Here is a 72,089-nt window from a genome sequence, read left to right as displayed (position 1 = left end):
TGGTGCACCGCTCAATGTCCCTCCTGTCCCTTGTTATCCGAGTCCATGTCCCTACCCCATATCCTCCTGCCTACCATGATCCAATGTACCATATTTGTGAACATTTTGAACTTGGTAAGAGGGAGATTTTGAAAAAAAACTGGGGTATTGATTTTGCCCTTTGAGTTACATTGAAAAAGAGGAGATTGTAGACAGGGGACAGATCAAATAAAGCCCATTTGAGCTTAAAAACATTGGACGTTTCCTGGCTGAAACGGGTCTGTTGGCATGTATGGTTGTACTACCACTGCCTCTTCCTTCTGCCCACAATGGTCTATTATATTGCCACAGCCTCTCTTGCCAGTCCTGTATTGTTGGCTTGTTGCCCCTGCCCCCCTTTCCACTGCCCTCCATAATCTGTTGTGCTGCCACTGCCCTTCCTGCCTGCCCAGTGTGGTCAAATTGTTGCCTCTGTACTCTCCTACCTGCCTTCAATTTTCAGAGTCCGTGCCCCTGGCCTCTGCCTCTCAACAGTATCCCAATGAACAACTAGATTGCTAACATTCTATATTTATTACAAAAGTGTGGAACGCCTGACGTCATCTTGATGTAATCAAAACTGTAATACCTAGAGCATTTCCTTTAGAAATTACATATATGAGAGGGTCTTATTTGCATCAAAATGATGGTTAGTGCTCTAAAAAACTAAAATGAGGACTTATTTTCGGAGTTTTCAAATAGCGACAAAGAACTTTTAAATTATTTGTAATCTTTATCTTTTTTTATCCAGTTGACCACTTGATTAAATGTTGAACTTAGGGGAGAGGATGTGGTGTTACTTCCAGAGCTGCAGACTTTGCAACTGGGGAACCAGGTTGGAGTTTCTGCTTTAGCTCAACATTCTGTGATTCTGGTCAAATCACTTAATCTCCCCATGTCTACAACCAAAATGAATTTGATCTTGTGTGATGTAACCAATGCTCATGTAAAGCACTCCAATACCTGACAAGTCTGCACTATATAAAACTGCAAATACACAAAAAATAGGTGTTTTGCCCACTTCTGTCATTGGGCTACATGTGGGCTACATCTGGGTGATATTTGTGCTGCATTTGGCCTCTTTTGTCTCTGGTGGCCATCTTGAGAGATTTATTTGTTATGAAGTTTCCTAATTTCCTCATTTACTGCAGTCTCCTCAGTAGAAAATGCTTTCAGCGTTTTACTTTGATTCCATCAAGAAGGCATTCAGATATGTCACACATTTGCCATAAATTCTGAATGTTAGCACTCTAGTTGCTCATTAGATCACTGTAGTAAAGCTACTGCTCACCACGGAAGTCTGCTGCTGGTATTAAAAGTTTCAGTCTGCATATCAGATTTTTTTAATGAAACAGAAGAGGATTTGAGAAGTCACTCAAAATGTGCCCTAATTTTTCTTGCCTCAGCACTAATCATAATTTCTATGGCAAAATGAACCCCCTCATTTTGTTCATTTCTAAATTACATGTTTTAAGTGCTACCACTTTATTCCAATCAAGATGGCTTCAGGTGTGCCATACTTTTGTCATAAGTAGGACTGTTAGCGCTCTAGTTGTTCTTTGGAACACTCTGGGAAGCTGCAGTAGAACACAAAGGAATCAACTCAGAGTCTCTGCCCTTGTTGGATGTACATGTTTTACTGAGAATGTCAGACTTCATTCTCACATGACTGAGAAAGATAATGTGAATTTACAGAAAATATGCTCTCAGTTTAGCTTATAGATCACCTTCCAAACCTCTGTGGGAAAAGCATGAGAAAATAGTTTTCTCTCAAACATGATTCATGATATCACAGCAGAAGGCTTTTTCACATGGTAAAATCACCTTAGAACACACCACAATTCCTTAAATGAGTATGGTACCATCAACAAATGATTTATAATGTAACTAAAGTCTTAAAACCTTCTATTAACTGCAATGCTTTTTAATGAGGTTCTATCATGTATATTGGTCCCAAGATGGCTGCCAACACTTCTTGGATGAAGTGCTGACAGCCAATCAGATCTCACAATGAGATGTGTGGTTAGGTTCCGTCCAGATATATCTATCTTTTTAACTCTAATTTTCTCAGGAACTACTGAACGGATTTACAGCGCAGGAGTAATATGTGTTTGACTGGGAATGGTACAGTACAGGGATAGAGCAGTACTGTGCAGTACATGCATGGTTAGTTCATGTACTGAGTGTATGTATAACTGCGAGGAATACATTGCAAGATGTAATGCTGTGCAGTGCGTGTGCAAATAAAAGCATGTGCTGGGTGTATGTGTGCTTGCGAGAAGTACAGTCTATGAAAGATGAAGTGATGTGCAGCGTTCACATAGGGAGCTATTAGCTGTAAATTGTTAGAACTGTTAACAGGCTTCTCTAAAAACACTGCAGCATGGAAGCAGAGGATTATGTGGCAGGTTGTGATGGCTTTCAGAGGCCCTGCACTGTCAGGAATTCTCTGAATTGCACTTCAATCCACTCCACATCTACACGCTATGATCATTCACTTACCACTTGCACAGCCATGCTCCTCTAGTGTTGAGACAGACACACCTGCAAGGCCTAGGCGAATCAAACTGAGGTTAGTATACATGGGTTTTTAGTAGTTTAATAAAGGAGATTTCTGGCTGCATCTGTCTTAGTTTGGCAGGGAGGGTGTCCACAGCTTAGCAGTCAGAAAGGCAAAGGAGCGGCCACCACATCTGACTATCTTGACTTTGGGAATGGTCGACAGAGAAGAGCTCTCGGAGCGTAGTGATCTCCTTGGCACGTATGGGCAAAGCAGTTTTTGGATCAGAGGGGGACCTTTTCTCTGCATAGCTCGGTGGGCCTTGAATAGAACCTTGAAATTAATTGTTTTTTGTAATGTGAGCCAGTGAAGCGCCGCTAACACTAGTGCTGCGGAACGGTGTTTGAGGATTTTGAAGAGTGATCGTGCTGCTGCATTTTGAATGACCTGTAGGTGCTTTAGGACGTATTGAGGGCTTCCCAGAAACAAGGAGTTGCCGTAGTCGACAGGAGTAGATCAGTCCTTGAATGACTACCCTCTTAGATTATAGAGGCATGACTTTCCTAAGTACGCATAGTAGTCCGAAGCAAGTTGCGGACAGCTTTTTGGCTTGAGTCTCCATAGTGACTTTGCTGTCCAACCAAAAGCCAAATCTTTTTACTGTCGTAGAAGGTACTGGTCACTCTCTGAGGCATTGAGGCCATATCAGTTCTTTCCAGCAGGATGTGTTATTGCCAACAACCATTGTTGACTTTGAGGTTGCTGGCTGACATCCATTCAGTTACTTCCTCAAGGCAGGCTTTTAGGTCAGTGGATGCCTGTTGAGATTCCGGGGTAACCAGCTGAGTATCGTCAGCGTAAGAGACAAGATCTATGCTGTGTGCCTGCACAATTATTACCAGCAGGAGGACAAATACATTAAAGAGGGTTGGGCTTAAAGAGGAGCCCTGTGGGACTCCGCATTCAATGGGATATATAGCTGAAAGAAATGGTTCATACCGAATCTGAAAACTTCTATTCTTTAGAAAGCCTAGATCCATTTCAGAGTAGGGCCTGTAATGCTGGCGTTTTCCAGTCTTTGGACAAAGATGTGGGAAACAGTGTAAAAAGTTGAACTGAGATCCAGCATGATCATGGCCGCTAAGCCACCCCAGTAAAGGATGGCCCGGAGCTCTTCAGAGGCCACCAACAATGCGATATCGGTGCTGTTTCAAGGTCTAAACCCCGTTTGGGTGGGATGAAGGATAGAATGAGTTTCTACAAAATTAGAGAGATGTGAATTAGCATGCTTCTCTAAGATTTTACTATCCGAAAATTACCTGGCAGATGCTGAATTCTTCTTATTTTTATTGAGTCTTCACAAAGAATGCAACATACAGTATCTATATACACAATGTGCAGATAACAATGAGTAAATCCAACATTTGTGAATTTTTATTTATATGGAACTATAAGCATCTGTTTTCTACTCTTGAACATACAATTAATAGTACTACGATCATGAGATGAAAGTGTAATGAATTCCTTAATCATTGACTATTACTGATTGTGGAATATTAGAGAAAATAAAACATGCTGCTCTATATTTAAGGCACAACAATATAAAGCAGTCGGAAAGTTCCTCAGTACAATGTTTAAAAATATGTAGAGTAACAGATGAAAGAAGGCAGGGAAGAGGAAGGTCGATCAACAATTATATGATATGATGACATAATTAGAGTAGAAACAAGGAAATACACTGCAAAGCTCCCAACCAATTAAAACATCATGAACATCAATTAAAGGTAGCAAGGTGGACTTCTATTAGAGGTTAGAGGTAACCCTAGCACTGCTGTTGCTGCCCCTGCTCTCAGGGTCCATAAAAGCAGCTGCAGGAATAGAAAGAATGTTTGGGTCAAAGGGTGGTAAAGTCACTTCATTTTCGTAAATCAATGTCCATGCATATGATTAAAGGTGAACAGTCCTAAAAATCAAGAGTAGTTATGAGGATATGACATGATTTAATATTCCTTCATGGAGGTTTGCAATTCTCATCAGAGAGCCTCCTTAAGGCTCCATTAGAAGTATCACTTAGAAATATTTTCAAAGGCGCTCAAGACTGAAAGAGCATTTGGAAAAAGGAATGGGTATGTGAGCAGTACCAATGTGAGCAGTACCACCTAGCACTTTTTTTCGTGTGAAATAACATCAAGTGCTACAGCAGAATAAGCTTGCACTTTATTGACTCCTCTGGCAGAGCAATAGCTACAAGAAAGATCACCTAGGAAGCCAAGATTTCGAAAATAAACTATGATTATATGTCTGGAGCAAAACTCTGATTCCATTTTCCATGCATTTCAGTAGAAAATGTGGTAACTATAAGGGGGAGAGGCCGGAAAAAAGGGAATGCCTAATGCTAAATGGGAGGATTTATGGGGATTTAAGGAGGGGGTTTAGGGTAGACATGCTAATACAAACACCCACAAACGAGTATGATTATTGCGATTCACAAACTACATTTCCATAGTTACTAGAGTGCTAAAGGTTTCAAAACCGGTGTAAATATACTCCAGCCAATCTTGGAGTAAGTCAAGCATCACACATGTCCACTGGTAGTTACTTCACCACACTCCCATAGAAAACAGTGGAGGCAGGGACATAAATAACACCCCATAGGAACTAATGTTAGCAGAATACAAATATTTTAACATTTAATACACACAAATATGTACATCGGTTACTGGACACATACACATTTTTTTGATGTGTTTGTGTGTTAAAAAACGAATATTTAATTATTAAGTAATTCTTTTTTTTACCTGGAACAATCTTATTTTTTATTAATAATAAACTTAATTTGAAAAAGTACACCTTTTAACATCTATAAAAACAGTTCAAATAATTTCAATTCATAAGGCATAATTTGAACAAAATTTACTACATATCTATCAAAAATAAAATTGTTAGTGAGTTTGGGAGTCATTAAATAAACTAATATATTTATATTAGTTATTTAATACACATTTTGATGAGCTAATGTGTTGTAACATTATATTTGATTAGTTCTGGGTTAAAAGTAAATATTTAAAATAAATTTACATATTTTACAATAAAATATGTTTAATATGTTTTAAAAACAGCAATAAACTTTCATAATTTTCCATATAGTTTCTCATGTGGATATCTGTGCCACAGTGGCCGGAATCTCCATATTAAATGTCCAAAGTTACTTCTAATAACTTTACACCTGGGATTTCTGGGGAAGGAAGCTCGACTCGTTAGGCTACATCCAGGTGTGTATATATACATCTACATTTAGAAATGGTAAATGGTAAAAAGGTGTAGCGTTATATCTAGGGGTAGTAGTACATATACACGAAGGAAACTATACAAATGTGCATGTACCTTTGTAAATAGGAGCAAATATGTAGGAGGCTAGGCCTTATACTCTAATAAAACCTCATCTGGGCAACAGAAAAAGGTGTACAAAGACAATCTCAAAACACAAAATTCCCTGTCCTCTGGGCAATTTAACTTGAGGGTTTAAAAACTTGCACATGCGAATGAGTCGGATGACAGCCAACTTCTTTTTTGATTAGAAAACCAAGTGAATTTGTGTCTTACTTGACTTTAGTCCAAACCTAATTGTGCTTGTGTATATTTAGAAAGAAGACAGAATTGTGATTGTTTACATTTTTTTTGTCTTGATTTGAATGCAGTGGGCACTGGTGTAGCCAAGTTGTAGTGCTGTTTTCCTGCCTGATGGTTTGAAGGCTAGTGCTTGCATACAAAGTTCGGAGGTGCATGAGTTCAGCGTGTCCTGTTGATTAAGTATTGGGTGTGATGCCTCCTAAGGGCAAAAGTTGTGGTCTGCTCATGTCAGAGTAAATTTGGTGCTGCAGCAAGTCGTGCTGGTAGCCTAGAAAGGTATATTTAACTGGATATGAATCCCGCTTTCCATACACTTTTAGGATGTGCCCGGGTTGTGTCTACCCTATATGGGAAGTGGAAGATGTTGTGCCTGAAGGCCAGAGTTTGTGTGTTGTGATCATGGCATGGTGACCCTGAGGACAGTAATGCTGAATTTTACGAAAGATGTATTATAAGGTATAGAAATCACACTTTAATGCATACGTACCTCTTTGAAGTCAAATATCTGTTCTGCGGGTTAGAAAGTCAAACCAGATGATTGGCTAAGTTTGAAACACAAAAGTCACATATGGGCAAAGATTTAATTTTTATTGTTGTGTCTCTTATAATGCCCTTTACATCAGGTTAGTTGAACTAAATTACCTGGGTGTGAAAATTCACCCCCATGTCAGTCTGGCCTGACACGCAATCCCTATTAAGCACATCATCCCAAAAGTGACTAGGCTGCCTTTGTACATTGATAATATTACTTCTCTGATTTAGTTTGCATTGTGCATCCCCTTCCATTTTGGGTAATCAACCTTCGCTCCACTCAGAATGTAAGATGTCGTCCTATTTAGATTATATCCAGTTTGTGCAAATGTTAAGTAGTTAAGGATAAATACTCACCAAGCCACGGCAGACTCTTGGCCGTTGTTCTCTTTCTCTCACTTCACTGGTCTCAGCACCTAAATCCTTTGATAAAAAAACAAAAATCAAATTGGGGTGAAAGGCCTATAGAGTACAACGTGAGCAATATTGCTGACCAATGCCAAAGCAGGATACTATGGGCAATGCAATTTTTGTTATTAATTATCGGGCCCTCTTCTTTTACTGCTTTTTTTAATTCTCTAATTTTCTCTTCCTCCATTTTACTACATAACTTTGGGGGCCTGATGTACGAAGTTTTCATTTGCAAAAAGAGATTGTAAATTGCGTATTGACTTTTTGCGAATGGAAAGGAATTTTGAGAACAGATCTATGTCCTAATAGTTCAGTTAAAAAAATTACGAATTGTAGTGGTTCACAATTTGACCTACCTCATTATTGTGCATGAGGCAAGTCAGAAATTTCAACCCGCTATGGTTGGCTAGAGTCACAGGCATGGTGGTCTGCTGAGGAAAACAGACCATCATGTCTGTGGTTTTAATCTTTTTCTTTAAATGTGCCCCTTTTTCCAGACAGCTTCGAAGCTAAAGAACATTGGTTAGATCACTAACCAACATCAAAAAGGTACAAGTTATGCAGAATTCAGTACTATTCATATCAGATATGGCAGAAACCAGTAGTTAATTTTGCTCTTGGAGTATTGCATAACACGACCCTTGGCCATAATATCTGCATCTTTGTAATAACATTCCTTTAAGGGGCAAACAGGATTGAAACCTCTAGACATTTTCTATCCATGATATTTGGCTACTGCATGATATGTTTCAAAATGTTTTAGTACATCGATGATGATGTTCCACTGTTTATTCATGATTCCCCTTTGCTTTGAGTCACATGTTTGAGTACAAAGAGAGGAGTGATATTTGCTAGAGAACAACACCCTCATTCTCAGATGGAGATCACTCTCCACTTGAGATACCACTATACAAGATTCTAAGTTTTATCAGATACAGGAACTCACCCAACAAAACCCAATGTTTTATAATTCTCATTTTCCAGCTGCTGACAGAGACTGGATGCAGGAATGGGTTGGGTAATTCCGAGACGCACAGATTGTCTCTGATTTTGAGCCTGGTAACCCATGTACAAACCGGTTGGTATTGCTAATTCTTGCTGTAATAGTCATCTCCAGTTTCTGGCGATCTTGTAATGAGGGCTTAAATGTATATTACCAAAGGGTAAGTAAAATTATACCTTAAAACCTTTATCTCAGCACATTCTCCCACCTAGCCACAGTGCCCTCGGCCATAGAGCGAGGGAATGGCAGGGGCGGCTGGCATTGCTCATGGGTGGTGAGGCGGGTGGGTCACGGGGGTGCTTGTGTGGGGGAGGTTGGGCGGGGGGTCGAGCATATAAAAAAAATTGGAAAAAATTAAACTTACCTTTGCTCCAGGTCCCGCGTCTCTGCTCTTGGTCTTCTCCCTCTTGGACGGAAGCACAGCCAGGTCCCACTGACCAATCACCAGCGTTGTGAGTGGTAGGCACCCAGGCTCCCCTGACTAATCACAACGCTGCAATGCAGCGTTGAGATTGGTTTTGATCCTCCTGGTTCAATGCTCAACCAGGGAACGGGGGCCTGGGCTTGTTCTCCACACAGGCTGTAATGCAGCGTGCATGGAGAACGGGGAAAGTTCGCATGAATGGTTTGGGCCGCCCGAGAGGGCCAACCAAGCAGCTATTGTGCACTTAGAAGGGAGCAAACCAATCCTCCCCTACCCTGCTCCGAGAGCAGAGCAGCCCGGCCTACCCACCCATCCGTAAAGCAGCAGGAAGCATAAGATGATGATAACTTAAAGTTATTATCATTTTATGCTTCTTCGCACTGCTTAATAGCAGTGGGGCAATGCTCCTACGCCATAGCACTGGGCAATGGCCTCCCTGCACTTATTCTGTGACCCTGGGTGGTGGGGAGAGGGAGGAAGATTCAGTGACAATGCAGTGACAATATGCGTCAGTACATTATTCGATTACCTGATTATTGAACAGTAGCTAAAAGGAAGAGAGGTTCACCCATCACACTATTGGAGGGGATTGGAGGAATGTGATTAAATCCGGCACTAAAGAAAGTGGTGTAAAGATCTGTGGAGATTTGCAACAAATGATGGCAGTGTAGTATATGTATTATGATACATTATTTTGAATATGTTCACCAATTATGTTTGTAGGTAATTGTGCTGTAAGTAACTAGGCTGGCTTAAAATTAGAAAAGGCAAGTTATTAAACATACACTAAGGCAGTAGAGTTGGGGAAGCTATATATTATTTGACAAAAGAGAAGGTTAAAGGGAAGGCAGCACATAGTCCCTGGAAGGTTAGCTTTAAAGCAGCAATATCATCAGAACTGATTACAATACAACAGATAATTGATGTTGAAAATGGTTGTGGGAGTCATTTGGGTGTATCAACCTCCAACTCAGAAAAACCTGTGAAGCTGATTCATTGAGGCACCAAATTTCCATTTTTGGTCTTTGCTTAAACAGACTAATGCATTCTGGGACTTTTACACTGAGTCTTAATAGTAGTCTACAAGCACCACCTGCATGCCAGAGCAACCCTCAGATCTCTCTCCCCCAGCCACTTTCTCTTTGTGCTTGCTTGTAAGGGTTATCCCAGCACCCAGTGACGTATTCCCAACCTTCATCATTGATTGTGCCACAGTAGCTCTAAAAGAGAACTTTTTTTAATATAAAGGTGCTTTGTATCTCCAGTCCACTGGTACATCTATGGGGAGTACCTTTGCCCCTAGTGTGGCTGGATTGTACGTTTATGATTTTGAATGCAAATATATCTTGGCGCCTACAAATCCATACACTCCCAACTTAATATTCTGGAAGAGATACATAGATGATGTTTTCATCATCTGGCGAGGTACTGAGCATACTCTTTTGGAGTTCTTTGATTGGATCGACACTTGTGATCAGAATTTGAATTTTATCCTACTCATTTCATAGACATGAGATGGTATTTCTTGATGTTGTAGTAAATAAGACAGAAGGTTGTCTATTGACAAAAACTTACTACAAACCAACAGCTAAAAACAATCAGTTGACCTTTTCAAGTTTCCAGCCGAGACCGCTTAGAGAGAATCGTCCCTTACGGACAATTTGTACGCATACGGCGTAATTGTAGTAAGGTAGAGGATTTCCACACCCAATCCAAAGACTTGACACAAAAGTTGCCGTTTAGAGGCTACCCAGAAAAAATATTGAAAAGAAGTTGCAAAATGGCCAGGAATCAACCGAGAGAGGTTCTTCTAGAGGATACACCTAAACAGGATAATGGGATTCGTCTTACCTGTGTAACAACGTACAGTGTAGCGTCAAATACCGTCTCTAACTCAATCAAGAAGCATTGGCGCATCCTTGAGAGCAACAATATCAAGTGGGAAAAACCCCTTTTTTCCTTCAGGAAAGCAAGAAGTATCAGGGATGCTGTGGTACATACGAGACCAAAGATGCTTACCACCATAGATGACACTTCTGTCCTAGTATCCTGGGGTTTACCCCGTGTTATGGAACATTTTCCTTGTGGTGCATGCAGTGTGTGTCATTTAACCACAGCCACAAAAACGTTGGATTTGGAGCCTGGGAAAACCTGGACCCAATGTCCACACACAAATTGTAACACAATGAACGTGGTGTATTTGATCACTTGTCCCTGCGAGTTAAGATATGTAGGGATGACCTCTCGTAAAATCAAGCAGCGTATATGTGAACACCGGAGCAATGTCCGCTGTAAGAAAAGTGCGACCAAGCTGACCGATCATTATTTGAAGTCTAACCACACACCTAATGACATGCATTGGACCATCATGGAACATATCAAAGTAGGGACACGATCATCACATCTACTGTTCGAGAAGGAACAACGATGGATTTATTGTTTGTCCACACATATCCGTGGTCTCAATGATAATATACCATGGGGATCAGTGTTGAAACGTTAACAACCTGTGAATCTGTGTACCCTCCCTAATTTCCTTGTATAGACATGGGAACGTTTGATGTGGGTTGGGACACATACTTGGTGAATGTTTATGCATACCAGTTTTAGGTAGTTTCTTTCCCACTAGATTGTGAACTAATCCTTGGGAATCCCCACAATCCTTATAATGAGGTTTTATGTCTGGGTGTAAAGAACTCGAATGAACACCTCTTCCTTTTTATATGTACTAAGAAAAAATCCTTGCATTCTCTCTAGTACATCCCTTCAATATTTGTGTCAAATGTAACAATTTCTGACGTTCTCTGTGCTATTGTTGGGTTCCTCCCCTCCATTTATATAATGGTTTTAAGATGTGAAATTAGTCCGTATACTACATGGTACCCCCTTTTATATATAGGATTGATTTATATCTTTATTACGCAAGACGAAGTTCCCGATGCGTAATTACCGAGTCAGTTGGTTTGTTCCCAATAAAGTTTCTTTTTAAACAAGAAACCCGAGAGCGGTCCTTGGTCAGCGTTCTAGTTCCTCAAACCGGAACCAACATTTGGCAATTGGAGTTTACGTGACCACGAAGTGCTCACGTGACTTTACACTCCCGGAAGTACACACAGGGTTGGACGCGTTTAGCTGGAAAACCGCTATTATTTATTCGCCGTAGCACGAAGCAGTAATCACCTCCAGGGCTGTAGAGACCCAGTAGGTGCTTCGGCTGGCGGGCGAACCTATGCTAAGTGAGTACCTCTTTTTCAATGGGACAGTGCCATTCTGATCGGTAGTTTTCTGAACAGTTTTTTTGAACAGTTCTTTGTACCCTTAGAGGTTACCCAATACTGATACCTCTTTATGTTCATTTCTAAATTTACATTGAGGCTCCCGCGACCCAGCAGTTCCTAAGGTGCGAAACTTCACTAATTTTTATGTAAACCCTGTGTTTCTCCGGGTTTTTCATGCATTGAGTTTGTATGCTAATCAGTCTGCCTTTTGTCGAACTAGCTCCCCGAGTGTAGTTCGAGTAAGTCATGTTCTTAGATCATTGGTTTTTTATTAACGTTAAATCACTAATATGCGCCGAAAATAGATGCCTGATCTAACGTTATGGTACCCTAAGGTAATTCGCCCATTAAGTACCATATAAACGATAAGTTGAAAAGAATACTCAATGATATCGAAATTAATACCCCTTTCCCCTCTCTTTTTGGGAAAGTGCTATTTTTCCTTCGAATGAAATTTAGTTCAATTGAATATATTTATGGGTAGTAGTGTAAACATCCTTTCTGTACATTGGGATAGTCATTTCAAGAACAGTGAAAGCAATCATATTTGAAAAATATCTTTTTTCTGTTGTTTTTTTTCAGATTCAATTGGCTTTCGGGAAATCCCTGAAGGTCTTCACTTAACCGCGAGTTGCCAATAAAAATCACACCAGAGGTTAGGGTAAGCCTTAGCGTGCTTATACCGCCATGGTGTTTTCTGGTCCTGATTAAAGCTTCAACAAATTTAATATGAAAGCTGAAACATGTTGACCGCATCTTTTCAGGATGTATCTGGTCAATTAACTACCAGTTAGCGACATCCACCTCACTTCATTTTAATTGGTGTCCTTTCTGGCCCATTATTAAAATTTATCTTTTGGAATGAGAAAAGCCCCCATTTTAAATCACACCTTTTCCCTCACTAGAGGTTATAAGATACAAACGCTCCGCTATATTCAAAGCGTTGCAGCACACCAGGAATACACGTGGCATTCCTGGTGGGGACCCTATGATGAAGCATGTCACCAACCAGGTTGGTGAGTGAGGGTTCCATTCTTTTACCTTGAGTTACTCTCTCCCTTCCTACAAACCTTTTCATGCGGAGACACACTTTCGTTGTTTGATTATGATAATTTAGGGGGACTAAGAGTGGTTCCTTTGCCCTCTCTTTTTTTGTTTTGAAGTATTCCCAACCTTGCCTTAACCTTTTCGGCTTCTTTTACACCACCCTTTGTAAATCCCATCCACTAGAGAGCTCCCTTGCTTTGTAGCTATCTTTATGTGTATAAGTCACATGTGCACATGCGGACAAACAAAATATAGTTGTTAGTGAAAGGAAAGACAAGGACAGGAAATTTGAGATGCACGTAATATAAAGCCATAAGGTTCATGTCATCAGCCTGCTCATATGGCACTGTTGCAAAGTCATCCGCTGTGCCCAGTGCGCACCCATTTTTTGGTGAAAGATACTGGTGGTAACTGACTCTGACTGTGCCCTGGGCTCTGTTGACATGCCCAGGCCAGTGCTATGTTGAAAATACAAGTGAAAACATAGACATGCATTAGGGTACTCCTATAATTGGCATGACCTACCTTATAAGTCCCTAGTAGATAATAGGGCATGGGCATTTAAACTGCCTATAAGACCCTATCATATGATAGGGCATGGGTGTTTAGAGGCCAGCAGCATTTGCTGCACTTGCATGTGTGCACTGCTGAGTGCCTAAGGTCATTTTAGAAGAAGTCCTGTTGTGCAGCACTGCTTTTAAATGTGCCCAATCCAATCTCGACTTTGGTGGTAGGGATGCTTAAAAAGTGATAATCTACATTATTTTTTACATATTGGGTACTCCTAGGGTCTCCCCTAGGTGTCCTGGGTGGGGGGGGGGGGTCATATAATAATAAGCAGGGTCCTTACAAAAGATGTTTTATATGCCCTGGGGACAGAGAAATTGTACATTTCAATTCCTCCATTGTAGTAAAGTCCCTCCCGAAATCGAATTTGGTGCTATGAGCACTGTGGGGTGAGGATCAACATTAGTTTTGCATATTCAGGACCTATAAGGTCTCCCCTAGGTGTCCCAGGGATGTGGGGCCATGTAACAATAAGCAGGGCCTTTATATAAGATGTTTTGAATGCCCTGGTAATGAAGTAATTGCACATTTCATTTTCTCCATTGAAGATACCTAGCCACCTAGAATAACATTGCAATAGTTTATGGATGCATACATATTGCTAGGAATTGAATAAAATACCATTCAGTTAGAAGAATGGTATTCATAAATCCAGCAATATGCCATTGCTGAGCCTATCCTAAATTGTACAAAAAAGTTGTTATAAGACTTTTTTGTCTGTAAGTCAAAATTCTGCCTTCCTGTAGTCTTCCCTGATCGGTCAGAGTTAACAGGATTAGCCAAGCTGTTTTGATGAAGTGGTATGTGACTCACCAGGTGAGAGGCTATCTGCTGGAGAGGGCTGTTCTACACAGGAATGCCAGAGCAGGGGGGAGGGGTTGTAAAGCATGAGACTTCAAAGGAGGAACAGGACAGGCAGGGAATGCCTGGCCTACCTACTCCCATCCCCTCTGGCCCAGCCAGATAGCAGGCTTAAGGAAGGAATCTGCAGATGATAGATGGGGAGAGATATGGAAATGAGCCACACTGGAGGTTGTTGTAGCTAGTTCTTGCTCCTCTGTTGAGATTTCAGCCATTTTGAAGGTTGGAGAAATTGTGCTTTCTGGGACACGAATATGCCACACTTTGGATGAAGTTGTCATGTTCTGGGGTATTGCCTTGCACCTCATTGGGCAGGAGTGCATTCCTGCTTGACACCAGAGAATACTGAATAAATATGTGAGAGGTGCAGAGCCTCTCAGATCTGCTGCTTAAAACTAAGAGAAGAAGAAGGATTGCCATGCTGGAAACTTGATTTGCACCACCAGCCCCTGCTTTCTGACTGACTGTGCCTGCTGCACTATCTGGAACTTCTGCCCTGTGGATGTACCTTGCTTCAAAAGGATTAAAGAGTGGACTCCCTACAAGCTACAGGTTAACAGAGTTTACCTACAAGCTACAGGTTAACAGAGTTTACCTACAACATCACCACCAAGAGTTCCCTGCCTGTAGTGTGTCCAGTGGACGTTTAAGGGTTTTGTCAAGGTACATTGGGGTAATTGTGGTCCCAACCTTTCAATGACCATCTTGTAGCTTCCAGACCCTTGGATTGTACTTCAGGAAGTAGTTCCAGAAGTTTGGAGAAGATTGGAGCAACTTTGGAAAAAAAGCTCCATTCATAGCAAGACCCAGCCCAGATTCCAGGTTTGTCCTGCTGAAGAGCTCCGGAGGTCCGACTTCCAGAGTTTGACCAGGAGCTCCCCGAAAGTCAAGCCGGCTCACCCTCACCGAATCCAGACTGGTGAAGAGCATCAAGGTTTTAACTGGGGCCTCCCGCTTGGAATAGCCGCGCAGGGCTCCATTGCGGTCGGCCTAAAAATTTGCCTTTGGCCCGTTCAATCACGACCAGATGTCGTAGAGTGGCGCTATAGGCTTTTAAGCACTATCGAGTGGCAATTCTTTAAAAGTGTATATCTCCACTTCCCTACATTGGATTTCTGTCACATTTGGTGTAATTTTAAAGATAACAATGTTTCCTATTCTTATAAACTGATGTGGGACTTTTATTGTGTTGTGTCTTTATTATTTACTGAATTGGTGTTTTTCAATGCCTTACATACCTGTTTCCTAAGTTAAGCCTTCCTGCTCGCAGCCAAGCTACCAAGGGTTGAGCATGGGGATAATTTATTGAGACCTATACTGACCCTTAGACTGTGTTAGTGGCCTTATGGCTAGTGGTAGATGCATATTTACAACTACTAATAACCCACTTTCCAACAGCGACCCATAAAGATGGTTGTAATATTTCATTGTGGAGCCCTAGCTTGCAATGCCCTATCTAAAACTCTGTACTGACCATGTGGACTTCAGATAAATACTTATAAAGGTGATCATAAATTAAGTCATCAAAATTTCGAAATAAACCAATAAATAAAAAAGGTTGAGGATTCACTGCTGCTAGTATGTGGGTGATGTCTCAAAGTTTACAATCTGCAGCCTACAGTCCCACTCTTTTCAATTCCTAAAATGCAAATATTAAATCAGAGCTGATGGAATATCGCCAGTCCGGTAAGTATCTGGACCTGCTTGGAGAAGTGGAGAGAGTGTTTAAGAGGTGAGTGCGCACAGAAAATGCACACCCTCTCTAATTTTGAAGGTCAGCCTTTCCTGAGAGACCATTGGCTCCTTCCTTCTCAATAGCCCATAGTGCGTCTCTAATGTTAGTTCATTGCACCCAGCAGTGAAAGAGCGAGGCATTGCTGAGGGAAGGGGGAGGCCAAGGTCGTCATGACATTTACCAAAGTTGAAATTAGGAGACATAAATGGAGAGCAATCTGTGACTCTATTCCTCCTGAAATCTGTTAATGCATCTAATTTGCACTACAGCGGCAAACTGAATTGTCTGGTGTGCTTAAAGAACAGGTGCGATTATTTACCAGCAGTGTTGGAATCAGAACCTGCAGGTAACACTCACATACAGTACCTGCAGTGGGCACGTTCTTCCACTGAATCAGGGGTGTAATGCAGACTCCTGCAGCCTCTTAGCTCATGGGGGGGGGGGGGACTCCCTTAAGGGGGGTGCTATTTCAACCTACATAGGTCAAACAGGATTACTATATAAGCCACACTAGAGTCATCTGATGAATACCAAACTACTCTAGAAATCATTTTCACATCATCAAGCTCTTGAAGTCATCGGCAAGGTTTAGAAAACTTGAGCCTGATGATTTCAGGATGACTTGAAAATTACCATTTCATTACTTCACAAGATAAGAATCTTCCTGACGACTGAGGATGATTTGAAAATTAGTTTACGATTACTTCTTAGGCTAACATTGTTCCTGATGACTTCAGGATGATTTAGAAATAACTATCTGATCACTTCAGAGGGATTAATTAAATTTAATTATTTCTGTATACTATTTTGGTAGCATTTTTATCAGTAATGCTGGGCCTTTTGGCTGATTACTGAACAGTGAAAACTATTTAGCTACTACATGAGTTGCCTGTAACAGCCAAATAAGCAAACACTATGCTTCAGAAAAATGTGTCAAAGGTAATTTGCAGGGTGATATTTTTACTGTTTTTATTGGATTTAAGTAGATCAGGGCAAAACATAAAAATGTGCGAGTGCAGGAGTATTTAACACTAATAAAAGTAAGAGAATCTTGATTATTTGGGTGTGTGTATTCCTTGAAATGCTTATTCTTTTACATTATAAAGTAGTTTTTGCTTTCTGTGGACTAGTTGAAGCAGAAAATGCCTTGCAGCATCTTCCACCAGCTGCTGCATAAATTGAGATTTCAATAAAAAGAATGTTTTTTTGCTCAAAGGGAACCTAAAACCTAAAAGCACACAGCAGACTTGGTGCAAGCAATACCATGCCAAGCACGCTGGAAAAGTATCAAACTTCAAACTTCAAATGTTCATTGCTGTATGCAGATATTTAACAGGCAATAAAGAGGTGAAAACTGTAGCGGCTCCTGGAGGGAGTGCTGCGGTGCGGTGGCGCAGGGGAGGGGCAGGGTGGGGGCTAGTAAACTCCGGCATACGGCTGAACCGAGGAAACTCTGGCATACGGCTGAACTGATGTATGTACATAAATAAATAAATAAAACTAATTACATTGCACACGCTGCAACGCCAAATGGCGATGCAGCGTGTGCAATGTCATTTGTTTTATTTATTTATGTACTTACATCAGTTCAGCCGTATGCCGGAGTTTACTACCCCACACCCCGCCCCGCCCCACTGCCCACAGCACTCCCTCCAGGAGCCGCTGCTGGGTGAAAATATGTGTAGATAGCATTAATGACCTCAACTGATGGTCAAGGGAAAGAAGTTCATACTTGCCAATGTTTTACAGCTGGAAAGTCGGAGATTTCGAAGAAAATCGGAGGAATGCGTTTGCCCTATTGACATACATTGAAATAGAGGCAATTTTTAGGTGAGAGGCAGGTAAACAAAAAAATCATTTTTTGCTTCAAAAATCAGGAGTCTCCTGCCTGAATCAGGTCTGTTGGCTTGTATGGGCTTTTGCCTGCAATATTACAAAATCTTTTCATGTTTAAAATTAATCAAACAGAGTAGAAATAATGAGCCCTTCTTTGTCACAAAAATGTTCTTACTGGAAAGAGTTGCTTGAAGATACCCATACTAAACTAGTGGAACACCAGTTGAAAAACAAATTTGAAATGCATAGAATAAAAGAGGTATCTCTTTTACTACAAGAAGTGTATACAGGTAGGTAGTCTTGTTATATGCTCGGTGCAATATGGTCTGTTTTATGCAAACTATTTTACTCTGGAATTTGAAAAATACATTGTTAGGAAAATGCTTCTCCAAAGCTTTCAAGGATGGAAAGCATTGTTTGTTGGTGAATAGCAATTCAGTTAGAGTTGATAAAAGTGTTTCTTAAATTAACGTCGTTTTTTCAAAAGCATTAGGGTCCTGTCTCTTTCAATTGGCATTACAATGTCAAAATAGTGATACAAGAATGCCACAGCAGTCATACATGCCAACATTTTAAAAGAGGGTGATTAAAAAAATAATAATTGCGAGAATGCATTTTGCCCATAGATGTCTATTGAAAGAGAAGCAATTTTAGGTGGGCGACAGCCAAAATAAAGCTATTTTTAGCTTAAAAAAAATCAGGAGTCTCCCACCTGAACCAGGATTATTAGCATACGAGAATACCATAACATTTAGGTTTCACCTGCTGTGAAATCTATTGCATTTAATACAAATCTTAAAAGGAGCTTACATCTTGCCCTTACTTTTCATTTGTTTGTGTGCTTCCCACTTTCTTTTCCTCCATTGGTATTGCTTGTAGCATACTATTTCCTGTTGTTCCTTGTGTGTTTCTCTTATCAGTGTCCAATGGCCCAAGTACTCGTGTTTATCCGCTTTGGTGGAACATATTTCTTATAACCAAGCTTGTCAGCACCCCTGCTTTTCCCATTACCCCCAACCTCTACCCCAGGTGCAGCAGCTTTTTGGGTCGAGCCTAGGCAGCACACATGCGCTGTCTTTGAGAAACGCTGTATCTCCTCTGTGGGCTTTGAGCATGACCATCGTTTTTCATTCATTTGTTTATGTGCCATTCTGAAAACCTTGCTTGTGTTTGTCCCTCCTTTTGAGGTTTGGATCCCTCCTACGGCTACTGGCCCTATTACATGGACTCGCTCCCTCCTGTTTATTTCTATTAGTTTTAGTGCGCTATTTTTTTTATTTCTTCCCGCTCGTGCTTTTGGAATAGGGTGTTTTTTGTGCTTTTCGAGCGAAATGCGCTCAACTGACTGCATTTTCAGTTTCCAACCAGAAGGTAGGGTGTGTAAGCATGCATAAATTAAGTTGGTTTAATTACATGTTTTTTTATCCCATGCGGCTCAAGTGTTTGTTTGGTGTGTTTTGTTTAGGCTTTATGAGCGCGGCACATGCTTTATGGATGCTGCGCTTCAAGCAAATTTCTTTGAATGCAATGTATGCTTTTCTGGGGTTGACCGCCATGCTACAATATCATTGACCACTTCCCTCAAGTGTTTATTGTGTTTTGTTTATGCATTATCAGCGCAGCACACGCTTTGTAGACGCCAACCTTCCAGCAATTTTCTTTTAAAGTATGCTTTTTGGGTTTGAATTTGGGAACAAACACTTCACACTCATTGCTGCAAATGCTTCACACAGACGCTGAGCTTCAATTTATTAAATCATTGTGGCTGCAATGGGAGGATGCACGCCTTTCTTTTGTTTTGTTCTTGTTTTTTTGTTTGACTGTTTTTCAGCACTTCCCACAACTGAACATGTTTTGCTTGATTTGATCAGCCTGGATTTCGCTTCACAGCTCCTGCACTTCAAAATCCATTCTTGCGGCCGCCTTGGGACACCGAGCGCCTTTTTCAATTTAATTCTGCGTGTTGGCAACAATAAGCTCCCACACGTGTATGTGCCAAACAAAAAACACTTCACAGATGAAAATATACGTTTTCCACAGTTAAAAATAAAAGGAATTTTCCACCTGTAATTTTTCATGTTGCATCCATAGTTTTTGTTTTAAACGCCTTTGGGGGGGAAAACAAATCTAGGATTTCTTTGCCCAAAAAAATCAACTCCTTCAAATTGAACTACTAAGTTTATGAAGCTGAGTCACTGTTGTCTCCCCAGACCGACTCTATTGCACCCAAGTTTAAATTGCTAATTGTGCAGATGCTTCAAATCTGCTGCACTCTATTGAAAAAAATGCTTTTTTTGCATCAAAATCAGAATGAACATATTACACTCGGCGGCACACTCTTCACAGCCTCTGAAAAACAGTCAGGATTTTGGGCCCATATCCTAAGTCTCACAATTCTAAAGTCGACAACCCCCACTAGATGAGACCGTAGAATGCTTCAAACACATTAGGAACTTAGAAGTCACTTCTCAGATGAACACACACGTTTTTCTATTTTACAAAGTACATAGTAGTTTTGCCCTGTCCTTATTTATTGTAAATACTTTTTTTAATATGGTGGTTCAGTTGTACCTAATGCCTTCTTGGTCATATATAAGGTAACAAAAATGCTTCTGACACTTTTTTATTAAAACTTTTCAGCATGCTGCACAGCAGCCACACTTTTCTACAGCACAGCTTAAAGACATTGGCAAAGTCAACAGCCCTGGCTAAACACTTATAAGGCACCAAAGGCGAGACCTATTGGCTATGCCAATGCTTGTTTACTATTCTTATTGTGTATTTTTAAATCCAATTTCTGTGTTTTGTAGCCAAATTTAATGATGAATGTAAACAGGTTTTTTTTTTATTTGTCTCTTTGCACTTTTATACTTATATACTATAATAGAAATAAAGTATCTTTTTTTTTTTTGTAAATCTTTTTATTAAAACTGATTCGACAACATGGCATAGTATCACAATCATAGCAAAGGTGGCAGCAAAACAAAGGTTCTTCAGTATACATTAGGTTTATGAGGTAGGAATTACACGGTGAGGGAGACCTCTTCATCTAGCAATGGGGGGGTACATATATTACCACGATATACGTTCCAAGGGGCCCATACCTTGGACCATTTACGGGGGCAGCCCCGACCATTATATATACAGATTTCTCCCGCTGCATGCACCAATCAAGGTCTGTTTTCCAGTCCGCAATTTTGGGTGTACGTGAAGCCCCCCTGTCCTTATTTATGTGGCATGCATAGGTTACACATTTGCCTATTTTGTCTTAGTGGAATACAATGGTATTTCATTGCTTCGCATTTGACTGCTACATTACTAAAAATTCAGCCATACTGACTCTATTGCTCCAAATTTGAAGATAAGTGAGCCACACGCCTCACGGAACACGCACTTCATGTTGAACGAGTCATTTATCCCCATCATTGCGTCCGCTTTGGGAGGATGCACACCTTTCCTTTTTTTAACCTTGTTTTTGTTGCTGTAGGAAAATAAGATCTGCTTCTTATGGTACCCCTATGTTTTGCTAAATGTGATACTGTTTTTGACTAGTTTGACTGGGATCCTGCTAATCAGGACCCCAGTCTATTTGCTTTCTCCCTAAACTGTAATGTTATGTACTTAGGTCCACTCCAGATTGGATACTGGGGTACCCTTGTCAGTCCTTAGTATATGGTCCCAATGTACCCAGAGCATAGGTACCCCAGAGGCCTCCCATGGGCTGAAGCAGGCATTGTGCCACCCATGAGAGGCCATGCAAAATGGAACTACAGGCCTGCCATTGCAGCCTGTGTAAGTTGGTGCATGCACCACTTACTTGAGATATAGGTTTACTATATCTAAGGGTCCCTACACTTAAAACCTATGTCACTCCTATAGCAGGCCTTAACAATCCTGAAGGCAGGGTGGTTGGTTCTAAGTGAGAGGGTGCCACTGCATGAGCAAGACATCTCTGCAGCCTATGGAGTCCATTATCCCAGGTTGTTAGTGAAGCAGCCATTTACGACATATAGAGTGGCATTATGCGACCCCGTGATGACCAACTCCAAAATGGCTGAAACAAACCCTATCGTGTTTGGTGTTAAACATATTGGAATCATACCCCCACACCGGTAACTGGTGTGGGAGGTGTGATTCCACCCTTCAGAAGCGAGCTTCGTTGGGTCACTGGTGTTCCCGGTACAAGCCTTCTAGTGCCGGAAAGCACAAAATGGTTGCTGCCGACCATTTAGCGAAGCAGCGTGCGCAATATAATTTGTTTTAGTTATTCATTTATGTACTTACTTCGGTTCAGCCGTATGCCGGAGTTTACTACCCCCCCACACTGCCCCTCCCCCACCCCGCCCACCGCCCCGCAGCACTCCCTCCAGGAGCCGCTCCTGAAGATATCTCCCTTGGATTGAAAGAGTCACTCCCCTGCATTCGCAGGCACTGCAGCACTGCTGTCTGGTCTGCTGACCCTGATCTCCTACGGACTCTGAAGGCTTCAGCAATGCAGTAGGGTTTCTACGTCCCTAGAGGTCCAAGCTGCCCTCTCACCAAGTTTGAGGTCAGAATCCCTCGTGGGGGCTGCAATACCCCAACCCCTGTGCACCGGGTACATTTGCAAGTGCATATGCTTGTTGGTGTTTCCCGAACAAGTGCATTGGGCCCCGAGTAGCCCCAACCTCTGGCACTATTTTCTACCAAGAACTCCGGCCTCCTCCCACTGAGTGCACTGTGGGCTGTTGTCTGGGGAAATCGCTCGAGGTTCTCTCGCGACTCCTGTGCCTCTGGTCTGTGGGTCCATTTGAGGGTCAACTTTGCTTTTCTTGTGCTCCCCTGGTTGCTCCAGGCCTATCCTGACTCCCCTTGCTTTGGTGAGTCTCCTTGACCTTGCTGACCGAACCAAACCGATCCTTGACCTTCTGCGTGGGTTGCCATTGCCAAGCCTTGGTGCTCCAGCCGGACACCGACCCCTCAGTACTCGACATTCTTTGTGGGACAGCTTGTATCTGGCTCCTGGTTGTCCCCAACATCTCCTGGTCCCTGTAGCTGCAGAGTCAAGACCTCCATCAACGCACCTGTAGCACCTGACATCGGTGAGCATTCCTCTACCGAGCCACTGGTCACTCCTGAGTGACCCAGACTCTGTCCCCTCAGCTTTCAGGTACTCTTTCGACAACAATCCACCTTTGGATTCCAACTGACACTTTTCTTCCTTACAGCAGCGGCTTTTCTTCGAAGTCCTCCATTGGGTTTGACGGCAGTTTCCGACGCCACTTCAGACCTAAGCACCCGGCTCCCCTGGGATAGGTAACTTGGGTACCTCAGTATCCACTGGTGGGGTGGCTCTCCAACCTCCTAACTTCCACGGGGTTTCTTCGAAGTACACTGGGAAGGGTCCTTAAACTCAAACTCCAACCGCGACTTTCTCATAGAATTGGACGGAGCACGCGGTCATGTTCGGTGGTTCTGTGGGCTCCCAGCGATTCTACGTCCTCTTAACACTGTCTTGACTTGAGTCATGGTTCTTATACCACTATTTTACTATATGATTTTGTCCCCCCCCCCTTGAGCCCACTGTATATTTGTGCTATGTACTATCATTTCTGTGCTTAAGTATTGTGTGCTTTGTGGTTATCTCTGTGTAGGAGAAACTGTGTCGTACTAGAGAGTGTTATATTGATAAATACATATTTTTATAGCTACTGTGTGGTTCTCCTTTCATTTTACCAATACTATAAGGTTGTATTCTGGTAAAACAAGCTGCTTAACATTCCTTCAAGACTAAGCCTGAAGGCTGCTCTCCACAGCTACCACTTGGATAGCTTTCTAAAGTTATCTTTGACCTCTTAAATCACCATAAGGGTTGTTTGGACTGGTACAAGGTGCCCACTTTAATTAGTGGACAGCATATACAAGGCCAACTTCTCACAGTTGTTGTCTGTGATTGTAGGTATTACAGACTACAAATAGTTGGGGGATATCTTATGTGACGTTGCACAATGTAGTTGAGTTTATACTACATTAGGCGCAACTGCACAATTGTAGTCCTGCGCATTATAGATTTGAAAGTAGAGTGCCAGGGAGACTTTCCTTGCCTGCTTCATTGCCTTACTGTTCGCGGGCCATGTGGGATGCCTTTGTGAACTGTAATTAGTGCTGGAGGGATCCCTGTTGAGACCAGGGCTACAGGTTCACAGGGCAACGCAAAAACTAATCCCTGCTTCGTTCCTACCACCCTGGGAGAGGACTACAACCACCAGGGTGCAACACTACCACCGCAGCTGTCGCGAGTGAGGGGGCGGCGTGGTCATCGCGCATAAAGCGCTGCCTATCACCCCGCGACGCGGGACGCGTGCGGGATGACGACCGGACGAAGCCCGGACCAAGGGCGGGCCCGTCTGAGCCCGTCAGAGACAGGAAGAGACTGGGCTGGGCCACCCCTCTAACATGTGGATCGTAAGCATTGTTCCTGGTTGTTGGTTAATAATGAGCAAGCGTAAGGTGGGTGTGGGCTCAGGAGTTGTGGGGACACTAGACGCATTTATTTTAAGGGCTAAATCAGCGCTAATTCATGAGATCCAGCTAACTGAACGCAGGCTGTCGCTGGAAACCTGTAGGAGAGTAGGATCTGCACTTATGTTGCCCCCACTTTTTTCTGATGTATACACTGGTTTCTGACTATAGTCTGGCTGGGTCCCTGCTAATCAGGGCCAAAGTCTCACTGATCTCTCTAAAACAACTTGGTGTGCATATTAGATGCATTAGTGATTGGATACTGTGGTACCTTATGAGCCCCTAGTATATGGTACCTTAGGTACCTAGGGCATTGGTACTTCACAGGCCTACCAGGGGCTGCAGCATGTATTATGCCACCCCTGGGAAGCATTCACAATCTGACACCACAGGCCTGCTACTGCAGCCTGTGTGAGGTAGTGTTAGCACTCCTCACTGAGGTATAGGTTCCTATATCTCACCATACACACACATATAAACCTATCAGTCACCCCTCTTGCAGGCCCTAACAATCCTGAGGGCAGGGTGCTTGGTTTACTATGTGAGGGGGTGCTTCTGCCTGAGCAGGACCCCTCTGCAGCTGGCAGAGTCTATTCTCTTCTGCTGTTTGTGGATGCGGTTACACCATATACTCTTAAGTGCATTGTAACCTCGCGGTAAATGCTAACTTTGGAATGACTGCATCAAAACATGTCATGTTTGGTGTCAAACAACTTGGAATCATACCCCCACACCAGTAACTGGTGTGGGAGTATGATCCCACCCTTCTAGAGGGGATGACATGTACCCACTGTACTAAATGGTAGAAATCTTCTAGAGCCCTGGCATCACAAAATGGATGCCACCAGCACAGACACTGGGCTGCCCTCCTGCTGCTGACCGAAACTCGCAGTGGAGGAAGCCCAACAAAGGGTATCCTGTCACAGGGAGGTGTCACCACCTCCCAGACAGGATTTAGTGTATTGGAGCTGGGTGGGTGCACTCTTAGAGTGCTTTGAAGTCCTGCACTGGGGAAGCAGTAGGCTCCTCTGTGCATATGCCAGCTCAAACCAGTTCAGTGGCTACCTGCCCCTGCTCTGGCGCGAAACTGGACAAAGGGAAGTGGGTGTAACCACCCACTACCCTGACCCTCCTAGAGGAGTGGTCATAGAGCTAGTCCCTCCCCTATCTTCACTATAAGATACCAAGCATTGCCAATGCAATTCAGATTAACCCTGGACGACGCTCTACAAATAAGAATCCTGGCCCTTCGACGTTCCACTATCTCTGGAAGACTGAAGAATCTCCCTTGGAGTCAAGGAGTGACACCCCTGCTTGGCAGGCACCAGTAACTTTGATCAACGGTTGCAAACTCCACCGCTCCCGCCGGAGTCCGAAGTCCCTGCGTCCCCTGAAGTGGATTTCCTGACCTCTCGACGGCCATTTTGAGTCCCCAGCGAAGCTGTGGCATCTGGACCCCACGAGTGACGAGGAACAGCAATACCAAGGAACCGTGCACTGATTTCGAGTGCAAACCCTAAACAACATTCTACGAACTTGTGCTTTGGACCATCTGTTGTCCAAGTCCCTAGCAGGTCTGGTACCGAAAATCAGCGGCCTACCCCATCCCGAGTGACCGTGGGCTCCTGTGGAACTTTTCCTGCAAAGGCGTCTTCGCGGTTGCTTGCCTGTTGGCTACTGACTCACCCGAAGACTTTCTCATCGACTTCAAGGGCTCTCCTGGTTGCTCCGGGCCTGCCCTCACCCTTGCTGGGTAAGTCCATCAGACCTTGCTGGTCTGCATCACCGTCAATCTTCATTCCACACGAGACTTGCAGTTGCCAAGGCTTGTTGGCTCGAATCCGGTTGCCAACACCGTCATCAGCTGCAGACGTCGTGGGACCCTCCGAATCCAGCTGCTGGTCCTCGTCTATCTCTCCTGGACCTCGTGAGCGAAGAGACAAATCACCATTGACGACCTGAAACGACGTGACATCAGTGGTCATCCATCCTGCTGGCCACTGGTCACTGGCAAGTGACTTTGAACACTGTCCCCTCAATTTTCAGGTCCTCTTCAACTCCAATCCATCTTCGAATTCCAGCGGACACCTCTCCAGTCGTCACAAGTAGCAAGTCTTCAGTGATCTCCATTGAAAACAGCATCACGACCCGACACCAAAAGACACCTATGCACCCGGCTTCCGTGGGTGAGGTAACTCGTGCACTCCGGTGCCCAAGTGTGTGTTGGCCCTCGAAATACTTACCCTGTAAGTGTCTTGCTTGTTGACTTCTTCGAAGTGCCCTAAAACTTTAAATTACAAACCACGACTTGTGCCATTGAAACCAATAGGAAACCCGCGGCTGTGTTTAGACACTGCACGCGTCTCCCGTGGGCTGATTACTTACCTGCTAACACTGCAGAAGTGAAGCCCCAGCGATTCCCAAGGCCCTGGGCCTTTTCATTTTGCAAGTCGAGTTTGTTAAACCATTTTCTTAGTATATGGTCTGGTACGCCCCTAGGGCTACAGCCATATTTGTGCTTAATTTATTGAGATGTGTTGACATTTGAATGTGTATCTGGGTTCTAATCTCATAAAGAGCTTAGTAGAGTGTATCTAAGAATAAATACATACATATTTGATATATACCTGTGTGGTGTCCTATTCATTTGGTAATTCAAGAGATTATAAGGTAAAACAAGCTGCTTTACATTACTCAGAGACTTAGCCTGAAGGCTGCTCTCCACAGCTACCACTAGGATAGCTTTCTTTAAAAGGTTATCTTTAAACCTATCTACCAAGAGTCGAATTGGACTGGTGCAAGGTGGCCACTATAACCAGTGACCAGCATATGCCAGGCCAACTTCTCACATTGGTGGGCAGCGTGTGGGATTCCAGCTTGCCATTGTTTTACCAGAAAATCTCTATTTGAATTACTAACTGAAAACCACTAAAGGTACTCAAGGTACATATAAAGTCAAGCTAATATCAATAAGTTCTACTGAACTTAGAGCTGTTTGTGAAGGGATAAGCACACCCTTGCTACAGCTCAAGCTAGGTCCAGTAGGCCTCAACTAGTGTAGGTAGTACAACACTGCACAACACTAGTATGTCTCACCATGGTGGAGCCAGTGGGTCCACCCCATCTCAGTACAAAGATATAGCCTACACTGAACTGAAGGCCTTATGCTTTGAAAGACAACTGAGGGTGGGCAGGAGTCCCTCATCACAACACCTGATAGATCTGTTAGTAGCAGATGACCTGAAACAAGCTCTAGGAGCTAGTGGGTCTGCATCAGGGAGTGGGTCAGCCATAGGCTCTGGGTCTGATGATGAAAATCAAGATGACCTGGAGTCTGTGATTGAAGGGCCAGACCCAGAAGGGTCTGAAAAGAACAGAGGAATTCTCCTTAAGAGAACTGACAAAGTGGGAGAAAGGCCTAGGTCCCTCTCAAGGGACTCTGACCATTCATACCACTCTGGAAGAGAATCTGTTCACCAGAGGAACTCCACCTATCCCAGGGAGTCCTCCTCTGACAGAAGGTTCAAGATGCTCCAGTATGAGGAAGCTAGGCTTGCCCTCAGAACCAAGCAATTGGCCTTAGATAGGGAAGCCTTCAAGCTCCGAAGAGCTTCTAAGACGGAGGGGTTAGATACCCCTGGTGGCAGCAACAGTGTCCCTAGAGGCAGAGAGTACATTCCAGACCATAGGAACCTGTCCAAGGTTGTTTCTCCCTACCAGAGTGGGGATGATATCCACAAATGGATAACTGCTTTGGAGAGGGCCTGTAAAGTTCAACAGGTCCCCCAGACACAGTGGGCAGCAATCTTGTGGCTCTCCTTTTCAGATAAAGGTAGAGACAAGCTCCTCACTGTTAGAGAAGAGGATGCTAATGATTATGAAGCCCTGAAGAGTGCTTTGATAGATGGGTTTGGCTTAACCACTGAACAGTACAGGTTGAAGTTCAGAGACCCCCAAAAAGCACAGACTCAGGATTGCACTGACTTTGTTGATTGTGCAACCAAGGCTCTAGAAGGTTGGCTGGTTGGTAGTAGAGTAACTGTCTTTAAGGGATTGTATAATCTTATAATGAGAGAACAGATCCTTAATAATTGCCAGAACCAGTTGTTGCATCAGTACCTGGTGGACTCTGATCTGACCTCTCCCCAAGAATTGGGAAAGAAAGCAGACAAATGGGTCAGAACCAGGGTGAGGCAGAAAAACCAGAACCAAGGTGGTGTCACTAAGAAGCAAGATCCTAAAGGCTCAGATAAAGGTGGGGATAAATCTAAAGATCCGAAGTCTTCACAAGGGCCCCAAAAATCTGCAACTTCACAATCTGCTAAGGGAAAAGGCCAAAAGAAGCCCTGGTGCAAATTCTGTAAACAGAAAGGGCACTGGACTTCTGACTGTACAAAGACCAAACCACCACCACTCCAGCCCCTAAGGCAACTGTTCCCCCTACTGCAGTCATTGTTGGGGGTAATATTCAGAATAAGGGTGTAGTAGGGTTGACCCTGGGTTCTGATGTGGACTCTGGCCTAGTCAGAGTACCAACACAGGCATTGCTAGTTTGTGAGGGAGACCTTGATATGTCCTTCCTAGTGAGCCCCAGTAATCTGGGCAAATACAAACAGCAGCCTATTATAAATGGCAAACAGGCTTTGGCATTTAGGGACACAGGTGCTAGTGTCCCCATGGTGGCAGAGGACCTAGTGGACCCTACACAGATCATCCTGGGTGAAATGTACCAGGTAACCAATGCAAGCAACACCAGGACCAACCATAGCCTGGCAGTTGTGAATTTCTCCTGGGGAGGGGTAACTGGCCTACAAAAAGGTAGTCAGTGCAGACCTCCCAGTCGAATGTTTGTTGGGCAATGATCTGGAGACTTCAGCCTGGTCTGAAGTAGAATTATGGACTCATGCTGAGATGTTGGGCATACCTGCAGAGGTATTTGCTGTGACCAGGTCACAAGCCAAAATGCATAAAGCTGAACCAGCTCTGGATCCTGAAACTATGGATCAGATGCTACCCAAGAGGAGGAGCAGTAGGGTTAAGGCTGGGCCTTCCCCCTCTGTCTCAGATCTCAGATTCCCCTCCTGAGGGAGGAGAAGCTGAGCCTGAAGAAGGAACTGCCCCAGATGAACTTGAGCCTGGTCTGGTTGAGTTCTTGGGGGCAGGGGGACCTTCCAGGGAAGATCTGAGCAAAGAGCAACAGTGCTGCCCCACTCTTGAACCCCTCAGACAGCTGGCTGCTGCTGGGAGTGCTAGTGGGTCCCATAAGGTTTATTGTGATGAGGGGCTCCTATATTCTGAGGCTAGAGATCCTACCCCTGGAGCCACCAGGAGGTTGGTAATTCCTCAGAAGTTTAGGGAGTTCCTCTTGACCCTAGCACATTATATCCCATTGGCAGGACACTTGGGCCAAAACAAGACCTGTGACAGGCTTGTACCACATTTTCATTGGCCACACATGTCTGAAGACACCAAGGAGTTGTGTCGCTCCTGTGTCACTTGTCAAGCCAGTGGCAAGACAGGTGGCACAACAAAGGCCCCCCTGATACCACTACCTGTGGTGGGGGTTCCCTTTGAAAGGGTAGGGATTGACATTGTTGGTCCCCTTGACCCACCAACTGCATCTGGGCACAGATTTATACTGGTGGTAGTGGATCATGCCACCAGGTATCCAGAAGCTATACCCCCTAAGGACTACCACAGCTCCTGTGGTAGCAAGAGCCATCATTGGAGTTTTCTCCAGAGTGGGTTTCCCTAAGGAGGTCATCTCTGACAGAGGTTCTAACTTTATGTCAGGATATCTAACTGCAATGTGGAAGGAGTGTGGTGTAAACTAAAAATTCACTACTCCCTATCACCCACAATGCAATGGGTTAGTTGAGAGATTCAACAAAACCCTAAAGGGAATGATTAAAGGACTCCCAGAAAAGCTTAGACGAAAATGGGACCTTTTACTTCCCTGCCTTCTGTTTGCATACAGGGAGGTTCCACAGAAGGGGGTTGGCTACAGCCCTTTTGAACTTTTGTTTGGGCACCCTGTTAGAGGACCATTATGTCTGGTGAAGGAGGGATGGGAGATACCTCTCAAACCTCCCAAACAGGATGTAATGGACTATGTACTTGGTCTCCGCTCCAGGATGGCTGAGTACATGAAGAAGGCCAATAAAAACCTTGAGGCAAGCCAAGAACTCCAAAAAGCTTGGCATGACCAAAAGGCTGTCCTGACTGTTTACCAGCCAGGCCAGAAAGTGTGGGTGTTGGAGCCTGTGGCCCCAGCAGCTCTCCAGGACAAATGGAGTGGCCCCAATACAATTGTTGAAAAGAAGGGAGAGGTCACCTACTTGGTAGATCTTGGCACTCCCAGGAGCCCCCTTAGGGTGCTCCATGTCAACAGACTTAAGGCATATGTGGACAGGGCTGACATGAGCTTGCTCATGGCAACTGATGAGGACCAGGAGGAGGAGAGTGACCCTCTCCCTGACCTGCTCTCACAGAACCCTGATGATGGATCAGTTGATGGTGTTGCTTTGGCAATCAGCCTCACTGAACATCAACAAACTGAATGTAGACAAGTGCTACATCAGTTTAGACATATGTTTAGCCTGACCCCAAGTCAGACTTCCTGGTGCACCCATGAGGTGGACACTGGAGACAGTCTGCCTGTAAAGAGTAAAATCTACAGGCAACCTGACCATGTCAGGGACTGTATCAGGACTGAAGTCCAGAAAATGTTGGAGCTAGGTGTTATTGAGCCCTCAGATAGCCCTTGGGCTAGCCCAGTAGTCCTTGTGCCAAAACCTCACACCCAGGGTGGTAAGAAAGAGATGAGGTTTTGTGTTGACTACAGGGGCCTCAATGCAGTCACCAGGACTGATGCCTACCCAATACCAAGGGCAGATGAACTAATAGACACTTTGGCCTCAGCCAAGTATCTCAGTACATTTGACCTTACAGCAGGCTATTGGCAAATCAAGTTAGCTGATGATGCCAAGGCTAAAACAACATTTTCGACCCCTGGTGGGCACTATCACTTTGTGGTAATGCCCTTTGGTTTGAAGAATGCACCTGCCACATTTCAGAGGTTGGTGAATAAAGTTCTGACTGGTATGGAAACCTATTGCTCAGCTTATCTTGATGATATTGCTGTCTTTAGTTCCACCTGGCATGATCACCTAGTCCACCTCAGGAATGTACTGGAGGCCCTGCAGAAAGCAGGCCTCACTATCAAGGCCACTAAGTGCCAGATAGGGCAGAGTCAGGTTGTGTACCTGGGCCACCTTGTAGGTGGAGGCCAGGTTCAACCATTGCAGAGCAAGATCCAGACCATAATGGACTGGGTAGCTCCAACCACCCAGACACAGGTGAGAGCCTTCTTGGGCCTGACTGGGTATTACAGGAGGTTTGTATAGGATATGGATCTAGAGTGACCCCCTTAAATGATCTGACCTCCACGAAAATGCCAAAAAAGGTTCAGTGGACAGCTAGCTGTCAAAAGGCATTTGATGACCTCAAGCAGGCAATGTGCACTGCCCCCATCTTACAGAGTCCAGATTACAAAAAGAAGTTCATTGTTCAAACAGATGCTTCAGAGCTGGGTGTGGGAGCTGTACTGTCTCAACTTAATGATGAAGGTCAAGACCAGCCAGTAGCTTTCATAAGCAGAAGGCTGACCCCTAGAGAGAAACGTTGGTCAGCTATTGAGAGGGAGGCCTTTGCTGTGGTGTGGGCCCTGAAGAAGCTGAGGCCATACTTGTTTGGCACTCACTTCATAGTTCAGACTGACCGACTGACCATAAGCCCCTCCTATGGCTCAAACAGATGAAAGGTGAAAATCCTAAACTGCTCAGGTGGTCCATTTCCCTACAGGGGATGGACTATACAGTGGAACATAGACCTGGGACCCAACATGCCAATGCAGATGGACTCTCGAGGTATTTCCACTTAGAACATGAAGACTCAACTGGTCAAGGTTAGTTTAATGTCCCTGCGTTGGGGGGGGGGGGGGTTGTGTAGGAGAGTAGGATCTGCACTTATGTTGCCCCCACTTTTTTTCTGATGTATACACTGGTTTCTGACTATAGTCTGGCTGGGTCCCTGCTAATCAGGGCCCCAGTCTCAATGATCTCTCTAAAACAACTTGTGGCTGCAGCATGTACTATGCCACCCCTGGGAAGCATTCACAATCTGACACCACAGGCCTGCTACTGCATCCTGTGTGAGGTAGTGTTAGCACTCCTCACTGAGTCAAGCTATCCTGGCTGAAGAGGGCTGAAACCCTGAAACCGGTCATAGGATGCCTTTTTCCGGTCCAGGGAGGACCTGGCTTGGCAGTTCGGGTTGGACTGTTCCCATGAGTCACAGGGTCAAGACTGATTTGCATATGGCCAGGTCTAAACTGGGGTGGCATGGTGAGCAACAGAATGATGGATTTAACCAAGATCTTTTGACTGGAGGTGAATGTTTTGAATTGTTCTGCATTCCGTCCATCAATTGTGTGTCTTTTGCTTTCTACGCCCTAAGTGCGCCAGGTATGCCCAGACGTGGGACCTGGGCTCACTGTGCCACTGGAATCAAGCTATCCTGGCTGAAGAGGGGTGAAACCCCGAAATCGGTCCTAGGATGCTTGTTTCCAGTCCAGGGAGGACCTGGCCTTTGCATATGGCTGGGTCCAAACTGGAATGGCATGGTGAGCAAAAAAACGATAGATTCAGGCCCAGATCTTTGTACTGGGGTGAATGTATGACATTGTTCTGCATTCTGTCCATCAATAGTTCTTTTTGCATTTGTCACCCCGAGTGGGATGGGTATGCTCAGAAGTGAGTCCGTGCTCTCCATGCCACTGGAATCAAGTTATCCTCGCTGAAGAGGGGTGAAACCCCGAAACCTTTCTAGGATGCTTGTTTCCAATCCAGGGAGGACCTGGCCAGGCAGTTCGGGGCTGGACTGTTCCCATGGGGCACATGGTCAACACTGATTTGCATATGGCTGTGTCCAAACTGGAATGACATGGTGAGCAAAAGAACGATGGATTCAGGCCCATATTTCTGTACTGGGGTGAATGTATGACATTGTTCTGCATTCTTTCCATCAATAGTTCTTTTTGCATTTGTCTCCCCTTCCTGAGCACATTGCCACTGATGATGGATCGCTACAATCTAGACAGACCTACCTGGCCCGTTCACACTCTCCACCCTCCAGCCAGCAAAGCTCAGCCCACACCCCCAAAACCTCTATGGTCCTCATGAGGAGACAGAAGTCCAGCCAGGTCTGTGGTGGGGAACCGCCATCGAAAAAAGGAAAGCTCGAGGTCCCTCAATGCCTATTCAACAGGTGTCAAGAGCTACGTGATAATGGAAGCGAAGGCAGTTTAAAGCCTAACAATGTCCGCGAAAATTGACGTACCACAAGTGCTACCACTGCTACTTCTGATTCACTATCATGTCTGTCTGAGGACACATTTTTTACATGGATAGAAAATAAATTCTTAGTATTGATCAGCCCACTATTAGAAAAATTGACTCTGATAGAGGAAAGGTTGGCAAAAATAGAGCAGCACACCGCTAGTGCTCTGTCACTTAATCCTAGTGTTCGGCAGGGAGAAGCGATGGGTTCACAGACGGTGAGCAGAACAGATTCCAGGGCACCCCTAAATATAGTACACTGTCCCCCTGCCCCAGACCCATCTTACCCAAAGCGTTGTACCCCACTCATTAGCAGTGACAGTGGGTGACATCCGTACTCGGGTTCCTCAACAAAGTGTTACTTACAATTCGCATGCCCCCACGTTTTTACACCTCCTTCCGGATGCAACACCTTACACAGTTGTTTTGGCCAATGTTCCTGTGTTACCGTCTGCTTCACAGGAACACTGGTCCTCATTGAGGAATAGGGCTCTACATCTGTTGACTGTCAGGACTGGCATTAAGTATGACCTTTTCTTAGATTTTAAAATAGCTCGAAGAGCACCTCGGGTTGGCAAATCTCACAAGTCCATGTCTGGCGACTGTGTGGTCTTAAGCTTTGGGTCTCCGGATCTGTTACTGCACATTTTGGACAGGGCCGGAAATCGACATATCGAGACGGACAACATTAATATTCTTCCTCTGGGCTTTTTTTATCAACCGACTGTAGACAGTGGGCATAGTGTGTGGAGGGTGGCATCCCAAACTTGTGGTCAACATAATTATTCAATTCCCATACGTAACCGTTTTGACATTTTTGCCTCTTTAAACGATGTCGATTGACTTGGATCAAATATCAGCTCATCCTTTATAGACACTCAAGAACACATGGGACACTGTGAGAACGACTTATATCTAAACACTCACAAAAATGAGGAACCGACTCCATTCAGGAATTCCAAACAGGTAGGGGTTGAACACGGTGGTGGCATCAACATCTTGGCGGACGCAGGCCGAGATGGGGTGGACATGAGTAGGGTAGTGAGGGAGGAGAGTGTACCTGTATCTCCCTCAGAAGGGTTCCCTACGTCCACCAGTATATCTAGCCCGGAGGACTCGGCCAATGCTCATGCTCTCACTCCCTTTGTCATTCTCGACACTTCAAAGCAAGGGCTTAAAAAACCAAACTTGTCATTAGTCTGTTGGAACATAGCCGGTCTTTCTTCTAAAACTTCCTCTATCGAATGGTCTGCTTTTATTGACAACCACGATATCTGGGCATTCCAGGATACCTGGGCATTAGAACAAATTTATTACCCTGGGTTCCTAAATTTTTTCAAACCGGCTATGGGGGGACAGAGGGGTAGACCCTCAGGGGGACTTGTCATCTGGGTCAGACAGCAATCAGGCTACTCAGTGGAGGAAGTTCAGATTGACAGTAGGGATATTATGGTCATTAGACTCCGGATGGCAAACGTACCGGATATACTGGTCATTAATGTCTACGCAAGAGGGACTCCACGGGGTAGAGGCTCTAGTACAGTTGCGTTCTTAGATGTTTTTTTAGATCAGCATAAGGGATGCAGTAATTTGGTAATCGCAGGGGATTTTAACTGCTCCTTTGAGCCCTTAGATTATGAGGATTACAACCTCGGTGACGAGGAGGATATACAATGGGACATTCCGTCCCTTGAGTCCCACCCATTAAAAGATGGACCGAGGCCGCATTACAGCTAAAAAGGCTATGTTTGGAACAAGGAGTAAGGGCAGTGAATGGGAGGTCTATTTTAGATAGGCGGGGCTCTCACACATTTGATAATGGGCTGAGAAGCAGCCGTATAGATTATATTCTATTTAACATAGAATTTTGGTCCTCCCTACTAGATATGGTAGTACAGGAGCAGATTGAAAGTGATACCAACCCCCTTGTACTATCATTGCAGGTACGAGGTCTTCCTATTTATAACCATCAGGAAATTATGAAGACAACAGTAGAAGTTCAGCTCACAAACGACTGCAGGAGAGTCAAATGGGCCAAGATTATCGACAATGAAGGGCACTTAGAACAGATGAAGGGGCAGGTTGAGTGCTCGATAGCTACCCTCCACTACTGCCATATTCAGGAGGATATAAATTCAACCATTTCACAGGTCCATAATGATCTGTTTACTAAACTCAAAACTTTTTTTATCAAAAAAATAAACAAACAGAGGAAAGAACCGTGCTCAAGGGTAGCCACTTGGTATAATAAATCTTGCAGAGAGGCATACAGGACATTATCAAGAGCCATTAGACTAAAGAGCATGGAATACATTAAAAAGGCAAGAACTGGGTACAAGCAAATTCTATCACAAGCTAAAAGACTCTGGGATGAAAACCTCTGGCAAGACTTGCTTACGGCTAGCAAGGGGAAAAACATGACTAACTTTTGGCACCTTGTCAAATGGGGTAGTGGCAAATCAAATCAAGCTCCAGTTAACTATGTCGCACCGGAGCTGTGGACCTCGCATTTTGAGGCCCAGTTTGCTCTTACTGGAGCTAGCATAGACCAATTTTATATGCCCAACCCTACTGGCACCCTGCACTTCTCCAGATTAGAGGTCCAACACGCACTTAAATTAATTCCAAAAAGGCAGGGCTCCTGGCCTAGACTGCATACCGGCGGACCTCTTCAAGCACGATGAGGACAATAGGGTGACCTATATTTAGCTACTCGCCAACGCTATAGCTAGTGGCGCCTCTATTCCTGAAACGTGGTCTGGAGCAGAAATTGTCCCGATTTTTAGAAAGGGGGATCGATCTAAAACTGGCAATTACAGGCCAATAAGTCTTACTAACTGTATTAAAAAAAAAAAAAAAAAAATGCCAGGTTGTTGCTATGTAGAATCCAGATGTGGGTAGATGAAACAGACATTATGTCACCACTACAGGCAGGGTTTCGACCACATACTGGCACCATAGATCAGGTTTTTAGGTTCATGATTATTTATTGGCGGGTAGTTATTATAGGAGGGGGCACTATTTATGCAGCTTTTATCGATCTTAAATCTGCTTTTGATCTGGTGCCTCGTACTAAAATGTGGAGAGTTTTCCTGGATATGGGGATACCACCTGAAATGTTGGCCATCTTAGTCACCCTACACAACTCTAACTATGCCCAAGTCCGTTGGGGCATGCAGGGGGACATTACAGATAAGTTTACAATCTCCAAGGGGGTTCGTCAGGGGTGCATCCTCGCACCAACCTTGTTCTCTTTATCTATTAACAGGGTTGTGCAGTACTTTTTTAACTACCCCACAGACGCGCCTACATTAGCAGGTATGATGATACCTTTGTTAATGTTCGTGGATGACACCCTGATAATTTCTAAGACCCAAAAAGGGTTGCAGTCAGCCCTTTCTAGGTTTGAGGTGTTTTACTGCGATCATAAACTGGTGGTAAACGTGGAGAAGACCAAGTTTATTGTTCTCCACAAAAGCAATGCAGTAAAAGGGAGAGTTTTTATGAACAACGTCCGTCTAGAGCAGATGGACGTTTTTACGTACCTGGGAATCACTTTAGGAAGGAAATTAAATTGGAAGCCCCAAATTGATATGTTGGCTCTTAAACATGCCCAATTAACTGGAGTACTGATGAAAGAATAGAGACTCATACCAAGCCAGGGGCTCCAGTTTTAAAGATTTATAAAACCAAAATCAGTACCTTGGTATTATATGGGGCGGAGCTGTGGGGTTTTGAGGACTTAGCTTCCCTGACTATAGCCCAAAACAAATTTGTGAGAGACTTATTGGTCTCCCACAATCAACACCTTTGTTGCCTCTTTATTTAGATTTGGGCTGTAATAAAATTGAGGATATAGCCTGCTTCAGACCTGTGGCATACTGGAGAAGGCTTTGGGTTACCCCCGAACTGGCCCTGTATGCCCAAGCACTTCTAGAAACCAGGTGGGCAGATTGCTCACGCAAGATCTCCTGGTTAAGCAGGGCAAAAAACACCCTGAGGTACATGGGGTTAAGTAATTTATGGGAGGATCCCGTCAAATCTTTTCCCTTCAAAGAAAGAGTTCAAGGCCGCATACTGGAATATAGTTATGATGAAGCGCTTTTCATCCTTAACAAGGCCTACCTTGACAAGGGATTTTTTGGAACTCAAACAAGAGTCCAAGTACAAAAGTTACTGGGATCTTATTACTGTACCTAAAGATAGGAAACTGTATCACCAGTTTAGAGTGGTTTCCCTCCCAATAAAATCCTTCACCTGGAAATTGGCATCCCCTGAATGACGATAAATGTAATGTATGCCCATCACAGAAGGAAACAATAGCACACGTTCTGTTTGTTTGCCCAGCTTATAAGCCTCCAAGGAACAAATGGCTCAAGCGTATTTGTCTGATTCTGGGCACTAGGTCGGGCGTGGAGGCACTAAGGATCCTGAAGTCTGATACTCATGAGCCCATAGTGATCGCTGTTGCTAAATTTCTTCGATTGATGTGGGTCATTAGAGCAAAAACGATGAGTGCACCATAGCCGAGTCAAATTTTATTAATATTTTTAGCACTCAATTGTCTTATGGTTGTCCCATTATCTTGTTTACGTATGTGAATCCCTTTACCCTCATAACGTGTTAGTACTGTTCTTTTATTAATCATGGGGCTAAACAGCGTGACCAAACTGTCAAAATTCTGTTTATGGTGAACACTAGTGGTTTTAAGTACACTATTTATTTATATTTAAACTTTTAATATCGAGTGTTTTATCATTGTGACATTTTCTAAAGTTTTACTGACATGGTGAAGCATTCCTCAATAAGGAATCAGGAAGCAGGTGTGATGATAGAAGTAAGTTTATTCCATAGAGATCCCATCCATCCAGACTCTTGTCATCCAGCAACTCCCAGTTTATTTCTGAATCCCCAACCTAGAATTCAGTGACATCGCAGATGACACTACTAACATTCTAAAGCTTCCAACCAATAACCAGATGAGGCATTGTAAGTGTATGTCATGCTTATGACATACTACACACCTCCCTTCGTCACACAAAATCCAAAATACAAACCATCAAAACAATAACATATAAAAAACAATAAATAAATATTCTCTAAATATAGTCTAACAGATAAAATGTATACTCTAAACATAGTCCAACAGGTAAGATGGCTTCTTACAAATTCTAGTTGAAGCACGAATCTCACCACTTTCAGATGTACTCGGATAAGCCACATCATGATGGCAGCCATCCACCCTTCTTTTTATCACCACAACCCTGTTCAAATTCCAAATTCTATGATCTTGTGTCTTTGCAGCATTCTTAAAGATCTTAATAACCTTCATAAGTTCCATGAATTTAGAAACCGCATTACCCAACAAACCAGGGCGTTTGATCATAACCAAATCGCCAACCACAACCTTGGTTACCTTTACAGCTTTTTTCCCATCAAAATAACACTGCCTCGATTTTTACTTTTTTCCTCCTCTCTCTTTTGAATCATTTCATTATCACACTTCTTTTCTTTACCCTTTCCCACTTCATATCTATTGACCCATGTAGGTTCTACACTGGTATTTGGAACTCTCCCACGGAACAGCAGAAAGGGTGTTTTACCAGTAGTGGAATGAGGAGACAATCTTCAACTTTCTTCAACACTTCATCTTTCCAATTCAAGGACATAGATTTAGGTAATGCAATTGTCTCTTTAATCACTCTATTAAATCTCTCCACCATCCCATTTGCCTCGGGATGGTAAAGAGAGCACAATTTATGTGTAATACCCTTGGATGCTAGAAAATTCTTCATCTCATTAGACACCAACTGCACCCCATTATCTGTTAGTATAGAATCAGGGATTCCCTCTTCAGAGAATAGATTTTTCAAACATTTAATATTGTGAGATGAGCTAATGCTTGACAAAAAGAAAACTACAGGCCAACGTGAAAACATGTCAATTACCACCAATACGAATATCTGAGATCCATTTGAGTGAATAGGACCAAGAATATCCAAAGCAATGTCCTGCCAAGGATTCAAAGGACGCCTTCTTATCACCATAGGTTCAACACGCGTGTTCTTGGACTTATCACTCAATGTGCATGGCACACAGTCTCGAATTACACGTTCCACTTCTATATCCATGCCTGGCCACCAATATGACATCCTCAAGCATTCTTTGGGCTTGGTAATGCCTGCATGAGAGGAATGAACCAGTGATGGAGCAGGGTTTTTTACTTTAAAACCAAATACCTGTTTCATTTTCGCATGTTATAATTAAAAGTACTACTAATTAATTATTAATCATTAAAGATTTGTCGAGTCTTGTCTAATCAACCTTATTAACAGAAGAATTACACGTGGGAATGCTATTGCATGGCTAAAATAATAAGTGAACTAAGTTGGTGAGCACACTGACAGAAATAGATGTTGCTTATGTGATGTTATTTTGTTTTGCGCTTATAATTAATACGCATTAATGGCTTTTGATGTCGCAAATGGCTAGGTAAATGCATACACATAAGGGTATTAGCAGGGGAATAACACTGTATAATCATTTCTATGCAGTAATTATGTTTTGTGTTTCTTTTTACTAAAGTTGACCATTGTGGCCTGTTAGAAAATGGCTACCACCTGCAGCCTGCATTTGGGTAGATGAATAATTGAAAGGAGGCTTTGCGCTGACTGCGACCTTGCCCTCCTGATGAACTGAAAAGCCATGAACATGATGACAAATCTGGGAGAGATGCCAAATGCCCCTGAACGTGGAGATTTGTTACTAATCCAAAATACCGACATGATGGACTTATAGTGGTCCCACGGATGGGATACAATTTACCCTAAAGAGACATCCGTAGAAGTAACGAATTAGTTATGGACTCCTAATTTCTATAAATTATTTGAGACTATCAATGCGTGAGAGAAACTATCGTTGTATCCTAATGTACCAAGACGACATAATTTCCGCCATTCGACTGTTTTGTAAGATATGATTGGAATGTAATTTTAGTATAAATATTAGTAGACTAGAGAGGTCTAGCGCCACTTCTTCCCGAACTGATGATCAGAGGTCCCGATGCTGACAGAGAGGACGGTGACTCTACATGACGGCTCGAAACTCTAACTATTTTGCTGAGGACCGGTTCTGACTTAGGATCTGACTTTTAGCCAGAATAGGTAAATATGAGAGAAATGAACTTGCATTTAATTGGCTTTTCTTACAATTTTAGATAAACAAAATTCTGTTTGAATTACTGTGTCGGGTGGTTATTTTATTGTGATGTTATTTGAATATTGAGTGTAATATGATGTTTTTTCACCAAATCTATAGCAACTAGTTGATGCCATTGACCTCAAGGTATATGCAGATTGGTTTAGGTAAAGAAAAGGTGTTTCCCCTTATACATGGCACGGATAGGGTGGTAGGATGAATGTTGGTGTTATGGGCCCCACCAGCGTGTGATGTGTGTGTGCACGTGTGACTGTGAGATCACTCCGTCTGTGGAAGTAGAGGGGATTCGGAAGCTCTGATCTGCACCAGTTTCTTGGTAGCAGAATGATGGTTAACTATTGTCTTGATCTGGTGTATTTGCGTGTATATAAGCTTATTGATTATTGATGTTTGCACTAACACTGTTTGTTGAAGTTGTATTGAGTTTTGTGTAGTGTGTACGGCTTCTGGGACGTAGGAAGTCGGTGACAGTTCCGTAGTAGGGCAGAGGGAGTGCTGCTCTCGGAAAAAGGCGGGATTGTTAAGCCCTGTATGTAGACAGGGGAAAACGTGTGACAATTGAAGTTGCGCGTCCCAATGTCTGGGTTCGATGAGGTAGCATCGCCGTGTGTTGCCATTAGAAACGTATTTTCTGTGTGAGAGAAGTGTATATGATAGCGAAGGTTATCTGTGAAATTCTGGTCTTAGGTATCAGGGATCCTTATGACATTCCGTTAACGCTTATCACTAGAAAGGTAATAGGTATTCTCTGAGCTTGTTAGAAGGACAGAGCAGAGGTAAGCGCTGCTTTGTTAATGTGTGATATAATTCTGTAGTAGGACAGACTGTTCGCGGGAAAGACAGAATTCTGTATGAATGTACTACATTTTCTGGTGTGAAAGTGCGTGAATGAGAAGGCATTCTGGTTAATTGTGAAACTCTTAGGAGCATTCCGGAGAAAACAGTTAATTGGTGCTTGTTAGAAGGGTAGAGTAGAGGGATGTGCTACTTTATCAACGGAAGTAACGATTCTGTAGTAGGGCAGAGGTAAGCGCTGCTCTCGGGAAAGGCGGAATTCTCGTGGGAAAGGTCTTTTGCTGTTCTGTGGCTAGCGAAGCAGACAATGGAGATGTTTGTATGTTGTAACTAACAGACTCGTAGAAGTTGAAACAAAGTCTACCGAGTAGTTTTGCAAAGGAGGGGTAGACGAGAGAGACAGGAGACAAGAGCAGAAGCTGCTGCAGCGACTGCTGACGTCAGTAAGACCGCGCTGTGATTGGGCAGTGTGTTAGAACGGTGGAAGCACGGTGATTGGTGTGCTAGTGTACGCCGCGCAAAGATTGGGAAGACATACAGGGTGACGTAGACGCTCCAGGATTGGTGCGTTGGTGTGGGTCGCGCTGGGATTCGTGGACTGAGTCAGTGACGTGAACGCTCCAGGATTGGTGCGTTAGTGTGAGTCGCGCTGCAATTGGACAGGAGATTGTACAGTTGTAGAAAGACAAAAGGGTTGGGGAAAATCAGAAAATGTATTACCACGCTGAAGAAAAGAAAAAGAAATCCTTGTTTAGTAAAGTTAAGAACTGGTTTGACAAGGATAAGGATATTGTGACTAGGGAAGGACAGTTACTTCCTCCGATAAGAACCCCCGCATCCTTCATGGTTGCGAAATATGGGTATCATACCTGTATTTGGTTAGACAACTGGGTAAAGTATACTAAAGAAGATGGAGTTTTAGCGTTCCCAGAGCATGGTTTATTTAATCTGGCCATAATGAGGAACTTATGAGTGAGTATGATGGGCCTAGAGCCTCGGCCTAGGCCAACGCAGTTCGAGGCATTGACTGAATGGGAAGATGAAGTGCATGAGCGAGAAAAGCAGAGGAGTGGAGGAAATTACAGGTATATGTTTGGGCGGAAGTATGATCGCGAAACTCATCATGATCGGATGAGAAGATGGCGAGATGCCAGCATGACTGAGGGATTATATCCTGTAAGAACTGCAGAGGAGACAGAAGGGAGAAAGTGTACAGAGAAAGAACATAATGTAGGAACAAGGAGGTATGGGGCGAATGAGTCTGATGACGATGTCTTAGATGACATGTTCTACAAAAGACCACCCCTGTATAGACGAGAACCAGAGGTAGGAACAGCAGTTACCCCAATGAGAGACACCCTACGGATTATAAAGACAGAAGTTATGACCCCTGAGTTAAAAAGCAGTAGTTCTCTTGCGGAAAGAGAGAGAGAGAGAGAAAGAGAAAGGGAAAGAAATAGAGAAAGAGAAAGGGAGAATGAAATCGAGGATGAAAAGACCAGAGAACTAGCAAGGACGACATTTGAATTGACAGAGAACTGACTAAAAATCTTGAGGCCGTTACGGTGCCTGTGACAATAGGTCCAGTTATGCCGATTTTCGACAAGCAGAGGACTGGCGAAAGTGGTTTGACAGTTCCATATGTAGCCAACAAATTGATTGTTCCTCCAGAGCAGACAGAAATGAGAATGGGAGAAAATCAGTGGAGACCAGGAGAAAATCAGTGGAGACATACCATATGTGGAGGAGAGTTGAATGTGCAGACTAACTCAGGTTTGAATTCTGGTTGTGTGGAAGGGAACAGAATGATTGGAGGATCGATCTTAGAACCACAAAGAGTGACAGAACCAGGGGGTGCAAAAAAAATCCGTAGGGATAACCACGGAAGATTTGAATGATTGGCTGAAAGCTTTGCAGAGGAAAGAAAAGGAATCCCAGGGAATTGATGTAGCTAGAATACGTATGGAAATGGAGGAGCTGATTGTAGGAACAATCCCTACAGAAACGCTGACAAATTATCAGGAAGGGGAGATTCTATTCCTGTGTAAGAGTATCACATGGAGAGCAAAGAACATACATGACAGATTGAAAGGAATAGCCAGTGAAATGGGGATCGACATGGACAAGGTAAAAGCTTTACAAAAGCCTTACCGAGTGGATTTTACAGATAAAGACATTGAGAATCTGAATAATGCAGGCCGAACAGGACAGATTAAGGAGATGATTGCTTTGCTGAGAAAATGGGGAGATGTGGAAAGATGGAAAGATAGATGGTATAGAAAGCGAGAGGATGCAGCAGACAGAACTTACTCAACATTCCCCCTGATAGAAAAGGAGAAAGCAGTGACAGCTTATCCCATGAGGGAGATTCCAGGAGGAGGGTACGTACATGTCCCATGGACCAGACAAGATATTTTGTCATTTACAAATGATTTCCCTCGGCTAAGGGAGAAGCCCGTCGAGTGGTATAGACAGGTTGACAGGTTTGTGAAGTTGTCAAAAGGGCTGTGGATCGACCTGAATAGTCTGTTTGATATAATTGTACCGGCAGACCTGTGGGCTGAATGTAAGATAGTCATAGACTGGCCCACTAAAGAATATCCGAGAGATCCAAAGACAGGAGCTCCAGACCCGGAGGTTATGAAAAAGTATGAGCAGGTTATGGCTTTCCTGAAAAATAAGATACCCCCCCAAGGAAACAGACTGGGTTAAAATAGATCGAACACATCAGGAAGTGAAAGAATCAGTCCATGCTTACTATGAAAGGCTAATACTGGCTTTCAAACAGTTCAGTGGAGAGGAACATCTGGGTGACAAGGATCTGAGCCATTTTGTATATAGATTTGTGTATGGCTTGCGACCTGAAATCAGTGAAATGATAAGGCAGCATACCGTAGACTGGTAGAGCAAAAAGATTGATGAGATCCTGAGACATGCAAAATACTTCAGTGATGAGATTGAGGCAAAGCAAAGGAAGCTGAAGGAAAAGGCAATGTGGGCACAGGTGAAAGTTGCAGAAAGACAGGAAACTCAGTTGGCGGAACAAGCAAATAATCCAGGAAATAAACCTAGATTTGGCCCAGGAAAAGGGAAAGGTAATATTGAGGAAGCAAAGAAAAGGTTTCCCTGCCACAACTGTGGAAAATTAGGACACTGGAAATCCGAGTGTAAGAATCCACCGTCTACTAATGATGACAATCCATTATTGAATTCACAGGTGCAGAGTGAGGGGTGTGGTCAGCAACAGCAGAAGGCTGTTAAGCAGCAGAATCAGGTGCCAAAACCACCCTTGCCACAAAGAAGAGGATCCTAGAAGTACAGCCAAGATTCGGGGTTCTACGATGAAGAGCAGGTAAACAAGCCAAAACGCGCAAGCGCTGTGTCACAATATTGGCTAAGGAATGAGGGAAGTGATTCTGAGGGAGAATTCTGACGGTGCCGAAAAGAGGAGGCGGAGTGCGTACTTGGCGCAACTCTAGAAATAGACCAGGCAGGACCATTTGTAGATGGAAAAATCAATGGTGAAAGTGTTACTTTTCTAGTTGACACAGGAGCTACAAGATCAACTGTCAGGTCAGATGATATAAAGAATGTTCCTCTCTCGGATGAAGCAATCCAAGTAGTTGGTGTGTCCAACACACAGATAAAAACTCATCTTACTGAACCAGTAAGAGTTAGAATAGGGAAATTTTCAGAAATGCACCGATTTGTGGTGTGTGACACAAGTCCCGTGAACTTGCTAGGCAGGGACCTGCTGTGCAAGATGAATTGCACTATTTTCTGTACACCAGATGGAATAACCTTTAAAACACCAGATGAGGATGTCCTATACAGAATGACCATGGATAACAGGGAATGTGAGGCTTTGGGAACATATGCTGTGTTTAATCCAGATGCATTACCCCCAGAATTAAAACAGACAGTAAAAGCAGCAGTTTGGGATTTTACTGGAGAAGATGTGGGCCCGATGAGAAATGTAGATCCAGTAAAGATTACTGTAAAAGAGGGAGTGGTTTACCCAAACATTCCACAATACAGACTGACACCTGAAATAATTGAAGGAATAACACCCATAATTGAGAAAATGATCCAGCAGGGGGTGGTAAGAGAAATATTGAGCAGTCCATGCAATTCACCAATAATGGGACTGAAGAAACCCAATGGAAAGTTCAGAATAGTACAGGATTTGAGAAACATTAACAAGATTGTTGTGTCATGCTGTCCCATTGTGCCAAATCCATCAGTGATCTTGTATCAGATTCCCCATGATGCAGAATGGTATACAGTAATTGATTTGTGTCATGCTTTCTTTTCAATCCCGTTGCATCATGACAGCCAGCCGATTTTTTTCATTTAGATTTGGAGAGCGAATTTTGGCATGGTGCCGAATTCCACAGGGGTATACAGAAAGCCCTTCGATATTTAATCAATTGCTGAAGAAATCTCTGGAGAGTCTAACAATGCCTGAAAATTCAGTTTTGGTGCAATACATTGATGACGTGCTTGTGGCATCAAAAACACGTGAAGCTTGTGAAGTAGACACCATTGCTTTACTGAATCATTTGGCAGATGGAGGATTAAAGGTATCTCCAGCCAAATTGAAATTCTGCAAGAAAGAAGTCCAGTATTTGGGACATAATATTGAGAAAGGCCTGAGGAAAGGATTAAAATCATCAGAGGAATGAGAGCCCCAATGACACAAAGGGAAGTAAGAATGTTCCTGGGAATGGTTGGTTACTGTCGTCAGTGGATAAGTAACTTTTCCCTGATTGCCAAGCCACTGATTAAATTGACAAAAAGTGAGGTGAAAGACCCATTGGAATTAAACCCAGAGGAAATGGCAGGATTTAAGGAGTTGAAGAACAGATTATGTGAAGCTCCTGCTTTAGGAATGCCAGATTACGAAAACGAATTTGAGCTGTACTGTAGTGAGAGAAATGGATGTGCACTTTCAGTGTTAATCCAGAAACATGGACGTCTGAGAAGGCCAATTGCATACTTCTCATCAACACTTGACCCAGTAGCTGTGGGTTTACCAGGTTGCCTGAAAGCAGTAGCTGCTACATGCAGAAGTCTGGAACAAAGTGAAGGAATCATAATGGGATATCCTGTACGGGTATTTGTACCTCATGATGTGGCAATCCTTTCAGCAAGGAGCCGGACACAGTTCATGTCTCATAGTCGGCTGACTAAATATGAGAAAGTCATTCTTGGTGCAACCAATGTGGGCCTTGAGAGATGTGTGAATGTGAATCCAGCGACACTGTTGCCTGATGCTGAATGTGTGGGAGTGAGGAATGAAGTTGATCATGACTGCCTGGATGTGCTTGATTACTGTACAAAACCAAGACCAGACATAAGAGATCTGCCACTGCCTGAGAGTGATCATGTGTTTGTGGATGGATCTTGCTTGAGAACGGATGAAGGAACACTGAGTGCCGCATATGCTGTGTGTACAGTTTCAGGAGTTGTAGAAGCATCACCTTTGAAAGGAGTTAAATCCGCTCAGGTGGCAGAATTGGTAGCCCTAACGAAAGCTTGCAAGATTGGAAGAAATGTGAGAGTGACTGTGATGACTGACAGCCAGTATGGCTTCGGAGTTGTCCATGATTTTGGCCAGCTATGGCTACAAAGAGGTTTCCTGACCTCAAGTGGAACTCCCATTAAGAATGCTGAAGTGGTTGGAAAATTGCTAGAGGCGATACAGCTGCCTAAAGAACTAGCAGTTGTAAAATGTGCTGCTCATGGTCAAGGTGATGATTTAGTCACCGTTGGGAACAAATTTGCCAATGACATAGCACAATACTGTGCAAGGAATAATCATTCCATTAATCGGAGTAAAGAAAGAGAAATGTCTTCTTGTTCCTTAATGTTCACTAATGCGGTGGGAACATGGGAGGAAGTGAAGCAGTTGCAGGATGAGGCAGGAGATGAGGAAATGAAAGATTGGGTGAAAGCAGGTTGTGCACCAAGGGAAAAAGACCATGTGTGGGTCTATAGGGATGGAAGACCAGTTATGCCCAATAGCATGTTGTTAACAATGGCAAGGATGTATCATGGCCAAGGACACCTGGGGAGGGATGCTATGATAAGGGCCTTTAAGCAGACCTGGTACAGTCCAAAATTCAGGCTGATAGCAGAGAGTCTCTGTCAGAGATGTCTGATATGTCAGCAATTCAATCCTGGAAAGAGAACAGTGGTGAGCCTAGGAACCATAGGCAGGGAGGTAGGACCCTTCACAAGAATGCAGATAGATTTCATCGAAATGCCCCAAGTGAACAGATTGAGGTATGTCCTGGTGGTGGTCTGTTTGTTCTCCAGGTGGGTGGAGGCATATCCAACAAGAAGACATGATGGGATAACAGTGGCCAAGCTACTGTTAAGAGAATTCATTCCAAGGTATGGGTTCCCAGTGACCATTGAATCAGACAGAGGAGGACATTTTTATAATGAAATCATGGGTTTGATCTGTGAAGCATTGAGTGTACAGCAGAAGCTACATTGCGCTTACCGACCAGAGGCTTCTGGTGTGGTTGAACAAATGAATGGTACAATCAAAAACAGAATTGGCAAAATGTGCCTGGCCACATGAATGAAATGGCCTGATGTCTTGCCTCTAGTCCTGATGACAATTAGGTCTACTCCAGACAGAACCACAGGTTTGAGTCCACATGAAATTATCATGGAACGTGCTATGAGACATGCCTTTGTACCAGTCAACAAGCTGATGACTATAACTGATGACATGAATTTGGATTACTGTAAGGGCCTGGCTGACGCACTTCATTCTGTGTTTCACCAGGTTGGAGAAGACGCCACCACACTTGAAAAGAAACCAGCCCATGATCTGAGCCCAGGGGACTGGGTAAGAATAAAAGTCCACAGAAGAAGGAATTGCCTGGTTCCAAGGTGGGGAAGGCCAAGACAAGTCATTCTGACCGCAACGACTGCTGTGAAGTGTGCTGGAGTGAAAAATTGGATACATGCAAGTCACACACTGAGAGTTCCAAATCCAAGAGACGGCACTGGAAAAGAATACTTTGAAGAATCAGATTCCAGTGATGATGCAGACAGTGAGGCAGTAAAAAGGAAAAAGAATCCTGAAAGTGGGGAAAGTGAGTCAAGAGAAATGTTCATCCCACCAGAGGAAGTTCTAAAAAGAACATTGCAAACTCCTGAGACTAGTCCAGATTCTGAAGAAGTGCCTGAAATTCCAACTGACAGTGACAAACACAAAAAGAAAGAAAGAAAAGAAAAGAACATTCCAACAGAAGTGACACCTGAATCAAATGAGATAATTGGACAGGTTCCACCTGAGAATTCTTGAAGAAGAAGGGACAGAAAAAGAAAGAGAGGGACAGATTGTGGAAAAACCCCGAGGAGGTGTAGGGAACATCAACAACAAGCTAGGTGAAGGGACAAGTAGACAGCAAGAAGATTGCGTGTCGGAGACCCTGTGGTAAATTTTAATTACCTAGACTTAATTTATGCGGTAAAATACAATACGAATAACTCAGTAAAAATAAGAGGCAGAATCCATGGTATTCGAGGGTATAATAGGGTATTTATTCCTTACAAAGGAATGATGATGGTTCGAACCAGGCAATCGAGTTCCGTCACCACGAAGGTTCAGGAAGGGATCAGCAATACATTATTGACAAGCTGTCATATTTATATTGAAGTGCATTACAGTAAAGACAGATGCAGGAGGCGTAACAGCTGATAAGAATGCATACGTAATGAAAAGGCGTTACAATAGGCGTGCATAGAGGCGTATACAAAAAAACGTCATCATTATGATGATGACACAAGTGGGTGGATCCATAAGCGAATCCTGCAAAGTCAGCGAAAATACATGGCAGAGATGCGCGCGCAGCCGCATGACGTGTGATTGACGTGTAACTAGAGGGTGAAGGGAACTTGACATTTAGCCCTACATGAGGAGACAGAAGTCTGGGGTGTCAGGACAACCTAGTCCTAAATCATATCTAATATCTTGTGTTTAAGGAACTATATTATCTGGAAGGAAAGGTCTTCTCGGACAGATCCTATTCTATACTGACTGCTAGTGCGTGTACAAGCGTCTAAGTGTCTACATGAGATGCGAGGGGGCATGGGCCTACCATGGTAACGAGAGTCATGAATTACTTGCACAGAGACAGTAAGGCCGGGCCCTTTGCTCTGCAGCTAGAGGGATGTTTACCTAAGCTACTTAGACAGGAATGCATTTCTTGAGGAGCGGAACAGATAACTTGAAGGCTGAATACAGTTTGGCAGGCAACAGGCCGGGCTTAGGCACCGTTAGCCGCGCAGGAAGTAAGACAAAGTTCATGGATACAGATGCAGGTCCAGGCTGGAGCATTCAGAAGCAGGAAAAGGCTCGATGGCAGAATTCAGGGCCTACCTTGCCAGAGCTGGAAAACGTGAAAAGTATACCATATAAAGACGGTGGCAAGGCATACTTAGGAACGGAATATCTGGCCCATTCATGGCAGATATGAAAGAGTACATATTAACGTTGGACACAATTGTATTTGCGTCTTCATAGCTTGAAGTGGAGGGAACATACATGTACTTGTAGCATGTACATGGAGCCGTTGGGGTCTAGATAGGGGACACAATTGACCATAAAAATTCATATTTCCTCAACCCGAGGAGGGACAGAAGTAGGGAAATCTCAAGTGGTGGAAAAAGAGACTGTTGGAGAAAAGGAAGCTGTTGGAGAAAAGGAAGCTGTTGGAGAAAAGAAAACTGTTGATGAACAAGAGGCAACTGAGACAGAATCTGATGAAAGTGAAAATGAGATACATGGAGGTGTTAAATGGTAGCGGCAGATTCAGTTGATAATCCTTCAAGTATTGCCCGGCGGTAATCGCCTCTCATACCATTCGATAATTTACCAATGAAAGAGGCAGGCGCCGGAGACTGGAAGGCAGGAAACAAAGTTTTATTCCGTCGGAGCAGAACACATCAGATCAGACAGCAAGGTATCGTCACGAGGTGCTCTAACTGCATCTCTGAGGCCTGGCCTCTTATACACAGGTTTATGACTTTATTGCAGGTTTTATTGTACGTGGCACATTCTTGAGATTACTTTGATGTATAAAAGAACGTCTTCGGAATCCCCACTTCGAACTCGTTCCCACACATATCTACAGTGGAAGTCCCCACCCCATCTACAGTAGGAGATGGCTATCACGCAGCTGGACATTCCGCCAATTCCCGGGGGTGTGTGCAACCGGCCGGGTCTCAGGGGTTAGGGGCTTTGATCCACTGTATCTCTTTGATGTGGGGTGATTCCCTTACAGTAGGGGCAATAAACTGCATCCACAGGGCTAGGTGATGGCCTGGGATCAGTTCGGACAATGGGGCGCAGAGGAAGGGGGTTATCAAAGAGATGCGTGACCATATATGGGATGTCGGTCAGGCGTAGGATGTGGTTCCATGGCAGGGTCGCGCAGAAGGAGAGGGTTTATGGCCCGTGTATGAGAGAGTGGGGGTGGCCGGCGCGCGGGGGATGCTTGCAGCGCCAGGGGAACGCGCTGGCGATCGACAATGAGCGGGGGAGAGAGTGGGGTGCCTAAAATGGCGGCCGTGCGTTCGCTGTGCGTGGCGCTGGGGAGAGGCAAGATGGCGCAGATAATGTTCAGTTACAAGCTAAATTTCCACAGAGGACGAGTTCTGAGAAAGAAAACTTGGATTGGAGACAGAAACAATAAAGAAGGAAGACAAAAGAGAAATGCTAAAGGAGATCTTTGGCCCAACAAGATAAAGAGACTGAGGTATCGACTGACACGAGTTAACTCTTCGAAAGCTGAACAAGTGAACGAAGTGTCAAGTCAAAACCCAACAAAAGAAGAGGAAACAAAGATATCTGAAGGAACTAAAAGAATCAGAAAACCAAACCAGAAGTATAAGTCACCAGAATGGACGTATGTGGCACTGCCTGAACAAGGAGAAGAGGCAGACCGTCAAGGAAGTCCAGAGGAGGCTTTACTGAAAGTGGTTGATGAAGAAGAAGCAGTGGGAATCCTGAGAGTTATCTTGTCCGACATTGGAGAAGAGATGGATGTTCAGGACCTAATACAGTTTGATGATGATGAAGAAACAGTGAAAAGTGATGAAAATCCAAATTGAATAAATCCAAAAGAAATCTTTTGGAGAAGAAAGGAAAAGAAGTAAAATTAAAACTAGTAGATTGTAATAAGCTGTTGGGTACTTGCTGCCCTAAAGTTCGGTAGTGGAGTAGAAGAGGCTAAGTCAAAAGACACGGTCAAATTAACAAGATGGCTAACACTGAGAATAATCAAAGTAGATGTACCTTCTTGAAAAGATGGTGCAAGATGTGCTGCTGCTGTACAGGATTATTAATGCTGCTTTGGAGCGTGCTTGCTCTACTGATTTCTTTTAGAGTAACAATAGACACTTTAGAAGGACATACTGAGAATAAGACTAATATAGGGAAAAGTTCACAGAAGATAGTTCCAACTAGAACTAGCAATGTATATATACATAAGGATAGGTCAATTAATGATTTTTCCAGCAATGTGTTTTCAAAATTGCTGTATGAATACGTAAAGACAATGGATGTAAGGGATTGCTACGTCTGTATGCAAATACCTGCTTCTGTTTCAGAAGGTGTGACTTATCATCTTCCTGCTACGTATGGAATTTCATGTAGTGTGTTGATTAGTATATTTTATCAATTAGGGAAATTAGATTATAATATGTCTAACATAGATAATATTCTTGGGCAACTGCCTATGAATAAAGAACTGAATCCTGCAAAAGAAGCTAACACTTTAGGTGAGATTTTTATAGAAACTAGAGAATTAACATTAGAATATGTTTTTAGAAATAATTTAACCTGCAGTTTGAAAGAAGAAGAGAAAACTTTCCTAGATATGGTTGAGAGAAGAAGGTTAAACATGCACAAGAAAGCAGAAGGGCATAAAATGAGTGAAACAATGTGGGATATTGAGAAAGAAAAAGAGTTGAAAAATGGAGCTAGTCCAACTATGGCTATAGATGCACCACAGAAAGGCAAATTATGCATTACCAGGAAGAGATCCCAGTATGATTATTATTTCATAGGGACTAGTGAGTGCCATGATACATACTTTATTGCAACCGGATGGGGATTTAGAGGAGGAGAAGATCCAGTTTTTCCGGGAGTGTATTATATTTGTGGGAATAAGGCTTATTACCGTTTGCTTGACCATTGGTTTGGCACATGTTATGTTGGCCTGGTCTTTCCAAAGATTTTTCACATGGATAGAGTAGATAATGCTGAACATACTAATCCCTTAACCCGCTATAGAAGGGAAACATGGACAGAAATTGTAGGAGATACTTTTGGAGCTTTAATTTCAGCAGTGGGAATTTCATTGAATGCATTTGGCATTCGGAAGCTGTCAACAGTGGTAGATCGCTTGTCAACAAGCACCGCTGGAGGCTTTCTTTTGGTAAATACTGAAATGATTGCTTTACGCGCTATGGCGATGCAAAATCGACTTGCCCTCGACATTCTTTTGGCAAAAGAGGGTGGAGTCTGTGGAATGCTGAAAGTTCAACATTGTTGCACTTACATTCCTGACGAAAGCAAAGATCTAAAGGGCTATATCAAAAATATTACTGATTTGCATGAAGAATTAGTACCACTGGAAGCTGAAAGTATCTGGACTAAAATGGCTAATAAGATGATTGCTATTAAGAATTTTGTAGCTAAAATAGGTAGTACCATTTTTGGTAAGATATTATTTCCATTAATGTGTGTAATTGTTGCTTTATTTATTCTTAGATTGGGGTGTATGTGTTGTAGGTATAGAAGAAATAAAAAGAAAATAACAAGAGAAAATGTTAAAAAGAGACAAAAGAAACCAGAAAGAGATCCACAAGAAATAGAATTAGAAGCATTGAGAGAAAGCATGTATATAGAAACTAAGAGAGAAGATGATATGGAAACAAGAGTTTCAAAATGTCTTCTTGTTTAATTTTTTTTAAACTCTTCAAAAGGGGAAATTAAATTGATTTTGGGGTTTTTGATTTTTGTGGTGATAAGATATCACCAAAGGGGGGATTGATGGAGCAGGGTTTTTTACTTTCAAACCAAATACCCGTTTCATTTTCGCATGTTATAATTAAAAGTACTACTAATTAATTATTAATCATTAAAGATTTGTCGAGTCTTGTCTAATCAACCTTTTTATTGTTTTGTTTTAAACAAGAACATTCTTTGGCAATTGACACAATAGGTAAGCAGAGAATTAAAATCATAAGTGGGGGAGCACCCCGCATCAGGATCAATAACTACTACGTCATGGCCTGCAATCAGGCTTATTTGTGATCACTGTCCCCAGCAGAGCCAACTACAGTCTCTTTGGCAGTCCCGATGTAGTCTCATCAGTGTTAACAGTATTAACCGTACCTCAGCCGGGTTCCGTGTCTATGCGCGGGTGCTCCCCGCCTCATTCAGGTAGTGAAGGACAGGCAAAATACCCGCAAGGCCCAAAGATTATACAGAACAAAACCTTAACGATGGCAGCATAAACTGTACATACAGGCTCAATACCCTCCCAGGTGTCAGTAAGCCCCCCGCCCCTCCACACCCCCCGAGGTACCCCCATGTGTGTGCCTCGGCTGTGAACAACGCTGTGCAAGTGTGGGTGTCGTGGCGCCAGGAGAGGAAGCAGTTAGAGGCATATCAGCTTGACAGAGGGGCATCCCCCGATCCTCCCCCACCCACGCCAGCTCCGTCGGTTGCCCCCTGCAACTCCGCGCAACGCTCCGCGCCTAGGCGTCTGAGCTCCCCCAGCAGCTGCTTCCAGCGGTCCGCCATGGGTTCCCTCCGCAGGCCCAGTGTTTCCTCCCTCTGGATGGCGGTCCCCTCAGCCCCGGCCCATGCCTGAAATGAGGCATTCCAGGCCTGCACACGCGGCGGGTCATGCGCTTTCCACCGTTTCGTAATGAGGCGCGCCGCTACCACTAGCCCCAGGTCTATGAATCGAGACGTCACCTTATCCTTACGCGATCGTTTAAAGTGGTGCAATATGTGTTCGGGCCAGTCGAATGGGATGCTGCGGCCCACACTCTCTAGTAGCAACCCACTGACCGATCTCCAGTAGGCACCCAACCGTGAACAGCTCCACAACATATGCAGGAAACCCGCCCCCGGCTCACTACATCTGGGGCACACTGCGTCTGTACGGTGAAAATACCGATTGATTAACTCCGGCGTGAGGTAAGCTCTGTGCACAATAAATAACTGGATTTGGCGGAACCGCAAGTTTCGGGGTATACGCACCGGGCCCTTGAGTATCCTTTCCCACTCCCTGTCCTCTAGCGGTCTTCCCAGGTCCAGATCCCACTTAGCGCGGAGGCTGTCCAGGCTAATGGACGACAGCTCCCTCAGTGAAGCTGCAAACCAGCGGATCAAGTGCCCTCCTCTCCCCATAACATGCAAGTATTGCATGGTCAGATGCAGGGCGGGTTCCGAGGCCATATTTCCCCACTGGGCGGACATGCTCGCTATCAGCGAGCGATGCGTCAGGAACCCCCCGGGCGGGAGCCCGTCCTCCGATACCAGGGTATCGTATGGTATGAGCTCGCCCTCCCGGTACAAATCCCCCAACGTGCGCAAATCGGCTCCCCACCAATCCGCCAGCATGGGGGCCGTGAGCACCCCTCCTCCACCGGGGGAGCCCTCCAGCGGTATTGCCGGCGCATACGGGACAACAGTACGCGTGAGGAACAAGGCCCTCCGGAAACACCTGTGCGCCACTTCCAGAAGGAGTGGTAGCGGACGCGTGATCCTGTGAAGGGGGTGAAAGGACCTGGTTATTCGCTCCAGGGAGTAAGGTGCCAACCCCGAGGCCGTGTCATCCCTGCACCTATCAGCGAGCCAGCGGGCCACCCATTGCAGTTGAGCGGCTAGGTAGTAGTGCTCAAAGCAAGGGGCGGCTAGACCACCTCTGTCTGTCGGTAGATACAACTTCGCGAGCGCCAGTCTGTGTCTGGCATTGCCCCAGACAAAGTCCCGCAGCAGCTGACTAAGCTTACCAAAAAATGCAGGGGAAATGTACATCGGGAGGTTGGCAAAGTAATACAGGAGGCGGGGGAGCATGACCATTTTGGCCAGCGCCACCCGGCCTGTGATCGTCAGTGGGAGTGCGCTCCAGAAGCGTATCTGCGACCTGAGCGCCGTGACCGCCCTCCCCAGATTCCCATCGAAGAGGTCGGCCGGGCAGCGGTAGATTTGGATCCCCAAGTAGCGGAAGGTGTCTTCTTTCCATTGGACCAGCGTGCCATCCAGGCAGTATCTCGGGTCGTCAATACCGGCGCTAAAGGCATACAGGCATGATTTGGCTGCGTTCACACGTAGCCCCGAGACGGCGGCGAACGTCCTCAGCAGCCGCGGCAGCTCCTCCGGGACACGTCCCACATCTTGCACATAGACCAGTAGGTCATCAGCATAGAGCGACACGTGGTGGACAGCGTCCCCCAACTGTATACCATCTCCCAGGGTCGCCCGCACAGCCACAGCCAAAGGCTCAATTGCCAGGGCGAACAGGAGCGGGGAGAGCGGGCACCCCTGGCGGGTGCCCCGGCCCACCGGTATCGCCTCCGAGACGTGAGGGCCCAGACGGACGCGGACCGTGGGTCGCCTGTATAACAGGTCAACCATCTGCAGGAATTCCCGGTCCAACCCATATCGCATCAGCACCTCGGCTAAGTAACCCCACTCCAGGCTGTCAAATGCCTTCTCTAAGTCCAAGATGAGGCACCCCGCCCTGGGCCACCTGTGCACTGCCTCAGTTGCTACCCTGAAGTATCGCCGAATGTTCAGGGACGTTGACCGTGCCGGGACAAAGCCATTCTGGTCGGTGTGCACCAGATGGGGGACCACCGGCGCCAGCCGCTCCGCCAGCACTTTGGCGAGGATTTTGTAATCCACGTTCAGCATCGCTAAGGGACGGTAGGAGCCCAGCTCTGTGTGGTCTCTGTCAGGTTTAGGCAGGGAGACCAGGAACGCCTCCCGCATGGAAGGAGGAAGCGACCCCACCTCGTGCTTTATTATAGGGCTCTCTCAGCAGCGGCGCCGGGGACTTGCGGTATGCTTTGTAATATTCCGCGGGCAGGCCATCCGGCCCCGGCGTCTTCCCAGATGCCATTGATTGAATCGCCTCCCCTATTTCCTCCAGAGAGAGGGGTCCGGCGAGTTCCCCGTTGTGTGCCGCCGTGACCTCAGGGAGCTGGACAGAGGCCAGAAAGTCCCCAAGAAGCTGCGGGGGGCCAGTTCCCCTCGCTTTGTACAGTTGCCTATAGTGGTCAGCAAAGGCCCGGTGTATTTCACGCTGTGTGTGGACTAGCGTGCCATCCTCTCTGCGGATCGATCCTATAGGGGCACGCCGGTCCTCCTGTCGTATGAGCCAGGCCAGGAGGCGGCCCGCCCTATCCGCCCTAGCGTGCGTCCTGGCTGTGTGCGCAGCGTAGTTTTGGCACCGGAGCCGCTCCAGGAGATCCGCGTGCCTTACCCGAAGGTCTGCTAGGGTGTGTGCGTGCCGACCCCCTCCCTCTCCCTCCCTCTTGTGCCGCAGGAGGTCATTTTCCAGGCTTGTCAGAGAGTCCGAGAGGCCCCTGCGTATGTTCCAGGTGGCCCCCAGGCAGTGGCCGCGAATGGTCGCCTTATGGGCTTCCCACTCCACCAGTGTATCACTCGCAGTCCCTTCGTTTGCTTCAAAGTATGCCAGAATGGCCGTGCCAAGGGAAGATCTAAATTCCGGGTCCTCAAGCGCGCTTGGCTGAAGCCGCCAGGTGGGCACCGGCTGCCGTTCCACCACCCAGCTAAGCTGGAGCCACAAGGGGTTATGGTCGGAGTGCGTGCGGCCCAGATACTCAGAACGCGCTATAAGTGGGAGTAACGACTGCGAGCCCACCAACCTATCCAGCCGAACGTGAAGATCGTGCACCGCCGAATAATAGGAATATATCCTGTCTCTCGGGTGGAGGGTGCGCCACAGGTCCTGTAGCGCCCAGTGCGCAAGCCAGTCTCCCAGCGCCCGAGCGTTGGACTCCACCATCGCAGCTCGCAGAGGAGGGAAGGATCTGTCCAGCTGGACATCTAGCACCATATTGAAGTCCCCTCCCAGCAGCCAGGGGAGCCCCGCATAAGGGTGCAGGATTTGTGTCAGGCGTTCCAGGAAAGACGGCTGATCCACATTGGGCGCGTATATCGACCCCAGCAGGATCGCCTGCCCGTTCAATTTTCCCCGCACCAGCGTGTACCTGCCCTCACCGTCCACCACTACCTCCTCGCACCGGAAGGGGACCCCCGCTCGCACCCATATCAATGTGCCGCGCGCATGCGCCGAGTAAGTAGTGCCATATGTGTGCCCTCTCCACCGCCTGGAAAGCCTGTCCAGTTCTAGCTGTGACATATGCGTCTCCTGTAGGAGGGCGATCCCAACAGAGTGGCGTTGTAAGTAGGAGAAGATGGAGTAGCGCTTTGACGGTGTGTGCATGCCCCGTATGTTCCAAGTCACAACATTAGTGTGCGCCATCGTAAAGGTGGGGAAGCCAGCCGGGCTGGAAGTAGAGCGTCCGCACCCGGGGAGGAGGATGTGGGGTCGGCCACACGACCCAGGGGATCATATAAATGCGCTGCCATGTGAACAATGTAACTGTCGTGAACAGTAGAACAAAAAGGGCGTATTCCCAACGGGGCATCTGTCCAAACTTCAAGGAAACTGATTAACAATGCAATGTGTCAGTACAGTGTCTGATGGGGTACGCGCGGGAGTGACGACTAGCTGGCACAGTGTCCCCCCTCACCTCTAAGAGAAGGGAAAAGGCAGCAGCATATCTAGCATGGAACTGTCGCGCTGTCCGGGCTCTGGGGTGCAGTAGTAGGGACCCCCCACTGTAACATCCAGCGGCGCGCGCCACGGTCGAGCCGCCCTGCACTACCAGGCGCCCCCCACGCTAAGCCTGCGCCCCTCGTGGAAGAACCCCCTCTCCCTCAGGTCCCCGTCCCCCCTCCAGTTGCACAGTTGCAGGACAATTGCGTGGGCTTACCCACCCCGCATGGCTCCCACCTCAGTGCGGTGCAGCAGTGTCCCATCACACCATCAAGTCAGCAGTCTGTGGGGTCACCACCGGTAGAGCCAGTTCCTCCGAAATCACCCTGGACGGGGACGAGGCACCACTAGTCCCCGGGGCACTGCACGCTCCAGTCTCCATGCAGTCTCCACCGGGCGGCGTTCCCAGAGTCGCCACCGCATCAAGGACCTCCTGTCGCTCCACTCTGATCCGCTCAGGGCTAGGCGCCGCCAGCCCCATCCGCGTCTGCTGTCGGGCCCCCCGCCTCCTGCGCCTCCTGGGTCCTCTCTTCGGGCGGCCATTAGGCGCTGCGCCCGCGGGTCTCTCCCCCGTCCATTGCCCCGTCTCCTCCAGCCAGTCCCAGACATCCTCCGGGGAGTCGAAGAAGCGGGTCCCCTCCTTTGCCACCACTTGCAGATGGGCTGGGAACAGCAGGGAGTAGGGCAGCGCCAGTTCCCGAAGTTGCCTCTTCACCGCCAAGTAGTTGCTCCTGCACCGTTGCACCGCCGCGGTGTAGTCAGGGAAGATCATGACGCGACTACTGCCAACCATCGGGTCTCCAGATTTGCGGGTTTCACTCAGGACCGCGTCTCGGTCGCGATAGTTCAGGAGCCTGAAGAGGAACGGGCGGGGCCGGGCTCCCGGTTTGGGTTGCTGCGTCGGCACCCTGTGTGCTCGTTCTACCACAAAGTGCTGGGATAGTGCCCCCTGCGGCAAGAGGTCCTTCAGCCAGCGTTCAGTATACTTCTCCGGGTCCCTACCTTCGACGCCCTCTGGGAGTCCCACGACGCGTACATTATTGCGACGGGAGCGCCCTTCTGCTTCATCGACCCGGTCTTCAAGTGCGTTAACCCTGTCCAGCACATCCTGTAGCGCGGCCCCATGGCTCTGGGTAATTGGCTGGAGTTCCCGAAGCGTCTGGCCCTGGATCGTGACCCTCTCAGCCAGCTTGCGGTGGTCCGCATGGAGCAGCGTAAAGTCGGAGGTGACCTTGTCAATCCTGACTTCCAAGGACTCTCTCGTCTGCTCCAGACTGGCGCCGAGTTTCTCCACCGCCACCAGCATGATGTCCATCTTGGTCGACAGGGCCGTCGATTGTGACTCCGCATCCCCCCCTGGACGGGACTGCGTGGCGTCCAAGCTCCCTGTGCGTGACTGTCCCTGCAGCGTTTTGTCACGGAGCCGGCCCATCCTGGTATCGCGGACGCGGCTCGATGGTTGCAGCTCTGCTCCTATTCAGTGCACCCCTCTGCGCGGCCACCAGTGCGGGCAAGCAGCAGGCCCCGAAGTCCGCAGGGCTCCTGGGCCAGTGTGTCGTGCCCTTCTCCTCAGGGCAGCGCACCACCGCCCTCCTTACCGGGATGCGCCAGTCAACGGGGTTCCCTGTGGCTCTCCTCACCGGTGCCGGCCGCGACCAGCCAGACTTCCACCCGTCACTCTCCAGTCGCTCTGGGTACGCCCGACCGGCGCCCACGGCTCCCTTCAGCGGCGCCGGCTGCGTGTAGGCCGGCGCCTCTCCGATGTCGCCGGGTACACCCGACCGGTGTCCGCCGGTAGTCTGCTGGGCCCCTGGGCACGTGGAATGTCACTGATCCAACCCGTTGGCCACCGGGGGCGTCTGGGGGCCCTCCCACGCCCAGCACGCCTCACTCAGCCGCCCAGAAATTCTCCTGCCGCCCGGGCGCCAGGGCTGCACTGTTGTTCTCCACGGTGGGCACCCTCTCCCAGTGGGCCGCCGCCGGCTCTCCCAAAATGGCGTCCCTCGCAAGATGGCGCCCGCTACCGCCCGCACCAGTCCACAGGCTCCCGGCAGCAGGCGTCCCCCAGCCTCCGGCCCCTTCGGGCTGTCAGGTCGCTTCTGCACTCTGCCCCTGTGTCCCTGGGTCAGCCGCTCTGCTCCACCTCTCCCGAAGTGCACCAGCCCAGGCGCGGGCACAGGCCGTCTCTCCCCCCGCAACGGTGGCGCAGGCCGCTTCGCAGGCACCGCAGCCCCCAGCCACTCACTGTCCGTCGTGGCGCCTCAGCACTCGTCACCGCCGCGGGGCCCACAACGTCCCAGGGCCCCCAGCTCTATGTCCGCCGTGTCCGGGCTGCAGGCCTCCCTGCATGCGGGCTGCTCAGGCCAGCCTCGTTGCTCCCCCAGGGCATAGCTCTGCCCGCCGCCGTCACTGGAGTCCTCGCGGGCCGCGACTCCACTCCTCCGCGCTCTACCACAGCAAGCCCTCCCCCGTACCGCAGTCTCCAGTCGGGAGCCCCCACCGCAATCGCGCGGGGCCTCGTAGAGCACTCCAGAGCACTCCGCCCTCCGTCCTCTGCTCGCCCGGCACGTCTTCAAGCCGGCGGCCACCGCTAGTGATCAGCTCCGCCGCGCGGGCTGCCTCGTGGATCGCGTCCAGAAGCGACCACCCTGCGGCTCCCGGACCTCAGGGATCGTCCCCGCCGTCGTCCCGCACCCGACCAGCGCTGTACGGGTCAGGGCTGCCCACTTCCCAGGAGAACTGACAGGATTAAGCGTGGGTAACGGCCGGAGCCTCAAGCACTGGCGTCCGCCATGTTCGCCAGTTGGCCACGCCCCCCTTGTCTAATCAACCTTATTAACAGAAGAATTACACGTGGGAATGCTATTGCATGGCTAAAATAATAAGTGAACTAAGTTGGTGAGCACACTGACAGAAATAGATGTTGCTTATGTGATGGTTTTTTGTTTTGCGCTTATAATTAATACGCATTAATGGCTTTTGATGTCGCAAATGGCTAGGTAAATGCATACACATAAGGGTATTAGCAGGGGAATAACACTGTATAATCATTTCTATGCAGTAATTATGTTTTGTGTTTCTTTTTACTAAAGTTGACCATTGTGGCCTGTTAGAAAATGGCTACCACCCGCAGCCTGCATTTGGGTAGATGAATAATTGAAAGGAGGCTTCGCGCTGACTGCGACCTTGCCCTCCTGATGAACTGAAAAGCCATGAACATGATGACAAATCTGGGAGAGATGCCAAATGCCCCTGAACGTGGAGATTTGTTACTAATCCAAATACCGACATGATGAACTTATAGTGGTCCCACGGATGGGATACAATTTACCCTAAAGAGACATCCGTAGAAGTAACGAATTAGTTATGGACTCCTAATTTCTATTCATTATTTGAGACTATCAATGCGTGAGAGAAACTATCGTTGTATCCCAATGTACCAAGACAACAACATAATTTCCGCCATTCAACTGTTTTGTAAGATATGATTGCAACATTTGGAATGTAATTTTAGTATGAATATTAGTAGACTAGAGAGGTCTAGCACCACTTCTTCCCGAACTGATGATCAGAGGTCCCGATGCTGACGGAGAGGGCGGTGACGCTACATGACGGCTAGAAACTCTAACTATTTTGCTGAGGACCGGTTCTGACTTAGGATCTGACTTTTAGCCAGAATAGGTAAATATGAGAGAAATGAACTTGCATTCAATTGGCTTTTCTTACAATTTTAGATTCTGTTTGAATTACTGTGTCGGGTGGTTATTTTATTGTCATGTTATTTGAATATTGATTTAGGTAAAGAAAAGGTGTTTCCCCTTATACATGGCACGGATAGGGTGGTAGGATGAATGTTGGTGTTATGGGCCCCACCAGCGTGTGATGTGTGTGTGCGCGTGTGACTGTGAGATCACTCCGTCTGTGAAAGTAGAGGGGATTCAGAAGCTCTGATCTGCACCGCCAGATCTATAAGTTCTTTCCTAAGACTACAAGGAGGAATCAGTCTCGTTCCCCGAAATAAAAGATTATTCTCTACAGACAACTCATTACGTACCGCCCAGAATTTCTTTGTGTCCAACGATCCTTGTTTGTTGCTGTTCCAACCCTTCCTAAGTAGATCCATAACTTCATTTAAAACAGTATCCATAACCATTTAATTGCCCCATCTCTCTTCACTAATCATATTCTGATCAATAACACAAACCAATCCCTCAGAATCTTCCCAATCATCCTCTTCAGATGATTCCATGGGCGTGAGGCGTGACAGTACATCCGCCACATTATTTTCAACACCTGGTATGTATTTCATATCAAAATTATATTCTTGCAAACCTATTACCAGTGGTGGCTGGTGACATTTGAAAGTGGTGGGGCGTAAAAAAAGGGTCTAAATGTGTTTTGTGTCATAGCGAGCCTGATTGACTAAAGGGGAACTGCAGGACCCTCACGCCAAGGAAATTTTGAAGAACAAAAAAAAAAGGCCCAAAGGATGCAGGTTAAACCACATTTCAGAAAGCAAGAATATTTATAAAAGTAGGTAGGATATGTAGACTTGAAATAATTAAACACATTTAAAACTGTCCCATATCGTGCTTCATTCCTGCTTGCACCCGTGCCATCCATTTAGCCTGACTGCATTATTTTAAAAGAATAGGGAACATTGGCGTTAGCCGCCTGACCTTATTGCCAAAGAAAGATGAACTATATGTCACCTCAGGTCTCCATTAGGGCCAAAGATTGGGTGGCGAAAACAGTGACCAAGTCTCCATAACCACACTCTCTCAGATGCATTGAATTAGTTATATAGCGCCACTCATACCAGTGCAGGGTGTCTGAGCACTTTGCATCACACGCATATTACACACAGACATTCAATCATACATGTGTAAATCACTGTGTAGGAAATGTTACGTAAGCCAAAGGACTAAAAGTGTAGGAGTCACATGTCATCCATACTGGTAGGCAGCATAGTTTAAGAGTGCTTGGTGTGGAGAAGCACAAACTCAGAGTCGAAAAAGAAACAGCATAGTTGGGAGTTTTCTTTAATAATAAGAATCGATTTCTAGCCAAATTAACCCTTTTTGCAACATTGATCAATGTTCTGTACTTTGCAGCGTGTATGCAGTTCTAGGATGAAAGTTAATACCTCACTATTCTATATTAGGACTAAGGACTTTAAATTATACATTGCAAGTAACCTGCTGATCTGTTTACATCTGTAATCTACATGGTACACGTTCTCTGCAGCAGGCATATTAACCCTCTGCACTAACTTCACCTAAGTCAAAACCACAACTATACAAAATGCTGATCTCTCTCTCCAGGAAGATAATTAATCACACGAGTTATCTTGACATTTATGTGAGGCCTGGTAATTGCGGGGTGAAAGAAACGCTGCAGCAGGTACTTTAAAGGCATAATAAACTTTCAAACACGGCGCCCCCAGGATTCCAGCACCCGGTGCGGTGGCACCGATCGCAACGCCCTAAAGCCAGCCCTGACTGGCATTGATACGGCACCGGAGGGTCTAAAATAGTAATGAATGTACATAACTATTTTAGGCCTAAGGAGGGCCTAAAATAGTTTTGTACATTCATAACTTCACAGTAACGGCCGGCATGATGGGGGTCGTCACGGGGGGTGGAGGCGGGTGGGTAAATGAAAGAAGATTATAAAACTTACCATCCTCGTCCTGCAACATCTTCTGGATGCGTTCCAACTCCCGCTCCGTCCTGCAACACCGCAGCTTCTGGATGCGTCCAAACTGCCGCTCCCGCCGTCCTGAAGCTCTCGTCGTCATGTCGTCATGAATGAAAGGCAGCCTCCCTCCCTCCGCTCTGCCAATCACAACGCTGAGGCGCAGTAGAGAGCGCCCCAGCCGGGACCATTTTCGCTATGTAGAGTGGGCGCCGTGGGCGGTGCTGCTCGAGGGCATGGGGGGAGTGGCTTGCCCAGTGTTGTGCATACGGACTGTTTGATCGGCCCCAGGGCCGGCCAAACAGTCCCTATGCACAACACTGGGCAAGCCACTCCCCCCTGCCCTCAAGCAGGACCGCCCACCCCCGATCAGGCACTTCTGCTTTCTCGCAGTGCGAGAAGGCAGAAACATAAATGGTAGTTATTACCATTTATGTTTCTGCCTTCTCGCACTGCGAGAAAGCAGGGGGGCGGCGCCCAAACGCCCGTATGGAGGAGCCGCCACTGCCTATTACCCATCTGGTAATTCTACTAGATATTGAATCCAGGCCCTTTTTGCTAAATATTTCTACCAACGGCTTGTGATCTGTCCTCACCTCAAAACTTACGCCCCAAAGAAACTTCTTCAACTTCTTTATAGCCCAATACACTGCAAGAGATTCCCGTTCTACAACAGAATATCTTGTCTCAGGATCTTTGAGGCTACGTGATAAACACATAATGGTATGCATGCCATCTTTACCATGTTGTTGCAAGACGTCCCCCAAACCCTTTTCGCTTGCATCCGTAATGAAAATTGGTTTGATCGTAGGATCAAAGCTAGCAAGGGAAGGGCCTGCTTTGAGTTTATTCTTGATCTCCTTAAATTCTTGCTCACAGCTTTCTGTCCACTGAAAGTCCACTCCTTTCCTTAGTAGATGTCTCATGCTTACCGCACAATTGGCAAAATTCCTTACAAATTTTGAGTAATACTCCACTACCCCTAAGAACTTCATGAGTTTGCTTTTGTTGGAAGGCGAGCTCATTTCTTGAATGGTGTTAATTAAGTCTTTTTTAGGTTTTACACCATCACATGTTAAGTTATGCCCTAAATAATCGATGGAGCTAGTTCCAAATCTACACTTTTCCGCCTTAATTGTTAAATTGTGCTCAGAAAGTCTTCTCAAGGCTGACCTCAAACGAACATTATGTTGATTAGTATCTTGCCCAAAAACTAAAATGTCGTCTTGGTAAACGTAAATACCAGGTAAACCTTGAAGCATGTTTTCCATAACCCTTTGAAAGACAGAAGAGGCCGATACTAACCCAAAGGGCATACGTATAAATCTGAAAGTACCGAATGGTGTTATGAAAGAAGTGTAGTCCCTACACGACTCTTCCAACTCTATTTAGTGGTATGCTGAAGTTAAGTCAATCGTACTAAAGACTTTAGCTCCACCCAACAGAGACAGCAACTCATTTATGTTGGGCAAAGGGTATTTGTCAATTACTACACACTTATTCAACTGTCTCAAGTCAATGCAGAGTCTCAGGTCCCCATTAGGTTTGCGTGCAGCTACAACTGGGGCCAACCATTCAGTCCCTTCAACCTCCTCTATGATGCCTCCCTTTTTTAACTTTTCAATATCTTTCTGCATGTCATCCCTCACCGAAATTGGAACATTTCTCACCTTGCAACATACTGGAGTAGAATCCTTTTTAAGTAATATTTTATGCTTGTAACCTTTGAGACAACCCAGCTCTTTCCTGAAAACACTTGGATAATCTCTTTTGAGACCATCAATTAGATTAACATCCCCAGCCTTCTCAATGGAGTTTACCTCGCTCCTCAATTGAATGGGAGGATCACCAATAGGATCAAGAAATACACCAAGATCTCCCTGATGAATCCAACTGATGATGCGATCACCCTTTCTAGATACGTAAATCTTACCAGAAATCAATCTCCCTTTATACTCAATTAAACCTATGAAGAACCCATGTAATTTGATGGGCTCCCCACCATAAGCCAAAGGTTTTATATCAGGTTTTAAAAGCTCAACCCTGCTTTTCAAATTATTCATGTAGAATGCGCTTGAGACAATAGTGATTTTTGCCCCTGAATCAAATAGAACTCTAGTTTTTGCTCCCTCAACTAGAATTTCATCAGATGGGGAATTTCTTTTCTTTTCTCCAGTCACTACTTGCACAACAATTTGACCACATTCATATCCATCAGAGTTAACTACATCATAACTATCATCATCAACTTGGACTTCTTTTACTATTGATATATTTCTGCTATTACACATAGGAGCAAAGTGACCTTTTTTTTGCACTTGGGACATAATGAGCCTAGAGCTGGACACTTTGGATTATTTGCTAAATGTCCCCACTTTCCACAACTGAAACACTTGCCATTAATCCATTTCTCACTTATCTTTCCTTTTGTCGACACAGATTCCTTTTGAGTCAAGTCTTTAGTCTTAACGTCCCCCTTGTTCTTACTCTTCACCTCTTGAACCTTGCATTCATTAGGGGCATCTTTCTTTAAAACAGCAACACATTTAATAGAATGCTCTATTCTTTTAGCTACGACAAGAACCTCATCTAAAGTGGGTTCATCGCGTAACCACAATTCCTCTCTAACCTTTTCTATATTGCATCCAAACATGAACTGATCACGAATGCGTTCATCAGTTTGCCCTTCAAATTTACACGAAGACGCAAGCTTTCTTAAAATGGTTATGTATCCCTCCACCGTTTCTTCATCTGCTTGCATCCTCTTAGCAAAAGTGTACCTCTCTAAAATGGTACTTACTTTTGGTAAGTAATGCTTATCTAGTTTTTTAATGCAAATTTCATAGTCATTGAGCCCATTTTCCTCCTCGCGTGATAATTCTGGAAGGTGGTCAAATACGTCTTGCCCTTCTGACCCCAAACAGTGCAATAACAAAGCAGATCTCCTCTCCGCACTGAGTGAAGGCCCACATACTCTAGCATAACGCTCAAAAACTACCTTCCACTTTTTCCATTTTATATTAGGCTCGCCAGGCTCAGATAAGAAAAATGGAGCCGCAGTGACGTTTTGCATATTCACAGAACTTGAAAAATGGTCTTGAAATATATATAAAAGTTATATATATACAAGTTCCAAAATAAAGTAATATTAAATGACCTTAAATGCCAACCAAACAAACACACTAGTATATGTCCTATAAAACAAGCTTGTTGTTATCTCATAACATTCATTAAGAAGTAGCACAGATAATGGTAAACACAACATATACCAAGGGAAACGCTGTGTATAACAGTGTGAAAGGGTTCCAACTATGCCCCAAAATTATCACATTGCACAAGAAAAGATGCACGAATGTTCAACAAAGCCTCACTTGGTTGCTTGAATACTAGAGCCGTGCGTATCGGCGAATGTATACTGTTGCCAGGATACGCAAAGAAATGTTCAACAAAGCCTCTACGTTGTCACGCACGCAATGACCTCATGCGTGCATCACGCTCTTATGCCGGAGCGTCTCTAACAAAGAGTTACGTGTGGAAGAAGACGAGCATTCCCGTCCAGGCAACGCAGCTGGCCACTCCTCGAGACTATTCAGCCAACACAGACGATCGCTCCTCGAGGCTGGTAACGTTCGTTGAGATATAGCTTGTTATTGCTTGAACGTCTTTACCAAAGTGGAGCGAGCGTTAACGTTGAACGAAAAGCCTTCGGTTGTTCAAACTCAGAGTCAAGCGATGCGATCCACACATTACCCTTTTTTTTTTTTTTTTTTTTTTAAACCTTGCAACCGTAGAAAAGAGCACAAAATAAAATCCACATATGGCAGAGTTTTCAGTATTCAGAAACTTTCCAAGCTGCCTCGTTGAATAAAAGTGTAGTATCCACGTATGGCAGAGTTTTCGGTATCCAAATTGCCTTGCTCAATCCAGATTAGTAAAATGATGCTGCCAAAGAGATTAACGCAAACTTCGCCAGAAATAGTCAAAGTAGCGTAATAACTTTCAGGAGTTCCAATTAGTCACACTAAATCCAGATTGGTGATCATTATTGATCCAAGAGCAGTAAAATTAGCGTAATAATTTCCAGGAGTTCGTTTGCTACTTTAAAGTTGATTAAATTCTCACCAAAGTTCCATGTCTTGTGTTGGGATCTCAGATGGGCATTCTCTGACGACTACGCCAGTGAAGCATTCCTCAATAAGGAATCAGGAAGCAGGTGTGATGATAGAAGTAAGTTTATTCCATAGAGATCCCATCCATCCAGACTCTTGTCATCCAGCAACTCCCAGTTTATTTCTGAATCCCCAACCTAGAATTCAGTGACATCGCAGATGACACTACTAACATTCTAAAGCTTCCAACCAATAACCAGATGAGGCATTGTAAGTGTATGTCATGCTTATGACATACTACACATGGATTCATCAAATTACTTTTATATCATGAATTTGTTAGTTATTTTATCTGTTGATGTATGATGTCTTTAATGATTATGAAAATCGAAATAAAGACTAATTGATGATGATGATAATGAGTGCCATGGATACTGTTTAAATGTTACCACATTCAGTTAGACAAAGTTTTGATACTGCATCCGGCTTTTATTCGTGGGAACCAGGATTTTGGCTCCCCTGGTGGTGTAACAGCCTGTGCTTTTGACTAATTAACTTTATGGCTATGTGCCTTACAAAACCCCAATGCAACTAGTAACTGCAATACCAATCTTTACCGGCATGCTAATATAGTGCCTGGTATATTCAAGCAGGGCCATTGCAAAACAAAGACAGCAGGTACTCTAGTTTCTTAGACCGTCAATTGAACTACTAACATAAAAAGTACATTTAGTGTTCTCTTGCCTTACCAATTCCTTCCCTCAAGTTATAATTGCAATTACAAGCAAAGCAATAATCAAATTTGGTTCGCCCACACACCCATTATTTATTCTCCAGAATGTGCATGCCTTCTTTCAAATAATTAACTAACGTTTTTGTTTTCGTGCCATTAAGAAAAAAGGTCTTAATTATAAATACTTTGGGAATGAGGCGCGTTGTGCTGATCACTTTTGTTAAAAAAAATATACAAATAGCTAATTCTTTTGATAAGAATGCGAATTTACCAATGTTCACTTTTGTAAACATTTCATTTACAAGAAAGGGAAAATCACAAACAAAAAAGAACAAATGTGCCTTAATTGCTACTGTGGCAAACTTTCATTCTTGGAATGCAAAGTCTTGGCTTGGTTGCTGTTTTCACATTCAGCCAGTTATGTTAATTTACTCCATGGCTTCCTGCCTCAAAAAACACAAATGCAGCTTGTCACCCATATAACTTTCGTTACAGGCATGCTAATGCAGTGCCTCAAATATTTCAAGAAGGCTCCTTTGCAAACAAAGCCAGCAAGTACTATACTTCCCTAGCCACAGGTCAAATCACCCCTGTGCCCGGTTTGATGGAAATGGTGAGAGACAGCGCCATTCTTCTTTTTTGTGTTTCAATTTTTTATTGAAATTTATTACCAGAATTAATACATATATTATGATAACTCTATGTATTATAATACAATAAATATATAAGAACATTGTTATATATAAGCATATGGTAAAACTTTCGGAATAATTAATCATATTATATGATTTAATAAAAACATAAACATATAAATGCAAGGACAAATATTTTGATTTATATTGAGGCCATAAAAGATGGAATTAATGGAAGAGGGAGAAGAGAGGGGTAAGGAAAGAAGGGATCACAAAAGAAATCGATAAGTGAAAAATGTACAAATATGAAGTATGTTCCAAGGAGAAAAAGATACACTAGAAAAGCAATGCGAGTAGGTAAAAGGTGAATCTAAGGGTTAAGTAATTTCATTTGATGTACATATATATAAATGTATGAGAGGACATTCTACAATAGGCATATTGTGGAGAATGTACGTGTAAACAGAGAAACACACATGTATAGTATATTAAAAGATACAGAATTACATGTAAAAGTTCTGGTGAATAGCTATTAAAAACAACAACAAATAGTAGATAACCTCTTCCATGCTCAGGACGGCATAAATACAATATGTGTTAAGGTTTATAACCACCAATAATGAATAATGAATGAGAATAAGAGGAAGTAGAAATTAAATTACTGCGTAGAAGGATCATTAACGTTAGCATCGGTATTTGAAGCTAGAAAAGGTAACCATATTTGAAGAAAGAGATCAGATTGATCCTGTATGTTGTATATCTTACGTTCGTAGGAAGCTGTTTGGATCTTGGCCACCATCCATGTTTCTTGTGATGGTGGTTGAGGCGATTTCCATTGCCGTAATATACAAATTTTGGCTGAAGCTAAGGCTGTGTATAAAAGTCGGGCTTGTGGTTTAGAAAGTGATTGTGATTGACGTGTATCATGCAGAAGAATGGTAGCATGCGAAAGTGGAATTTGTAGAGGCATCGTGGAACGTAAGGTTTTACCTACATAATTCCAAAAGGGTTGGATCACAGGACATCCACCAATGATATGAGAAATGTTACAAGACGTACTATCACATCTCCAGCAGTTAGAATGGGCAAGCAAGCCAGCTTTATGCAGTTTTGTTGGTGACCAGTGCCAATCATGTAAAATCTTGAATAAGCAAAATTTCAATCGTGCTTCACGAGCACCCTTATTGAGATTGCTAAGAATGTCAGACCATTCATCATCGGTATAAGAGACCGATAATAAGGTTTGCCATTTAGTACGTACAGTTTGCAATAAGGGTTGAGAAAAAAGATGCACAGTGAGAGTTTGGTAGAAGTCAGATGTAGCTCCTTTCATTTTACCCCAAGTGTAGAGATACATCACAATTGGTGAGTCAGGTAAGAGCCATGGTGGAGGTCCTAGACTTCCTCGTAAGGATTGTCGTAACTGATTATACTTTGAAATTTGAATATCAGGCAAATTCTTCCTGCAGTTGGACAAATGATTTAATACCACCGTTTGAAAAAAGTTGATCGAGGGTGGAAACACCTGCTGCTTCCCAAATAGGCCAATAAGTTGATTTTCTATTAATACGAATTGCAGAATTATTCCATAATGGTGCTTTCCTATGGAGACGAGGATGTGAGCCCAGTAAGCAGTGTGCCCTTTGCCAAGCGGCGGGCATTACCGACAAAATAGGATTAGTGGAGTCTCGTGGATGAGATTCAGAGCCATATAAAACAGAAAGACCTGCTTTTGTTAATGAAAGGTAGTGTTCAAGATGTACCCACTGTGGGACATCCGATGAATGTGGAAGCATATATGACATTTGAGAAAATTGTAATGCCAAAGCATAATGTTCCACTGAAGGTAGACCTATTCCTCCATACGATCGATGAGCCTTTAGTTTTGAAGCTAAGAGACGGGGTTTGGCAGAGTTCCATATAAAAGATTTGATCTTAGAATCAATCGAATGTAACGTAGTTAAAGGGACCTGGATAGGGGCATGCCGAGGACATAGAGAAAACGAGAAAGAGTAACCATTTTCACGGCTTGAACCCTGCCCCACAATGAGAGACCCAATGCCTTCCATTTTTCAAAATCACGTTGCATTTGAGCAATGAGGGGATTGAGATTATCCATAACCATGCCCTCTAGACCTTTGTTCACTAGTATGCCCAAATATTTGAGATGAGAAGATTTCCATTGAAAGGGAAAACCTTGAATGGCTGCTATTGTGGTGCCGTTCGAGATGGGTAGCGCTTTGCTTTTGTTCCAATTAATTTTGTACCCAGAAAGGGAGGAGAAGTCATCTATTATTTTTAATACAGAT

The 72,089-nt window shown here is 44.8% G+C and overlaps 1 long non-coding RNA gene and 1 pseudogene across 1 annotated transcript; both read left to right on the top strand.

Annotated features, from left to right (window-relative positions):
- Nucleotides 1-11,622: 11,622 nt before the first annotated feature.
- Nucleotides 11,623-61,982, top strand: LOC146870917 (uncharacterized). The gene is made up of 3 exons (XR_014959480.1): nucleotides 11,623-11,753; nucleotides 44,971-45,105; nucleotides 61,702-61,982. It is a non-coding gene; the product is annotated as an uncharacterized LOC146870917 (long non-coding RNA).
- Nucleotides 61,983-71,371: 9,389 nt separating this feature from the next.
- LOC146870916 (uncharacterized) overlaps nucleotides 71,372-72,089 on the top strand; it is a 31,409-nt pseudogene continuing 30,691 nt past the window's right edge.

This window comes from Triturus cristatus, chromosome 1_1, assembly GCF_964204655.1.
Source record: "Triturus cristatus chromosome 1_1, aTriCri1.1, whole genome shotgun sequence".
Lineage (NCBI taxonomy): Eukaryota > Metazoa > Chordata > Amphibia > Caudata > Salamandridae > Triturus > Triturus cristatus.
Note: the sequence above shows the minus strand (reverse complement) of the source record. Positions and strands in the feature narration are given on the sequence as shown.